The sequence below is a fragment of the Hordeum vulgare genome, chromosome 5H (assembly GCF_904849725.1).
Source record: "Hordeum vulgare subsp. vulgare chromosome 5H, MorexV3_pseudomolecules_assembly, whole genome shotgun sequence".
NCBI lineage: Eukaryota > Viridiplantae > Streptophyta > Magnoliopsida > Poales > Poaceae > Hordeum > Hordeum vulgare.
Window position 1 is genome coordinate 155,685,406 of NC_058522.1, and position 72,089 is coordinate 155,757,494.

A 72,089-nucleotide genomic window follows, 5' to 3' on the forward strand; every position below is an offset into this window, starting at 1 on the left:
GTCCGAGTCGTGTTCTAGGGTTCCTCCAAGCGTCGCCACCTCCTTTCCCATCGTCCTCCTCCCTCTCCCTGGATCGAAAGAAGGTAGGCAAGCTCCTCCTCCGCCATGGCCGATCCTTGATGAGCTCGTCGTCGTCGTTGCCATACTCCTTCGTCCTCTCCAAGCAATCCAAAAGCACGCGGGACCCTAGGGGAGTTCGTTCTCGTAGCTAATCGACGTCGATCAACCCTGCTTCCACTACTTCGATGACGACCCATTTCGCTCCGACGACAACCTCCGCAACGGTTTCTTCCTCGATGACCCCTTCTTCCTCTCCGTCAGGCGCGGCCTCCTCGACCAGTGGGTGAGCAGCAGCACTCCTTCCCGTTCCCCTGTCGGTAGATCTTGCGTAGGGCCATAGCAGCGCTGTTGTGTTCTCCTCTGTCACTGACGCCGCCGTGCACGTTGTTGTGTAGTTGTAGGGCTTCTCTCGTTGAGCTTAGTGGTGAAATGGAACCGTGGGAGATCCCTCTCCCTTCTAGCAACGAGCCCGTGTCCAATTTGTAGAGAATCACCGGCGGTGACCCTCCCTGTCCCGGCCACCGTCGGGTTGTAGCAGATCCAGAGTGGGTTGCTCAAAAGAGCAAATCCCCCCTCTCTGTTAACAACCGAACGCGCAGCACAGTGTCAGTAGTGGGTTTTGTCTTGCGCAGGTCGTGGGTACGAGCCCCCGCGGTGCCCCTTTTGCTTATTTCTTTTTGTGGCACAATAGCAACCGGGGGAGAGCATATCCTGTTTACTTCATCTGTTTTGTCGAGCCAGAGGTGATAGCCTAGTGGCTGTGCTTGTGTGTGGTGTGCAGTAGGTTTGGGGTTCGATCCCCCAAGCCTCCCCTTTTATTTTTTGCTTTTCTTATTTGTTGTGATATGTAGTAGGTTGTTGTAGTATTGCTTGGGCATCACTATTTTGTTGCCTAGGTTCTCAAACCAGTAGGTTTTCCCCTTGTTTTTAGTTAGTGAGCACGTGTAGGGATTTAGTGGTGCTTGTGTTTGTGTGTAGGAGGTCATGTGTGTGCAACTTCCATGTATGTGTGTGTGTGCATGTGTGAGTATGACACACACATGCCCAAGGCATGGTTTTGCCTTAGTGAGCACTTGTGTGCAAGCATGTATGTGTGTGTGTTAGTGGTAGTTGATGTGAGTGTAAGTATATGTGTGTTCAAAACTAGCATGTGTAGGTGTGTGTGCTTGAGCACTTGTGATGTTAGCATGTATGTGTGTGTGTGTGGTCTGGTAAGGCACATGAACATGAGGACTACCCCTCATGTGCACCATTGGAGTTGTGAGTGTGTGCAAGTGCATGTGTAGGTGAAGAACTAGTGAGTATCACATATGATATGGCACTATTTGAGCTATGTGATTCCATGTAGTTTTTCCTTTCAACTTTGTGCCTACATGTTGTATGCAAGTACCTAGGTATTATATATCTTTTTGGGGTAGAATCATCCCAGGAATCCATTGGTGAAATCAGATTTCCCTTTTGGACACTTTCTGGAGATGTCATTTTTCTGTTTTGATATATGTTTAGAGCTTTGTGCCATGTGATGTGACGAGCCTATGAGGATGATTCCTTGATGTGGCAGTAGTGGGTGAACCCCTCTACAACATGGTGGTTTTGTTTTATGCTTAGGAGTTTATATGTGCAAGTTGGGCCTTGTCAAAGTAGGCATGTGGCTGAAAATTGTCAACTTCACTAAGTCTGAGAAACTATTGTTATTTTCTTCTCTTGTAGTTGTGGTTGCAAAAGCTCATGTGTTGGGAATCAGCCCTTGAAATCAACTAGAGAATTGGAGCTTTTGTGTTTGTCTAGCGCTCTGTTAAATTTCATGCACTTTCACTTCCTGTAGATATTGTTTTGGAGGCTGTCAAAATGCTTCAGAGCATAAATAGCTCGTGAGAATCTGAGATTTTCACTAAGTCCGGGAAATCTGTTATTTTTATCCAAGTTAGCACCTGTAGATCTTTCTGTGTGAAACTCCTTTGTATTATCTTCTTGCTCATGCTTGTAGAGATTTTTGAATAGATTTTGCCACATATCTTGTCTGGCACATTTGGGTGGTTGTAGGTGCTTTGCATGTTGCTCTCAAACTGCTTGATGCTGTTTAGGACAGAATGCATAGTTTTGTCGTTTTGCAGCTTGTGACTGCATAGTTGGTGGTGTGGTGAGTTTCTTTGAACCACCCCACCTATACTTGTTTGTTTGGTCATGTGGCAACCTGGGAATACCAGAAGTGTGCCATTGGAATGTGCTTGTGGTGGATTTGATCCGTAGGACTCTGTATCTTGTCTCGTAGTTTCCGGTTGATCCGTAGCTCCGTTCTCAATGTTCTTTACATGTTTTTGCATCGTTTTCTTGTGACGCGCCTGTTCATGTAATATTCATGCATGTCAAGATAGCTTAGAGTGAAGTTATGTCCAGAAGTTTGTCTTTTCTTGTCGTGCATATGCAAGTGACTAGATTAGAGATGCATGCTTCATTCTCATCTCATGCATCATGTGTTTGTTGCATCATGTTGTGTTGTTGTTCATTGGCTGTTATTTTTATATTGGGTAGCACCGGGATCAGAGAGCGAGTACGTGAATTCGGGAGAGTACGTGAAGGACGAAAAAGAGCAGTTCCAAGCTCAAGACATCACAGGCAAGATGAATGTGGCCTTGATACCGTCTCTAGCTTTGTTATGCTTAGATCCACGTTTCCTTCGTCATATGCTCGCTGCCTACTGCTGATATAATTGCCTCCTCATATTGCCATGAAACCCAAACACTTTCCCCTCCTAGCTAATGTTGTATGGCTAAGTAGGCATGCTCAGCTTCTAATTATAGCTTTGCTAGTTGCAGGTGCCAGCGGTCTCATGTGATAACATGAGAATTTGATATCATTATGTTTTAAACTGCTATTTAATTAATGCACATATATACTTGGTAAATTACGGAAGGCCTAGCCTTTTGCCGAGTGATTTGTTCCATTATTTCCGCCTTAGTTTCCGGCTACCCGTGTTTGATTCCATAACGGATCGCTCCTAACACGTTCGGGGTTGTTATGGGGACCCCCTTGATAAATCGTGTAGTGTTAAGACTTGTCCGGCAGGATCCAACATTGGTTTTAATTTCCTAATCACCTAATAATAATTTGCATAGGGAATAGCTACCCCGAGGATTTAATCGACAACCCGGGCCAGTGCTCCTCGTGAGTGTTGGTCCAACCCAGAGCAGCTTATTACGCTACCCGGGGCAACTCGGTGTTTTGGCGTGGTAACCATCGTTGATTCGTCGTGTCCTGAGACTGATATACGCGACTCTTATCGGGGTTGACGATGCGATGGGAGGTCCTGCTAGTCTTGTCTTACCTTAGCGATATATCTTGCGTATAGGAATCCCGGTGAAGCTTTGGTTCTCCCCAGAGTTGAGGTTTTCCTCTAAGGAATCCGAGAGATCACGAGATTCGTGATAGAGGATTACTTTGCGGCTCGTGACCGTTTGCGATGGACTAGTTGGAGCACCCCTGCAGGGTTTAATCTTTCGGAAAGTCGTGCCCGCGGTTATGTGGCAACATGGATTATTTGTTAACATCCGGTTATAGATAACTTGAATTAAATCTAATAAAACTACCAACTGTGTGCGTACCCGTGACTGTCCCCTTCGAAGACCTCTCTTCGACCGGGAATACGATGGGGTTATGTTTGACGTAAGTAGGTGTTCAGGATCACTTAGTGATCATCTAGTCTTCGACCGCTCGCATAGACCACCACATCTATAACTTGTTCTTTGTAAGTTAGCCACCATAAATGCTTAGGATGCTGCAACCTAAACACTGAACCTTCCTCACCTAATAACTTGAGTAGTTTCGGTACCAAGGTCATAGATTGCTGAGTCCCCGTGGCTCACAGATTACTTCAACACCCCAACAGGTACAGGTACGCCCGACACAGGTGATCCAGATGGCACGCGGCTCGCGTGGCAGTACGATGAGGAGAACGACCGCCTGTATGTGAACTATCCAGAAGACTGAGGTTGTGGTCATGATCGTGGGCAAGCATGCGGAATAGCATAGCCTTTTCTTATGTTATGTAGTCCGTAGCAGAACTACCTTGTCTGAATAAATGTGTGGATGTAAACTCTGATATTATCTATGTGAGATGGCAAACGATTCCCTATTTGTTATTCTTTAATTATGAATGTGCTATGTTTATCTTGCTTGCGACACGCATAGATGCGCTTCTTTCCATTTTGGGGCCGCATCTTAGTCGTTACAAGTTGGTAATCACAGCCTTACGACCATAGGAGCCTTTGTGTGATCGTACTTGGCCGAGTCGAGTCTAGTAAAATGTTTTGAGTCTTAGTTATATCTGAGAGTAGGTTTATTTTTTCTCCTCTTCCATGCTATGGTAAGGTTCTCGACTTAGGAATTCTTAATTCTACTCCTCTTGTCGCTCGAAAAAAATTTAGGATCACGCGGGTATTTTGAAATCTATATGATATCAATGTGACGGAGTTCTGTCTTGGTGCCTCTGGTCTGCCTTGATTTCTTCCGGGGAGTTGAGCTCCAGGGGATTCTTGTGCACATCGCCATCATTCAGATTTCTGAGTATCTCAGAACGAAGGATGTTCGTAATTGCTTCAATACTAGTAGTGACGAGATAACCCCGATGTCCCCAGTACTGGTGCAGATTATTCGGGAGTACTGCCATACTTTGTATCATTGTGATCACGAGGGTCTGTGTTAGATGAAGGTCCGAGATTCTGGTTATGTGTTGATGGATGTGATACATTGGACGGGTTAGTATAGGAGTTGTGTGAATATTACTCCTTGTATCCGTGTACCAGATTGCATGACCAGATATTTCGGGAATTCATAGGTGGGATATCAAGTAGTGACTTATAGGACAATCTTCCTACAGATGCATGATGTGAGGTTGTGATTCGACATTCAGTGGGTACGTTTGTTCACGGTCGTCTTACAACGGTTCTCGTTGTGTCTTAAAGAGTCCTTGTAGCTTGCTACGACTCGGGGATGCTTCGTAAGTCGTGTGCACTACCTTGCACAGGATGGCTACTGTAAATTCGAGCCCGTGCGATCTTATCCACGAAGATATCGGATGAAATCTCGATCATACGTTTGTGCCAAGCAGTTCTAGCTCATACTTTGTTTGCAAGTGGTCTTAATCAGAATTTTGTCGGCAGTCACTTTGAGGAAGCATTCTTACTATTTTGTTTGAGTGCAATTGCTATATTCCTGTTCAGATATTCCTCCCTTTTTGATTCAGCCTTACCTTCAATATTATTCTCTAGGCTAACGTGTTGTCCGTCTTCAGGATGGCTCTACCAACTCGTCATAATCTAGGTCGTGAGGGTGCTCAGATGCCGCCACCACCCCCTCCACCACCTCCTCCGCCGCCGCCTCCTCCTGCAGAGGCTTGGCAAGCGGTGATGGCTGCTACTAATGCAAACACTCAGATGCTGATACACTTGTTGCAAGAGAGGACTAATCAGCAGCAAGGCAACTTCAACCATGGTGGCAATCAGTTTGCTAATCTGAGTCAGTTCCTGTCAAATCAGCCGAACACCTTCATTTCGTGTGATCAGTCGTTTGACACTGAGGATTGGATTCGCGACATGAACAAGCACTTTGAGTGCAGCAATGTTCATCCAGAGGATTTCGTCAAGTTTGCAACATTCCAGCTGAAGGGGCAAGCATCGATCTGGTGGCAGCAGTTGAAGGATTCTATGGGTGCCAGAGTGATCACTTGGGATGAGTTATGCAGAGACTTCAGGTCCCACTACATCCCGTCTAGCTTTGTGGAGGAGATGCATGAGAAGTTCAGGCGCTTGAAGCAAGGTGGTAACTCCGTGTACAAGTACAACGTCGAGTTCCACGAGCCAGCCCGATATGCCTTACAGGACATTCCAGATCAGAAGAGCAAGATTTATCAGTTCATAGGTGGTTTGAAAGAGGATTTGCAGCTAGCCCTCGCTTTGCACGATCCTGAGGAGTTCGATAAGTTCTACAACTTGGCTCTCAGGGCTGAGGCAACTTTGCTCAGGGTAGAGAATTCAAAGAAGCACTTCAGAGATTCCAGCTCGTCTTCCTCAACTCAAGTGGTTCAGAAGCAACAGAAATATTGGGTGTCTCCTCCTCCTCCTCGGCACACGCAACAGTTCAAGCAATCAGGTGGACATGGTTCTTCCCACCCACCCAACCCAGCTTTCCAGCAGAGGTTTCAGCAGCAGAAGCAAGGGCCTCCTCAGACACAGTACCGTCAGCCAGCAGATGTTACATGTCACAAGTGTGGGCAGAAGGGTCACTATGCCAACAAGTGCACTTCTCAGCTGCGTCTTCCGCCTCCTCCTCCAGGCAAACCTCCAAGCAATGCTATCGTGAAGTTCAAACCCAGTTCTGCTAGAGTCAACATGGTGAATGTAGCTGAAGCAGAGAACTCGTCAGATGTGATTATGGGTAACCTCCTCGTTAATGATATCCTGCTAAGGTTTTATTTGATTCTAGTGCGTCGCATTGCTTCATCTCCAAGCCTTTCATTGCTAAGCATGCCATTCCCACAATTAACTTGGATAGTCCTTTCCGCGTGGTTTCTCCGGGAATGCGTATGAGTTCTCACATGTTCGTTCTGAATGTTTCTGTCAAGATGGTTAATTATGCTTTTCTGGCGTCTCATATTGTCTTGGGCAATTCTGACAATGATTTGATCCTTGGTATGGACTGGTTGGCCATGAACAAGGCATCAATTGATTGTGAAGCTAAAGAAGTGAAGCTGACTCACTCTTCGGAGGACGTGATTATCTTCGCGGCGCGCGATGACACAAACCGTCTATTTTCCTTGAATGAAAAGGGTGAGATTTCTCCTATTTCGCAAGTCCGAGTGGTCTGCGAATATGAAGATGTGTTCCCAGAAGAGCTGCCAGGAATGCCTCCACACCGAGAAGTTGAATTCATTATTGAGCTTGAACCGGGTACTGAGCCTGTGTGCAAACAGCCGTACAAATTGGGTCCGGAAGAGCTGAAGGAACTTAAGAGGCAACTCGATGAGCAGGAGCGTCTGGGTCTGATCAGACCAAGCTCTTCTCCTTGGGGCTGTGGAGTGTTGTTTGTCAAGAATAAGGATGGCACAGACCGATTGTGTATCATTACCGTCCATTGTTGAGTGGGAGCCTCCGCAAAATGTGAAACAGCTTCGAAGCTTTCTCGGGCTTGCAAGCTATTGTAGAAGATTCATTGAGAACTTCTCCAAGATTGCTAAGCCTCTCTCAAGTCTTCTTCATAAGGGGGTGAAGTATGTTTGGTCTCCAGAGTGTCAGTTGGCCTTCGACACACTCAAAGAGAAGCTCACCTCTACTCCAGTCTTGGTTCCTCCTGATGACTCCAAACCTTACCAAGTGTTCTGCGACGCCTCTATTCAAGGTATTGGTGCTGTGTTGATGCAAGACAAGAAAGTGGTAGCTTATACCTCGAGGCAGTTGAAGCCAAGTGAGAAGAATTATCCTGTGCATGATCTTGAGTTGGCGGCAGTGGTACATGCTCTGATGACTTGGAGACACCTCTTGTTGGAACGAAAGGTTGAAGTGTTCACCGATCACAAGAGTCTCAAGTACATATTCACCTAGCCTAACCTGAATCTTCGGCAAACTCGTTGGGTGGAAATGCTCCAAGATTTTAATCCGAGCGTTGAGTACACTCCAGGCAAAGCTAATGTCATGGCAGATGCTTTGAGCAAAAAGGCTTACTGCAACAGTCTCATTCTGAAGCCTCTCGAACCTGACCTTTGTGAATCTTTCAGAAAGCTCAACCTTCAGTTAGTACCTCAGGGATCTCTTGCAAATCTTCAGATCTCTCCTACCTTGGAAGATCAGGTCCGAGCAGCACAACTTCTTGATGCAATGATGAAGAAAGTTAAGATTGGCTTGGCAAAGGGAGTTCACAAATACAAGTGCTTCAGTGTTGATGCCAGAGACACGCTACTCTTTGAGGATCGTGATCTCAGAAAGGTTATCATGGAAGAAGCTCATAACTCTCTACTCTCAATACATCCAGGAAGCTCCAAGATGTATCAGGACTTGAAACAGACCTTCTGGTGGACTCGCATGAAGCGTGGGATTGCTCAGTTCGTAAATGAATGTGATGTATGTCGAAGGGTGAAAGCACAGCATCAACGTCCAACAGGTCTTTTGCATCCATTTCCCATTCCCGAGTGGAAGTTCGACCATATTGATATGGATTTCGTCACCGGGTTTTTGAAGTCCAAGAAGGGTAACGATGCCATCTTCGTCGTCATCGACAAGTTGAGTAAAGTGGCTCATTTTCTTCCAGTCAAGGAATCCATCTCGGCAGCTCAGCTTGCAGAGTTGTACACTTCGAGGATAGTATCTTTGCACGGCGTGCCTATGTTGATTTCTTCGAACCGCGGAAGTATCTTCACTTCCATGTTCTGGGACTCTGTTCAGTCTGCGATGGGTACGAAGATACGATTCAACACAACTTTTCATCCTCAGACTAGTGGGCAAGTGGAGAGAGTCAATCAGGTCCTTGAGGATATGCTGAGAGCCTGTGTCATTTCTTTCGGCATGAAGTGGGAAGAATGCGTGCCTTTCGCTAAGTTCTCGTATAACAACAGTTATCAAGCTAGTTCACGCAAAGCTCCGTTTGAGATTCTCTATGGCAGGAAGTGTCGTACCCCGCTCAACTGGTCCGAGACCAGCGAGCGTCATATTCTTGGGAATGACTTGATCGAAGAAGCTGAAGAGATGTGTCGGGTTATTCGGGATAATCTCAGAGAAGAGCAGTCCCGTTAGAAGAGCTACTATGATAGCAAGCATCATGACATGTCTTATGAGCTCAATGACTTCGTCTATCTCAAAGTGTCTCCTATGAAGGGCACACAACGTTTTGGCATCAAAGGCAAGCTTGCTCCTCGTTTCGTTGGTCCTTTCAGAGTTGTTGGCAAGAGAGGCGACCTTGCGTATCAACTTCAGCTCCCTTCCAACTTTGCAAATGTGCATGATGTGTTCCATGTCTCTCAGCTCCGGAGATGCTTCAAGACTCCCGAGCGCACAGTTCATCTTCAAGATATCGACCTTCAACCCGACCTATCCTATCATGAGCATCCAGTTGCGGTTCTCGAGACGACTGAGCGCAAGACCCACAACAAGTCTATCAAGTTTCTCAAGGTGAGTGGTCACATTATTCCGATAAAGAGGCCACTTGGGAACGCGAGGATCACCTCCGTTCTGAATTCCCAGAGTTCTTTCAGTCCTAGATCTCGGGACGAGATCTTTTTGTAGTATGGGAGAGTTTGTAATGCCCCAGAGTGTAACTTGCCATATTTGGAACCTTCATGTGTGGGTCCATGTTGTCATTGGCTTGTGAGATATATGCCATGTGTTATTTCATGTGATCATACCTTGTCTCCCCTTGCATTCATGCATCCATATCATTCATGCCTTCTGTGTGTTTGTTGTTGTTATGGATCCTTGGATGTGGTATGTGATGTGATGTGAAGTGGTGTTTGTAGTTGGGTTGCAACTATGCTAGTTTCAACTAGGTTTCAACCCCCCCCCTTCTTTATTTCTCAAGCTCAAGATTTACTTGCTCTAACCCTCGTTAGAAAATGTAGATCATTTAGAGTGTCTTGTGGTGGATGTGGTGCTAGGTCTAATGTGTTTTCAAACTATGTTTGAGAGGGGTGTTTATTCACAAAATAGATTATTTAATTCTGTTTTGTAAATATTTAAGTGCTCCAAAAATCCTCTTTTCATTTTATTTTATTGGGTCATAATTCCCTTATGACCAGGGGCATTTTTGTTTTATATTAGGGTCAACAGTGTTGCATGTGTGCTTTTATTTGTCTCTGTTTTGTTTTTAAATAGAAAAACCGGTGTGTTTTTATTTCTTACTTGGTGCCTCCGAGTGGGCCTCCTCCTCCTCGCTGGCCCTGCTACCCCTCGTGCGGCAGCCCACTCCTGTTGACGCTGTCTTCCTCTTCCCCCTCCTTTCCGTTTGACTTTCAGAGAGAGCGAGACAGAGAGACGACGCTGCTACTTCTCAAGCAACAGCGCCAAAAATTGACACGCTGACGGAGACTGGGCTTGCGTTGGTTTTTCCCTTGAAGAGGAAAGGGTGATGCAGCACAGGAGCAGTAAATATTTCCCTCAGTTTGAGAACCAAGGTATCGATCAAGAAGGAGGGTCTCGTCAAGTCCAGAGTACCTCCGCAAACACAAAAGAGCTTGCACCCAACGCTTCAAAGGGGTTGTCAATCCCTTCAAGATTGTTTGCAAAGTGAGATCTGAAGGCGGAAAGTGCAACGAAGTAAAAAGTGTAAGGCTGAAAATATGGTGTGGAGTAGACCCGGGGGCCATAGTGTTCACTAGAGGCTTCTCTCAAAATAGCAAATATCACGGTGGGTGAACAAATTACTGTCGAGCAATTGATAGAACCGCGCAAAGTCATGACGATATATAAGGCAATGATCATACATATAGGCATCACGTCCGAGACAAGTAGACCGATATTTTCTGCATCTACTACTATTACTCCACACATCGACCGCTATCCAGCATGCATCTAGTGTATTGAGTTCATGACAAACAAAGTAACGCCTTAAGCAAGATGACATGATGTAGAGGGATAATCTGAAACCAATGATGAAAACCCCATCTTTTTACCCTTGATGGCAACAACATGATGTGTGCCTCGCTACCCCTTCTGTCACTAGGTGAGGTCACCGCACGGTCTGAACCCAAAACCAAGCACTTCTCCCATTGCAAGAATCATAGATCTAGTTGGCCAAACAAAACCCACAACTCGAAGAGAATTACAAGGATATGAAATCATGCATAAGAGAGATCAGAAGAAACTCAAATAAGATTCATAGATAATCTGATCATAAATCCACAATTCATCGGATCTCGACAAACACACCGCAAAAGAAGATTACATCGGATAGATCTCCATGAAGATCATGGAGAACTTTGTATTGAAGATCCAAGAGAGAGAAGAAGCCATCTAGTTACTAGCTATGGACCCGTAGGTCTATGGTGAACTACTCACGCATCATTCGAGAGGCCATGGTGTTGATGAAGAAGCCCTCCATGTCCGAATCCCCCCTCCGGCAGGGCACGAGAACGTGCCCCAGATGGGATCTTGCGGAGACAGAAGCTTGTGGCGGCGGAAAAGTGATTTCGATGATCTCCTGATTTTTTTGGGATTTTTAGGGAATATATAGGCGCAACCCCTAGGGCAGAGGGCGCTCAGGGGGGCCACAAGCCTGTGGGCCGCGGCCTACCCCCCTAACCGCGAGGTGGGGGCTTGTGGGCCCCCTGAGGCTCCCCTGCCTTGGCTCCCAAGCTTCCCGATCTTCTTCCGTTACGAAAAAAATCTTTTCGGGGATTTTCTTCCGTTTGGACTCAGTTTGAAAATCTCCTTTGAAAGGGGTCAAAAACATGGAAAAAACAGGAACTGACACTTGGCACTGAGTCAATAAGTTAGTCCCAAAAAATATTTAAAAGGCATGCAAAACATCCGAAGTTTGACAAGATAATAGCATGAAACCATCAAAAATTATAGATACGTTGGAGACGTATCAAGCATCCCCAAGCTTAACTCCTGCTCGTCCTCGAGTAGGGAAGTGATAAAGAATGAATTTTTGATGTGGAATGCTACCTAGCATAGTTGTCCTTTGCAACTTATTTCACGTGACATGAATGTTCAGATCCGTAAGATTCAAAACAATAGTTTGCTATTGACATGAAAACAATAATACTTCAAGCAAACTATCAAGGTAATCATGAACTTTCAAAATAACAAGGCCAAGGAAAGTTATCCCTACAAAATCATATAGTCTGGCTATGCTCCATCATCCTCACACAACTAATGTAAATCATGCACAACCTCGGTATTGCCCAAGTAATTGTTTTTGCACTCTTACTTTCTCAAACTTTTTATAACTATCACGCAATACATGAGCGCGAGCCATGGATATAGCACTATAAGTGGAATAGAGTGTGGTGGTGGTTGTGAGACAAAAAAGGAGGAGATGGTCACATTGACTCGGCGTATCAAAGGGCTATGGGATGCCCATTAATAGATATCAATGTGAATGAGTAGGGATTGCCATACAAGAGATGCACTAGAGCTATAAGTATGTGAAAGCTCAAAAGGAAAACTAGTGGGTGTGCATCCAACTTGCTTGTTCACGAAGACCTAGGGCAATTGAGGAAGCCCATCATTGGAATATACAAGCCAACTTTTATAATGAAGATTCCCACTAGCATATGGTGGTGACGAAGCAAGAAGCTCTCAATCATGAAGAACATGGTGCTATTATGAAGCACAAGTGTGGAAAAAGATAGTAGCATTGTCCCTTATCTATTTTCTCTCTTTTTTTCATTTGGGCTCTTAGGCCTCTTTTTCTCTTTTTTTTTGTTTTTGGGCTCTTTGGCTATTTTTTTATTTCCTCACATGGGACAATGCTCTAATAATGATGATCATCACACTTTTATTTACTCATAGCTCAAAATGATGATGACTCTAAAGGAAATGCCTCCGGCAGTATACCGGGATGTGCAACGATCTAGCATGGCATATGACGTTGAAAACATCTCGCTAGCTATCTTACGATCATGCAATGGCAATATGAGAGTGACGGCACAAGTCATGAGACGGAACGGTGGGAGTTGCATGGCAATATATCTCAGAATGGCTATGAAAATGCCATAGTAGGTAGGTATGGTGGCTGTTTTGAGGAAGGCATATGGTGGGTTTGTGCACCGGTGAAAATTGCGCGACACTAGAGAGGCTAGCAAAGGTGGAAGGTGAAAGTGCATCTATAGCATGGACTCACATTAGTCATGAAGAACTCACATACTTGTTGCGAAAGTTTTTATTAGTAATCTAAACAAAGTGCTAAACGCATACTCCTAGGGGAAGGGTTGGTAGGTGTTAACCATCGCGCGATCCCGACCTCAACACAAAGGATGACAATCAATAGATCAATTATGCTCCGACTTCCTAACATAGCGGTTCACCATACGTGCATGCTACGGGAATCACTAACTTCAACACAAGTATTTCTAGATTCACAACACCCTACTAACATAACTCTTAATATTATTGAATCCACGTCTCAAAACTAACTGAGAGGAATCAAGACTTCTCTTTCTACTCAATGCACATGAAGATGGAGGTTTTTGTATCCTCTTTGGGTACCTATCACATTTGGAACTACTTTTCATAGCATAAGCCAACTACCAAATAATGCACCGCCTTGCTCTAAAAGATCTAAGTGAAGCACAAGAGCAAAAGTATCTAGCTCAAAAGATATAAGTGAAGCACTATGAGCAAAAGTATCTAGCTCAAAAGATATAAGTGAAGCACTATGAGCATTCTAGCAAAATCATGATGAGTGCATGTCTCTCCCTCTCTCAGGTGTGCAGCAAGGATGATTGTGACACAACAAAAAGAAGACTCCTATGACACAAGACGCTCCAAGCAAAACACATATCATGTTGTGAATAAAAATATAGCTCCAAGTAATGTTACCGATGGATTGAAGACGAAAGAGGGGATGCCTTCCCGGGGCATCCCCAAGCTTAGGATTTTTGGTGTCCTTGAATTTGGCTTGGGATGCCTTGGGCATCCCCAAGCTTGAGCTCTTTCCACTCCTTATCTCATCGTCCATGAGAACATCACCCAAAACTTGAAAACTTCACAACACAAAACTTAAACAGAAACTCGTGATAACATTAGTACAAGAAAACAAACTACCACTTCTTTTGGTATTGTAGCAAACTTGAATTCTATCTATATTTGTGTTGGGCTACTGTATTCTCACTTTTCCATGGCTAGTACCCCCAGATACTAACCATAGTTTCATCAAAACAAGCAACCAACTCAACAAAAACAGAATCTGTCAAAAACAGACCAGTCTGTAGAAATCTGTATACTTCGTATACTTCTGGTACCTAAAAAAATCTGAAAAATTACGACGGCATGGGCAAAACATATATCAACCAGAAGAAAAAAGAATCAACTCAAAAGATCTTTCTGAATAAAAATTAAAAATCATCTCGTGAGCGAAAAGTTTCTGTCTTTTCCAGCAAAATCAAACAACCATTACCAAGACTAGTCATAAAGGTTTTGCTTGGCTCAAACACAAAAAACACAATCACAACAGAATTGTGATGGTGTGGCACAACAAAACAGAAGAAAAAAATATAAATTCATTGGGTTGCCTCCCAGCAAGCGCTATTGTTTAACGCCCTTAGCTAGGCATAGAAGCGATAGAATCACGTATCGTCGTCTTTGGTGCTCAAACCATAAGTGGTGTGATCAGTTATCATCTTAAGGTTTTCATCTTTCTTGCTATATGACTCACCACTATTTTTGGGAACAAAAACAGACTTGGTGACCTTATTGTGGGCAAGGTTTGGAGTATTCTGCGCACTGGCAAAAGCGGAACCCAAGTTGGTTATAACATCCTCTAGTTTGCCAATCCTAGCGGAATCATGACCTAGCTTTTCGTTAACTGTGGATTCCTTCTCCTTTAAATTTTTCAAAACCATTCCCACCTTGGATCCATACTGAGTGATTAGATTGTGGATCTTTTTATTCCAATTCTCAATGAGTTCTATCGTAGCCACTTTATTCTCAATGACGTCCAGCCTACGCATCACATGTTCCAGAGTTAAGGTAGTTCCATTAACCATTAGTGGGGGTGAGCCTACCAAATTTATTACAGCGCCATAAGAATCAATGGTATGGATACCCAAGAAAATTCCTCCTACGATGGTGTCAAGAATATACCTATTCCAAGGATAAACACCCACATAAAAACTGCGAAGCAGGACGGTAGTGGATTGCTTATGAGTAGATCTACTCTGAGCATTGCAAATCCTATGCCATGCGTCCTTTAAGTTTTCTTCCTCAATTTGTTTGAAATTGAGAACTTGGCTCTCAGGAGTATCGTTCGAAGTGGTGGATCTAGCCATGAGGATAGGTAGACTATCCCAGACAGACGAACAGAAAACAAGCGAGAAGAAAAGGCGAACGAAAAAGGCAAATGAAAAAGGCAAATTGGTGAAGTGGGGGAGAGGAAAACGAGAGGCAACTGGCAAACAAAGTAAATGCAAGAGATGAGTTTGCCACACCTACTTGGATGAGTTCTTGACTTGATCTTCCTCCCCGGCAACGGTGCCAGAAATCCTTTTGCTACTTCTCAAACAACAGCGCCAAAAATTGACACGTTGACGGAGACTAGGCTTGCGTTGGTTTTTCCCTTGAAGAGGAAAGGGTGATGCAGCACAGCAGAAGTAAGTATTTCCCTCAGTTTGAGAACCAAGGTATCAATCCAGAAGGAGGGTCTCGTCAAGTCTAGAGTACCTGCGCAAACACAAATGAGCTTGCACCCAACGCTTCAAAGGGGTTGTCAATCCCTTCAAGATTGTTTGCAAAGTAAGATCTGAAGGCGGAAAGTGCAACGAAGTAAAAAGTGTAAGGCTGAAAATATGGTGTGGAGTAGACTCAGGGGCCATAGTGTTCGCTAGAGGCTTCTCTCAAAATAGCTAATATCACAGTGGGTGAACAAATTTCTGTCAAGCAATTGATAGAACCGCGCAAAGTCATGACGATATCTAAGGCAATGATCATACATATAGGCATCACGTCCGAGACAAGTAGACCGATACTTTATGCATCTACTACTATTACTCCACACATCGACCGCTATCTAGCATGCATCTAGTGTATTGAGTTCATGACGAACAAAGTAACGCCTTAACCAAGATGACATGATGTAGAGGGATAATCTGAAACCAATGATGAAAACCCCATCTTTTTACCCTTGATGGCAACAACACGATGCGTGCCTCGCTACCCCTTCTGTCACTAGGTGAGGTCACCGCACAGTATGAACCCAAAACCAAGCACCTCTCCCACTGCAAGAATCATAGATCTAGTTGGCCAAACAGAACCCACAACTCGAAGAGAATTACAAGGATATGAAATCATGCATAAGAGAGATCAGAAGAAACTCAAATAAGATTCATAGATAATATGATCATAAATCCACAATTCATCGGATCTCGACAAACACACCTCGAAAGAAGATTACATCGGATAGATCTCCATGAAGATCATGGAGAACTTTGTATTCAAGATCCAAGAGAGAGAAGAAGCCATCTAGTTACTAGCTATGGACCCGTAGGTCTATTGTGAACTACTCACGCATCATCGGAGAGGTCATGGTGTTGATGAAGAAGCCCTCCGTATCCGAATCCCCTCTCCGGCAGGGCACCAGAACGTGCCCCAGATGGGATCTTGCGGAGACAGAAGCTTGCGGTGGCGGAAAAGTGATTTTTATGATCTCCTGATTTTTTTGGGATATTTAGGGAATATATAGGCGCAACCCCTAGGGCAGAGGGCGCTGAGGGGGCCCACAAGCATGTGGGCCGCGGCCTACCCCCCTAGCCGCTGGGTGGGGGCTTGTGGGGCCCCTTAGGCTCCCCCGCCTTGGCTCCCAAGCTTCCCGATCTTCTTCCATTACGAAAAAAATCTTTTCGGGGATTTTCTTCCGTTTGGACTCCGTTTCAAAATATCCTCTGAAAGGGGTCAAAAACATGGAAAAAACAGGAACTGGCACTTGGCACTGAGTCAATAAATTAGTCCCAAAAAATATATAAAAGGCATGCAAAACATCCAAAGTTTGATAAGATAATAGCATGGAACCATCAAAAATTATAGATACGTTGGAGACGTATCAGACGCCGTGGCTCACGGACGTCGAGGCGGCCTCCCTCGCCCCCTATTTATTCCTTGGCGTCCGAGTCGTGTTCTAGGGTTCCTCCAAGCGCCGCCACCTCCTTTCCCATCTTCCTCCTCCCTCTCCCTGGATCGACAGAAGGTTGGCGAGCTCCTCCTCCGCCATGGCCGATCCTTGATGAGCTCGTCACCATCGTTGTCGTACTCCTTCGTCCTCTCCAAGCAATCCAAGAGCACGCGGGACCCCAGGGGAGTTCGTTCCCGTAGCTAATCGACACCGACCAACCCTGCTTCCACTACTTCGATGATGACCCCTTCCGCTCCGATGACCACCTCTGCAACGACTTCTTCCTCGATGACCCCTTCTTCCTCTCCGTAAAGCGCGACCTCCTCGACCAGTGGGTGAGCAGCAGCACTCCTCCCCATTCCCCTGTCAACAGATCTTGCGTAGGGTCGTAGCAGCGCTGTTGTGTTCTGCTCTGTCGCCGCCGCCGTCGTGCACGTTGTTGTGTAGTTGTAGGGCTTCTCTCGTCGAGCTTAGTGGTGAAATGGAACCGTGGGAGATCCCTCTCCCTTCCAGCAACGAGCCCGTGTCCAATTTGTCGAGAATCGCCGGCGGTGACCCTCCCCTGTTCCGGCCACCTTCGGGTTGTAGCAGATCTAGAGGGGGTTGCTCAAAAGAGCAAAACCCCCCTCTCTGTTAACAATCAAACGCGCAGCGCAGTGGCAGTAGTGGGTTTGGTCTTGCGCGGTTGTGGGTTCGAGCCCCCGCAGCGCCCCTTTTGCTTATTTCTTTTTGTGGCACAGTAGCAACAGGGGGAGAGCGTATCATGTTTACTTCATCAGTTCTATCGAGCCAGAGGTGATAGCCTAGTGGTTGTGCTTGTGTGTGGTGTGCGGTAGGTCTGGGGTTCGATCCCCCAAGCCTCCCCTTTTATTTTTTGCTTTTCATCTTTGGTGTGGTATGTGGTAGGTTGCTATAGTATTGCTTGGGAAGCAATATTTTGTTGCCTAGGTTCTCAAACCAATAGGTTTTCCCCTTGTTTTTAGTTAGCGAGCATGTGTAGGGATTTAGTGGTGCTTGTGTTTGTGTGTAGGAGGTCATGTATGTGCAACTTCCATGTATGTGTGTGTGGCATGTGTGAGTATGACACACACATGCCCAAGGCATGGTTTTGCCTTATTGAGCACTTGTGTGCAAGCATGTATGTGTGTGTGTTAGTGGTAGTTGATGTGAGTGTAAGTATGTGTGTGTGTTAGAAACTAGCATGCGTAGGTGTGTGTGCTTGAGAACTTGTGATGTTAGCATGTATGTGTGTGTGTGGTGGTGTGCTAAAACACGTGAACATGAGGACTACCCCTCATGTGCACCATTGGAATTGTGAGTGTGTGCAAGTGCATGTGTAGGTGAAGAACTAGTGAGTATCACATATGATATGTCACTATTTGAGCTATGTGATTCCATGTAGTTTTTCCTTTCAACTTTGTACCTACATGTTGTATGCAAGTACCTAGGTATTATATATGTTTTTGGGGTAGAATCGTCCCAGGAATCCATTGGTGAAATCAGAATTACCTTTTGGACACTTTCTGGAGATGTCATTTTTCTATTTTGATCTATGTTTAGAGCTTGGTGCCATGTGATGTGATGAGCCTATGAGGATGATTCCTTGATGTGGCAGTAGTGGGTGAACCCCACTACAACATGGTGGTTTTCTTTTATAATTAGGAGTTTGTATGTGCAAGTTGTGCCTTGTCAAAGTAGGCATGTGGCTGAGAATTGTCAGCTTAGTGAAAATCTGTGATTTTCACTAAGTTTGAGAAACTGCTGTTATTTTCTTCCCTTGTAGTTGTGGTTGCAAAAGTTCATGTGTTGGGAATCAGCCCTTGCAATCAACTAGAGAGTTGGAGATTTTGTGTTTGTTTAGCTCTCTCTTAAATTTCATGCACTTTCACTTACGGTAGATATTGCTTTGGAGGCTGTCAAAATGCTTCAGAGCATAAACAGCTGGTGAGAATGTAAGATTTTCACTAAGTCCGTGAAATCTGTTATTTTTGTCCAAGTTAGCACCTGTAGATCTTTCTGTGTGTAACTCCTTTGTATTATATTCTTGCTCATGCTTGTAGAGCTTTTGAATAGCTTTTGCCACATATCTTGTTTGGCACATTTGGGTGGTTGTAGGTGCTTTGCATGTTGCTCTCAAACTGCTTGATGTTATTTAGGACAGAATGCATAGTTTTATCGTTTTGCAGCTTGTGACTGCATAGTTGGTGGTGTGGTGAGTTTGTTTAAACCACCCCACCTATACTTGTTTGTTTGGTCATGTGGCAACCTCGGAATACCAGAAGTGTGCCATTGGAGTGTGCTTGTGGTGGATTTGATCCGTAGGACTCTGTATCTTGTTTCGTAGTTTCCGGTTGATCCGTAGCTCCGTTCTCAACGTTCTTTACATGTTTTTGCATCGTTTTCTTGTGACGCACCTGTTCATGTAATATTCATGCATGTCAAGATAGCTTAGAGTGAAGTTCTGTCCAGAAGTTTGTCTTTTCTTGTCGTGCATATGCAAGTGACTAGATTAGAGATGCATGCTTCATTCTAATCTCATGCATCATGTGTTTGTTGCATCATGTTGTGTTGTTGTTCATTGGCTGTTGTTTTTATATTTGGTAGCATCGGGATAGGATAGCGAGTACATGGATTCGGGAGAGTATGTGCAGGACGAACAAGAGCAGTTCCAAGATGAAGACATCACAGGCAAGATGACCGTGACCTTGATACCGTCTCTAGCTTTGTTATGCTTAGATCCACGTTTCCTTCGTCATATGCTCGCTGCCTACCACTGATATAATTGCCTCCTCATATTGCCATGAAACCCAAACACTTTCCCCTCCTAGCTAATGTTGTATGGCTAAGTAGGCATGCTCAGCTTCTAATGATAGCTTTGCTAGTTGCAGGTGTCAGTTGTCTCATGTGATAACTTGAGAATTGATATCATTATGTTTTAATCTGCTATTTAAATAATGCACCTATGTACTTGGTAAATGACGAAAGGCCTAGCCTTTTGCCGGGTGATTTGTTCCGTTATTTCCGCCTTAGTTTCCGGCTAGCGGTGTTCGATTCCATAACTGATTGCTCCTAACACGTTCGGGGTTGTTATGGGGAACCCCTTGATAAATCGTGTAGTGTTAAGACTTGTCCGGGAGGATCCAACATTGGTTTTAATTTGCTAATCACCTAATAATAATTTGCATAGGGAATAGCTACCCCGAGGATTTAATCAACAACCCGGGCCAGTGCTCCTCATGAGTGTTGGTCCAACCCAGAGCAGCTTATTACGCTCCCCGGGGAAACATTTGAGTGTTGGTGCATAGGGAATAGCTACCCCGAGGATTTAACCGTCGCTCATCCGTCGTGTCCTGAGACTGAGATACGCGGCTCTTATCGGGGTCGTTGACACGATGGGAGGTCCTGCTAGTCTTGTCTTACCTTAGGGATATATCTTGCGTATAGGAATCCCGGTGAAGCTTTGGTTCTCCCCAGAGTTGAGGTTTTCCTCTAGGAATCAGATGAGATCACGAGATTCGTGATAGAGGATTACTTTGCGGCTCGTGACCGTTTGTGATGGACTAGTTGGAGCACCCCTGCAGGGTTTAATCTTTCGGAAAACCGTGCCCGCGGTTATGTGGCAACATGGATTATTTGTTGACATCCGGTTATAGATAACTTGAATTAAATCTAATAAAACTGCCAAGTGTGTGCGTACCCATGACTGTCCCCTTCGAAGACCTCTCTTCGACCGGGAACACGGTGGGGTTATGTTTGACGTAAGTAGGTGTTCAGGATCACTTAGTGATCATCTAGTCTTCGACCGCTCGCATAGACCACCACATCTATAACTTTTTTTTGTAAGTTAGCCACCATAAATGCTTAGGATGCTGCAGCCTAAAGACTGAACCTTCCTCACCTAATAACTTGACTAGTTTTGGTACAAAGGTCATAGATTGCTGAGTCCCTGTGGCTCACAGATTACTTCAACACCCCAACAGGTACAAGTACGCCCGACACAGGTGATCCAGATGGCACGCAGTTGGTGTGGAAGTATGATGAGGAGAACGACCGCCTGTACGTGAACTATCCAGAAGACTGAGGTCGTGGTCGTGATCATGGGCAAGCATGCGGGATAGCATAGCCTTTTCTTATGTTATGTAGTCCGTAGCGGAACTACCTTGTCTGAATAAATGTGTGGATGTAAACTCTGATATTATCTATGTGAGATGGCAAACGATTCCCTATTTGTCATTCTTTAATTATGTATGTGCTATGTTTATCTTGCTTGCGACACGCATAGATGCGCTTATTTCCATTTTGGGGCATCGCCCCCTAAATAGGAAAGGACCGCATCTTAGTCGTTACAGCTGGCCCTAGCGGTAGTACCGCTAGAGCTGGCGGTAGTACCGCTGGCCCAGTGGTAGTACCGCCCGTGGTCAGCGGTAGTACCGCTCCAGGACTTTAGTACCGTCATCCTTGCGGTTGTACTACGTCGGACTTTTTGCGAAGACTTTCTTGGCGGTGGTTGGCCATGTAGTATCTTTGTGCTACCATGGGCTCAGCGGTAGTACCGCTGCAGCCAGCGGTACTACCGCTGGAGGGTCAGCTGTAGTACCGCTACAGCCAGCGGTAGTACCGCTGGGCTTGTGCTGTGAGTGGGGAAAACGGTTGGATTCTTTCCCCCACTATATAAAGGGTTCCTATTTCTCAAGAACCCTACCTTTGACCCTCCCAAGCTCCATTGTTTCTCCCTAAGCTCAAAAGTGCCTGATCTCTCTCCCTAGCCAATCAAACTTGTTGATTTCCTAGGGATTGGTTGAGAAGGCCTAGATCTACACTTCCACCAAGAGAAAATTGACCCCCCCACTAATCCCTTGCGGATCTTGTTACTCTTGGGTGTTTGAGAAACCTAGACGGTTGAGGTCACCTCGGAGCCACATTCCATTGTGGTGAAGCTCCATGGTCTTGTTGGGAGCCTCCAAGCTTTGTGTGGAGTTAGCCCCAACCTTGTTTGTAAAGGTTCGGTCGCCGCCTTCAAGATCACCCATAGTGGAATCGCGTCACCTTGCATTGTGTGAGGGCGTGAGGAGAATATGGTGGCCCTAATGGCTTATTGGGGAGCATTGTGCCTCCACACCTCTCCAACGGAGACATACTTCCTGTCAAAGGGAAGGAACTTCGGTAACACATCCTCGTCTTAATTGGTTCCACTTGTGGTTATCTCTAATCTTTACATTGTGTATGTTATTGTTGTAGACTATTTCTTACTTGCCTTAGCGATTATAGTTGATAGCATCATATAGGTTGATCACCTAGTTTTCATTTTAGAGAACCTTTATGTTGTTAACCCTAACTTGTTAAGAATAGTTAAAAAGTGGTAGTTGCCTATTCACCCCCCTCTAGTCAACCATATCAATCCTTTCAGAAGGCCAACTGCCATGCCACATTTTCAACACATATGTCCAGTCTCACCCTCGTGTACGTCCCACGTGCTACCTTTTGCAAACGTCCAATTTGTACCGATGTAGCCCAAATCAGAGTGTCCACATGTGACCATAGCATCCCTAAAAGCGTCCATCTGAGCTTGACTACGTTGGCCTACTCCATCATGCTCATGTGTGTGTATCACTTCCTTGAAATCGCCCATCACAACCCAAAGGAGGTTGCTTAGGCCAACTATGCCTTAAAGTGTGTCCCAAGTTTTGTATCTTTCATTAACTTGCGCCTCGCCGTACACAAAGGTGACCATTGTTTTAAAGCAACGAGTTCATCAATGATCACATCGATGTGGTACTCGGAGTACCCGATAACTGCAACTTTTATTTCATCTTCCCAGAAAATTCTTAGGCCTCCACTCCTGTCAGACTTGCTAACTGCATAACTCTTATCATATCTTATAGAACCTACTAGATTCTCCACTCGGAAGCCCTCTATCTGGTTTCAAGAATGCATACAATAGAGGGGGCATGTAGCTTCGTTAGGTCACGAAGTGTTGGAAAGATGTCCTAGAGGCAATAATAAATTGGTTATTATTATATTTCCTTGTTCATGATAATCGTTTATTATCCATGCTATAATTGTATTGATTGGAAACTCAAATACATGTGTGGATACATAGACAACACATTGTCCCTAGTGAGCCTCTAGTTGACTAGCTCGTTGATCAAAGATGGTCAAGGTTTCCTGGCCATAGACAAGTGTTGTCACTTGACAACGGGATCACATCATTAGGAGAATGATGTGATGGACAAGGCCCAAACTATGAACGTAGCCTATGATCGTGTCAGTTTATTGCTACTATTTTCTGCATGTCAATGTATCTGTTCCTATGACCATGAGATCATGCAACTCCCGGACACCAGAGGAATACCTTGTGTGTATCAACCGTCGCAACATTACCGAGTGACTATAAAGGCGCTCTACAGGTATCTCTGAAGGTGTGTGTTAGGTTTGCATGGATCAAGACTGGGATTTGTCACTCTGTATGACGAAGAGGTATCTCGGGGCCCACTCGGTAATACAATATCACAACAGGCCTTGCAAGCAATGTGACTAAGGAGTTAGTTACGGTATCTTGTATTACGAAACGAGTAAAGAGACTTGCCGATAACAATATTGAACTAGGTATAGAGATACCGACGATCGAATCTAGGGCAAGTAACATACCGAAGGACAAAGGGAACAACGTATGTGATTAACTAAATCCTTGACATTGAGGTTCAATCGATAAAGATCTTCATATAATATATAGGATCCAATATGGGCATCTAGGTCCCGCTATTGGTTATTGACCGGAGAATGTCTCAGGTCATGTCTACATAGTTCTCGAACCCGTAGGGTCTGCACACTTAAGGTTTGGTGACATTTCGGTATAGTTGAGTTATAGGTTTTGGTGACCGAAGGTTCTTCGGAGTCCCGGATGAGATCCTGGATGCCACGAGGAGCTCTAGAATGGTCCGGAGGTAAAGATTGATATATAGGAAGTCCTATTTTGGTATCCGAAAAAGTTTTGGGCTCATCGGTAGTGTATGGGGAGTACCGGGAGGGTACGAGGGACCACCAGGAGGGGTGTGACAACCCAAGGGCTTCATGGGCTGTGAGATGAGGCAAACCAGCCCCGGGTGGGCTGGACGAAGCCTCCCCTAAGTGCCCATGCGGCTTGAGTGGAGGGATAAGGCAAAAAGCCAAAAGGTGGAAAGAGTTTCCAAGTGGGAAGGAAGGAGTCCTAATCCTACTAGGATTGAAGGAGGAATCCTCCTCTCCTCCCCACTTTGTCCGACCCAAAGGGCAAGCCCTAAGGCGCCGGCCTCCCTCCCCTCCTCCTATATATACTAGAGGTTTTAGAGTTGAGGGCTAACCCTAATTGCCACGTGCTCCCTCTACTTCATCTAGATCGTAGTTCTTCCTCTAGTCTAGTTCGGCGGTGCTTAGGTGAAGCCCTGCTTGATTAGTTCACCACCACCACCACCACCACGCCACCGTGCTGGAGAACTCATCTACCTCTCCGCCCCTCTTGCTGGATCAAGAAGGTGGTGATCGTCATCGAGCTGTACGTGTGCTGAACGCGGAGGTGTCGTCTGTTCGGCACTAGATCGGGATGGATCGTGATGAGATCGCGGGACGGATCGTGATGAGATCACGGGACGGGCTGCGATCTGGACCCGAAGATGTTCCACTACATCAACCGCGTTATATACGCTTCCGCTTAGCGATCTACAAGGGTATGTAGATTCACTCTCCCCTCTCGTAGATGACCATCACCATGGATAGGTATTGCGTGTGCGTAGGGATTTTTTTGTTTCCCATGCAACGTCCCCCAGCAGGAAGCTCATGAACCGTTGCAGATTTGCCAGCCCCATGACAATTCCAGGTTACGGAACTCATTGCACTAGGCATGACCCCCCTTGGAGGCCTGCCAAACGCGCATCATTGTTTTTGTTAGCAACTATGTTCTTTGCCAGAGATTTGTCATTAGGTGATGGACTTGGCTTCTTGTTGTCAAACTTGTTGGGCTGTGAATTTGTACGACCACCTCCTCTGCCAGCGCGACCTCTACCTCATCCACCTCTTGTGCCATTTTCTTCTCCCGGTCCTCTTTGAGGGGCCCAAAACCAAGTTGCTCTGAGATCCTTGAATACCAGCGCCTTCGGAGAGTGAACCCCGTCACCACATTCCTTGAACCGATGTCCTAGGTATCCACATACAACACACAAATTAGGTAGCTTTTCATATTTGACTCTGAAGACGACTCGTTCGAGGGTGTCCTTCCTCTTAACAATAAGCGAATGACATGAATTTTCACACGACACGAGCAAAATTTCCCTCAAAATCCTATGACTTTGGTTCGACATATATGAACTCTCACACCGTTGCCGACAAGGCCTTAATTTTAGAGAAGAAACCATCTGGTTGATCGTGGATTTGCATCCATATATCCAGCTTATTGAGCTCGAGTGTCGAAGGCTTGGTGAAGCCATCATAATGTGCTAGGACCGCGACCCCTTTGAACGTCCATGGCCCATCCTCCATCACCCGTTCCCAGTCACCAGGGCAAGAGAACTCTAGCGAGTAGAGGTTGCCCTCAAGGGGCCTGATCTTCACCTCCCGAGCCAAGTCCCAAGCCACCCTCATGTTCCTATAAAATCAATACTAATGGTAGGGTTTGTTGGAGTGAACCCTAGTGAGTGCCATCCAACAAGTTGCCTCGTGCGACAGCTCGCCATCTTCCACCACCACATCCTGCATATCATCTTCCTTCAATCCCAGTTCCCCCATCATCGCCTCGAGGTCGGTAGTGGCAGGTCCCGAACTCGATGCAGACTTATCCATGATTCTCTAGTCCGAGGGTGTTGCGATCCGCGGGCGACATGATTTCAAACTATCGCGAGCCACACACCATCTTTGAGGCCCGCAGGCCCAACAATCACTAATAGGGAGAGGAGGGTAGGGAAGAACACACCTCCATGGGAAGGCAACCACCGTCGCCAATAGAAGAGATAACCTTAATAAGAGGGGAACCACCCGTTTATAAATGGGGCACCACGAACGGAAACTCCTAGTCCACGCTTTAAGCGTCGTGGAAGAAAACTGGCGTTCGCAGCAGCATCCTATTGGGATAGTCCATAGACGCTAGCTCAGCATACCAAGTAGTGTAGCACGAATATCTACAAAAAAGTGCGTGGCTATGAAGATTCGAACTCACGCCACATCAGTCCTTAAATAGGTAGCATACCATTGCGCCATCTAAGTGCATGTAAGTACTCGCAGCACGCACACTTTAAGAAGACTTGCAGTCCCGCTATTTGAATCTTACTTGAATATTCCAAAAAATATGAAATTATTATATTTCACTAAAACGAGAAGAAAAGTTCAAGAATTTAGAAATAGTGGTGAGTTTGAAAAGCTGTCATTAATTTTGAAAAATTATAATAAGTTTGAAAAACTATCATTAATTTTGAAAAATTATAGTGAGTTTGAAAAAAGTTCATCGACTTTGCAAAAAGTTCACAAAATTTGAAAAAAAGTCATCAACTTGAAAGAAAAAATAACGACCTTGAAAAAAGTTCGTTGATTTAAAAAAAAATCATTGAATTTGAAAAAAGTTCATAAATTCTGAAAACAAATCATAAAGTTGAAAAAAGTTCATCCAATTTGAAAATAAGTTCACTAAGTTTTTAAAAAGTTCATCGGTTTTGAAAAAAAGTTCATAAATTTTGAAAAACATTTCTTCTAATTGAAAAAAGTTCATCGAATTTGAAAAAGTCCATTGAATTTGAAAAAGTTTATCAAAATTTTAAAAAGTTTTTCTTCTTGTAATTTTATTCATGAATTTAGGAGATTGAATATCGAGTCTTATAGACTTGCTAGACATGCTCTTTTACTTGAGTATATGGTCGTCATGTTTGGTTAGATCTGTCCAAGATTTAGATTTCTGTAAAGGTTGACTCAGTTTAATGAAGCCTGCTGAGTTTGTCTTTAAAAAAAAAACTACGCTGCAGACAGAAGAACGAAGTCCCCTCTCAAAACCCTCGCTTGCTATTCCATATGCCACAAGAGCCATGAGCGCCGCCAGCTCTGACTCCGCTAAAATCGCCACTGCCTCCAGGCGCCCGTTCGATCCCTCCCTTGCCGACCCGTCGCGGCCTTCCAAACTCCAGCGGTCGTCCCAGTCAGACATCTCGCCGGCGGACGCAGAAGGCGGCGAAGAGGCGGGAGCCGAAAGCGAGGCGATGGCAGGCGCACGGCTCTACCGGGCGCAGCGATACCTGGTCGCCGTGGAGTACGATGGTACACGCTTCTCTGGTTCCCAGCAGCAGCCGAACCAGCGCACTGTCGTAGGCGTCCTCGAGGTAAAATTCTCATAATTCGAGTTGGGAAATCATAACGATAACCTAAATCCATGTCGTTTGGGCGTAACTTGAAGCGTTTGTTAGGTCTTTGTGGGAGTTATCCCTTAGGTCGTGATGCTGTAGGAATAAGTCTCCGGTCACGAGTGAGTATAGGTAGTAAATGTGGAGATTGTATTCGTCTCCGGAAAGCACACAGAGTGAGATGGAACCAGGGATTATACAGCGAACAAATTGTTGGTACGCAAACCTGGTTTCAGACGCTCACTCTGTGCCTGAATGAGTCTACGCTGCTGTTCGCCACCCGATCCACACAAACAACGCCGCCGCGGTGAGAAGGGAGAGGAGGGTGGGATTTTACCAGATCATGAACCACCGCTGCTCCCTACTCGATTTGCCGCAGGTAGGTGAGATGGAGAGTGGAAGAAGATCGCCTACACTAAGCTAGGACATAAGTATTAATTAATAGCTTTCTTCTTACTTCTCATTCAAGCCAGAACCGCATATAAATGGGTTTGAAATTACAAGCGACTGAGCTGTAAACAGTAGCTCGGTGTTAAAGTGAATGAAAGTAAACTGTTTTAATGGTAACTCATGGATGAATGAGAGCCGTTGATCTTGGCTTAAGCCACTGCCTTCATCTGAACTGCCCGTTAACCGAACCTTCAGTGTCGCTAGTCATTGGGTAGGTTCAGAGATATGCTGGGCCTGACAGATATATTGTTTGAACTTCCTGTTTATCTCTTTCAACGGCAATCTCATATAAGGACATCAAAATGTATATGTTTATAGAGCGGCAGGTAAGATATTCCTTATTTTACTTGCATACAAATTTGTCGCATTTTGATGGATTGGTATCTGCGGAAGTATCGGTACATACAGTAGACAGTAGTATACAAAAAATTATTTGCTTTGTTTGGGGGTCGACCCCACGACCTCTGGTCCAGTACAAAAGGGCCCAGCCAACTGACCAAGCTCATGTTTGTGCTAGTCTGCTAGTAAACACAGTTCGTTCCTCAATTAATTAGTCCCACCCCGCGTCTTTGCTTTATATTCCACTATTTATATAGGGCTGAAAGTTATATGAGAATCAACGAACAGCCTCGAGGATAAAAACGAACAGAGAGTGAGATGACGGAAAAAAATTCTGCAAATTGTGCCGGTGCGTGGCTGCACATTACAAGAAAGAGAGGGCTGCAATTTAATTATCTGTACTGGTTGGCAATAAATGAAGGAGATTGTAGGCTCTGCATGGCTCTGCTGGGTGCTGCCATTAATTAAACGTAATTGTGGGATGTGCTTGCATGGTGGATTGATTGGTTGGCTCATGGAGGGAGTATGGCTGATGAGCCTCTCGTGTGTTGTCCGTGCATGAACCAAGCGACAGAAATTAACGGGATCGTGGAGTGTGTTGCTTGAATTGAACGGTTGATTGATTGGTTGTGGCACATGGAGGAAGTATGGCTCTAATGACACGCCTTTCCATATCTCTCATGTGTTGTGCATGCACGAACCAGCGTGGGTGTTCATGGCACTTAGGTAGGTGGTCTTCTCTTCTTTAGGAGAGAGCAAGAGATTGTGAGATCGGAGACACCCCCGCTACAGGACTTCTTTGTGCATCATCTTACACATTTTTTGTCTCTAAAAAACATAGCACACTTACTCCTTTGTTATTTTTGAAAAAGAAATACAAATGCAGACGACCACAAATACATACATACACTCATTCTTATGAAGGCACACATGTTCACCATATCCCTATAAGCACTATTGAGAGACTCACATGATGGGTCTTGAGATCGACGAACCGTGTCAAACCTGAGGTTTGATCCCTGCTGGGCTAGAGTTACCATTGCCCTCCTAACCATCCAACCGCAGGTTGAGTCTCCATAGTCGATTTCAAGCCACACCCTTACCAAGGCTGCGCCACTTTGCTGTTGTGTAGGGTCATGGCTGTTTTCTTGCTTGCTTGTTTTTGTTGACATGGGAAACATTTCAAAGGTGTATTCCGGTTGCAACTCACGAGCAATTTTCCTAGTATACCGTTAAAAAGCATCTGTGCTCCATTTCTATGGGTGTGCTTTTCCTTTGTATGTAGCAGAGCAGTTCAAGTGCAAATAGCATGTTAGATGGTAGCATTGATAAGGAAAATGCCTTGGAGACTGTTCCAGCAAAAATAAATGAATATTTTTTTTTTGGTTTCATGCTTTGTTTTGATGGAGAAGATGGTATAGATAAGAGAAGAAATCACTAGATGAAATAATTTCCTCTAGGTTGCTGAATAAAAGGATAGAATGAAGGAGAAAATGGCATAGTATTGTGAAGATGGTATGATATTCCTTGATAAGATTGCATAGTATCTCTCTCCTCCTGCTCTACTGCTATAGATTGCCTAGCTGTAGTAAACATATAATAGATTCGGTGACAACTCATGTTTTTGAATTATTTCAGGAGGCATTTCATAAATTCATTGGGCAGCCCGTCTCAATCTTCTGTTCTAGTCGAACGGTATTGCACAAAATGCTTTAACGCAATGTTTAACAATTTTTTTCTTCACTTAGGGTTTTCTTGCCGTTGAATCTGCAATTTTTCTGATAGCGATTAAACAAATTGCACATTTGTCTTTTTATAGAAGCAGTCATGCAATAAGCAATAATTCACTTTATATACCTAGAAATCTGTCGTAGTTGTATAGAGTTAATTAGTTGCATATGTTGGTCAGAGATGATCTTTTTATGAATGTTGCATTGCATGCCATAATATATGAGGGGCCATTTGCTATTCTATAAATCTGAATCTACATTATGGTTAGGGGTGGACTAACGAGCTGCTTGGTTTGTTAAGCTCGTGTTCGTTAAGCTCGCGCTCGTTAAGGCCCGGCTCCTGCTCGACTCGGTTTGTTTGAAGCTCGTTAAGCTCGTGAGTGCTCGCGAACGCTTGTTAACAGATTCTGATGGGTTACAGTCCATAGGATGAGTGTTTATATTTGTTTTTTAAGAAGAAAAATGGTGACTACAAAAGGGAAAGCACTAGTTTGTTGCCTCCTATGTAGATTAGATTGAATTAATGGGATGAGGTGCTATGAAACTTTTGTCATGTAAGATGAAAATATGTGTTGTGTTGGTATTAACGAGCTTAACGAGCTACTCGTGAAACTCGTTAGCTCGTTCGTTAAGCTAGTTAAGCTTAACAAGCTGAAATCAATGATTGGCTCTGTTCATTAAGAAGCGAGCCACGAGCTTAACGAGCCGGACTATCGAGCGCTCATTAAGCTCGCGAGATACGAGCTTTTGGTCCAGCCCTAATTATGGTGCAGTTAGAATTATTAGGTATCTAGGCTATTTTTTCATAAGACTATTGTTACTAGAGAGTCTAGGTGTTGTGGTATTTTCACGACAGATGCCATGGGATGGCTTAGAGAGGTGAGAGCAAGGCTACGGTGTAGTCCGGCCACCAGCCAGGCTTGCAGCCGGCCAGGCCCCGCAGCTGGCCAGGCCCTGCAGCTAGCAGTCGGCCAGGCTTGCAGCCAACCAGACCTTGCAGCTGGCAGGCAGCAGGCTGCAGCCAGCCAGGCCCTGCAGCCGGCTAGGGCAGGGTCTGTCGACCCAGGAAGGTCGCCTGGCTTCAGCAACAGCTTACTCACTCCCCGATCGTGGGGACCGGGGACTTGTCTCCTTGAGCCTATCGGGCTTCATCTCCCTGACAGTAGCCTATGAGCCTCCGGGTGACTCGAAGAGTCGGGCAGAGGGTCTTCGCCGTTTCGTCTTTGAGGATATCCGTGGCAGCCGTCTGCGTCGAACCTTTCGAACCTTCTGTGCTGTCGTGGACGGTGATGTCATTTTCTCGGCTTGCCTTGATGCTCATCCTACGACCACGGGCGTTGAGTCCTGCCAGGTGCGGACACGGAACCCGATGGCTCATGGGAGTGAGTCCCCGTTGCACGCGGACGAGGAGTCCATCGGCTGATGGGCGCGGAGCCCTGTCGGGCGCGAATGTGGAGCGTTGCTGGGCGAGGACGCGGAGTCCGTCGGCTGGTGGGCGCGGAGCGCTGCAGTGCGCGGATGCGGAGTCCGTTGACTAGTGGCCGCGGAGCGCTGTCGGGCGAGAACGCGGAGTCCGCTGGCTGGTGGGCGCGGAGCGCTGTCGGTATTACCTGTATCATAGAAAAACAGGTTGAATTTGCAACCGCACTAAGTAAACATTAGGATGCCAGGTGAACTTTTATATGCATGGTTGATGTTGGCTCGCTTTCGTCGGGCCCCGTAGCCACTTTTCTGTCCACCCAACCCTTTGGCTTTTGCTCCTGGCAACCGGACAGCCGTGTTGTGGTCTGTAGCTAAAACCAAAGAGTGGGCCGCAAAGTGGAGCCTACAGTAGTGGGATTTTAGGGGAGTAGGTTCGAGCGAACGAACATTTAGCCGGCTGGGCCGCGAGGCAGCTGGATCGTCCAGGCCGCTTTCTCCCTCGTCTTTTTTGTGTGCAGGTGACCTCTAGCTTTTGCTCTTGCTAGCCGGATAGCCGGGTTGCGGTATGTAGCTGGAGACGAAGAGTGGGCCTTTGGTGCCGTATACAATACTAAGCTGACTCGGAAAGGAAGCTACCTATGCAAGCTAGGTAAACATTTAGCCGGCTGGCGACTGAGCCCGTGGGGCAAGGACCAACCTCTAGGTATCTCTCGAGGAGGTCTGAACTTAGCGTGCTGAGTGCGGGTCACCCACCATGCTCCAGGCGGCGGGGATGCAGTTTGGTTCGTTGAGGTGGCGACGTCTGAGTCTGCTAGACGAGACGGAGCCGGACGGGGGCAGCTGTCCAGGCACAGCCGGTCGGGTAGACGACAAGGCATGTGGTCGTGCAGCCGGCCTTGCATGCGGCCATGCATGCACGTACATACCATGTATGTATGTATGTATGTATTATTATCATTATTATTTTTCTTCTAGCCGATCGGTCAACTATCCATCAACTCTTTTTTTCTCTCGATAAACCAGGTAGTAGTAGTATCGGGGCAGTGCATTCGGCTAGGCTGCCGGCCATGCAGTTGACCAAGGCATGTGCGTATGAGCTGCCTGCTTAGCTGTCGTTGTAGTGAAGGCGTCGGCCGTTGAAGCTCGAGAGAGCCGCGATGCCCCTGCGCGCGCCTGACCCTGCCGACAAGCGTGTTTGAGCGTCTTGGGCCGAGCCGATCGGGCGACGTTGTGAACTGACGCGCTTGAGGAAGGCGGTGGCGGGCCCGGGCTGAAGGTAGACGGCTAGGATGCGCCGTCCCGCAGGATCGCGTCGGGGGCATCCTGATGTTGAGCCCCGTGGAAGAGATGGCGGTGACGCCGCGGTGGTGATGACGAAGAGGGTCCCGCTCGGACTGTGATTCGAACCGCAGCTTCGCCCACGGTGGGCGCCAACTGTCATGGTATTTTCACGGCAGATGCCATGGGATGGCTTAGAAAGGTGAAAGCAAGGCTACGGTGGATATTCAGGACGGGATTGGGCAACAACACACGGTAATATATCCAGGTTCGGGCCCCTTGCTGTGGAGGTAACACCCCTACTCCTGCAAGGACCTCAATGATGAACTCATGATGTACAAGGTTGCTCCTGGAGCTGTATCGAGGAGGAAGAAGAGGGCTCTGAGCTATGCTCTCTCCCTTGAGTGTCTTTGGAGATGGAATGAGCTCCCCCCTGAGTATGCTCCTTGGGTCACCTTATAAGCACGGTGCCCAGGGGACGAGAGTGAGGGAGAGAGTAAAAGGGGGTCCCATGTGACCTAGTTGTCTGCTCTTTGTCCCGTGAGGTCTAGGTGGCACTATTTGTCAGTAGTGTCCGACTATAGTGGTATGGGTGTCTCTTCCTTTTGTCAGCCATGTTTTCTGCTCAGCCAGCAGCCGTCCAGGAACAAGTTCAAATCATGCTTTTACAAAATGCTATGACACTCTTAGGTCCAGTGTCCTGTTGTGAACGGTGCTTTGCTGCGAAATTAGCCATGGAATTAGGAAAAAGCTTGTTTAATAAACAGTAAATAGGGAAAAGCTGGTTAGACAAACGGAATTACCAATTATCGTAATTCACCCCGATGCCAAACTGAGCCTTAGTTTGTTGGAATACTTTTGTCATACTTTGGTAGTTAGTTACGTTCGGAGATCTATTATCTTCTAAATAGAGGCCGTAGTGACACCGTGGCTTCCTTTTACCCTTTCAACTTGCTATAAGCCCAAACGCTCTCTTATCACATCTAACGCAATAGTAATGGTCTGCTATAACTGTCTATGGATAGCCAGATAGAGGCTGCCATGCAATTCATTTTTTTATTCCTTTGGACAATTATTTTGGAATACTGTATACTTGGTATGTACTGAACTAAAATTAGCACCGTAGACAAATAAGTCAAAAAATGATATCTCAAATTTTTAATTTTTAATTCCAAGTTGGGAATGTTTAAAAATATATATTAAAGGCTGCTTAATTAAAGAACATATTTATAATCTGCAAAAATCATAAGTCGATGTGAATAAAGGCATGCCCACTAACGTATATTTGAATTATATTTTATGTTTTGTAAACATTATTTACATTCAGTGTGTTTCTATAAGTTGACTATAGAGTTTCATGGTTCAGCTATATTTTTAAGTTGACTATAGAGTTTCATGGTTCAGCTATATTTTTATGTAACTATAGTTGAGTGTACGTGCTAGAAATGTTTGTGTTTTTAGTTGCATTGTATACATACCTTAGTTTGTTTAAGTTATTTGTATTTATGTGTATTTTGTACAACAAATCAATAGAATTAATTTATTTCAAAATGGCGGCAGATCAGCAATGTACTATTGCCTCACTATATACCCAGGTGCTTTCCTGTGTTGCGGGTCAACCTCTTCTTTTGGGTTGTAAGGTGGTAGCTGTGAGGGGAATATAGCTTGGAAGGCTAGGGGCTATAGTCAGGCAAATCACCATGATACCATTATAAATGTTATTTACTGTTGGGAATATTAGCAATTTTCCAATTAATTTAATTTATAAATAAATCATGATGATAGCAGGATGGGGATGTACTAAGCATAGAGCAGGAAGATAACAACAAGTACGCCTAGCACATGAACAGGTAAATAAGGGATGTACAGATCTATACCCTCCAGTCGGAAGGTCAAAGCCGTGGCGGCGGTGGCAACGTTTTCATTTGCCTTCTTTTGGGCGGTGTCAACCATGGTGATGTCGAGGATGAAGACGAACAACAGCTTGCAGTCATGCGAGACGCTCCTTAAAAACCTAATCACCATTGTCCTAGTGCATGATCATGGAAGGTGGGTTTGTGAGGCCTGCTCTGTCATACAACTGTGCACACGGTTGTCGGTTGACAAGATGGGATCACCGGAAGCAGTAGCAACGAGAGGAATGATGGTGGTTTGTGCATGAGGAGGCTGAGCAGATAAGATCTGATCAGGTGATGGCTAGGGTTGGTTGGTGGGTAGGGAGACGTGAGGGTAAGGCCCACGACCGAGTCGATGACACCTGTTAGGAAAGCAACTTATCTTTATTAAAGGCCCAAGGGGCATATATATATTACACAAGACTTGAGGTGCAAGGTGTTAGGAATAAGCAACTTGTATTCCCATGAGGCCATAGGCCGGTATATATATATGTACAGGTAATGGACTATATGCAGGAAATCCCTTATATATTGGGATAAATACAAAAGGGTACATGGCTATATTATATATACTCTAACACCCCCATCAAACTCATGGTGGATGAACAACACTGAGTTTGGAGAGATAGAAGCCATGCTGCGCTCTAGTTTGGGCCTTCGTCAGAAAATCCGTCAACTTTAACTCAGAAGGCACATACTGAAGAGCAATAACCTGATCCTGCACACCAGCGCGCACATAGAAAGCATCAACACCAATATGCTTGGTGAGCTCATGCTGCACAGGATCGCGCGCAATGCTAATAGCACCTGTACTGTCAGATAAAAGCAGAGTCGGTGTAGTGATAGAAACACCAAAATCCTGAAGCAACCACCGTAACCAAGTCACCTCTGCCGTCAAAAGAGCCATCGCTCGCAACTCAGCCTCTGCACTCGAACGGGAAACTGCAAGCTGTTTCTTCGTCTTCCAGGCAATGAGAGAACCACCAAGAAAAACACAGTAAGCAGAAAGTGAACGGCGATCGGAAGGATCACTAGCCCACGTAGCATCCGAATAGGCCTGAAGCTGTAAAGAACTGGAGTGAGGAAAGAATAGACGGTGAGAGATCGTGCCCCGAAGATATCGGAGAACACGAAGGAGATGAATGTAGTGAACCGAGGTGGGAGCAGAGACGAACTGACTCAGAATATGAACCGGATAAGAGATATCCGGATGAGTGACAGCTAGATAGACAAGACTGCCAACAAGATGAGGATAACGCGTCGGGTCAAGGCAGGGGATCACCATCAGTATCACGAAGGTGAACATTGAGCTCCATGGGAGTCTCAACAGTGCGCTCGTCAGTAAGAGCAGCACGAGCAAGAAGATCCTGGATATACTTTTTCTGGGATATAAATAAGCCATTAGAGGTAGAAGAGACTTCAATCCCAAGAAAGTAGCGAAGAGGTCCAAGATCAGACATAAGAAACTGCTTGCTAAGACGGGCCTTTACAAAGGCAATATACTCGGGGTCATCCCCAGTGATGATCATGTCATCAACAACGAGAAGAAGAAGAGTCCGACCACGAGGAGAAAGGTGAATAAACAATGCTGGATCATGAGCACTTGCTGAAAAACCAGCGGCAGTCACCACAGAGGCAAAACGCTCAAACCAGGCACGGGGGGCTTGCTTAAGGCCATAGAGAGAGCGACGAAGACGACATACCATGCCATCAGGAACAGAATACCCAGGTGGTGGCTGCATCTACACCTCCTCACGCAGCTCACCATCAAGAAAAGCATTCTTAACATCCAGTTGAGATATAGACCGGTGGCGGGCAGAGGCCACGGCAAGAAGTGTACGAACAGTGGTCATATGGGCTACATGAGCAAAAGTCTCGTCGTAATCACGACCATGCTCCTGCTGAAAACCACGAGCCACAAGGCGAGCTTTATAACGCTCAAGAGAACCATCAGAGCGAGTCTTAACCTTGTAGACCCACTTACAAGTGATGGGACGGACTCCGGGAGGAAGGGAAACAAGATCCCACGTACCAGTGCGTTCAAGAGCAGCAATCTCCTCTGCCATCACAAACTGCCATTCAGGATGAACAACAGCCTGACGATAAGAAGTTGGCTCAAGAACAGCAGCACCAGCGGTGGGAATCCAAAGCGACCAACAGGCAGACGAGGACGAGAACGCAAGCCATAAGTAGGCTGAGACGAGGATGACGACACATCCACAGAGGCATCCACAGGACGGGAACGACGAGTGTAACATTGAGGAAAAGATGGAACAATGCAAGAAGGACTCGCTAATGTAGAATCGGGGGGGGGGGGGGGTGGCGACGAAGAAGTCACCGTAGATGAAGGTGCGGAATCTGGTGACATGCTAGGCGAGGAGACCGTGGAAGATGGTGGCGGCAAATCAACAAGAGGTGGAGAAGCAGAAGGAGCGGAACGAATAGGCAAAGGCTCGATGGGGGTGATAGGTGTGTCTGGAAAAGTGAGGAAAGAGATATCCTCCATGAGACTTGAGGTGCAAGGTGTTAGGAATAAGCAACTTGTATTCCCATGAGGCCATAGGCCGGTATATATACATTTACAGGTAATGGACTATATGCAGGAAACCCTTATATATTGGGATAAATACAAAAGGGTACATGGCTATATTATATATACCCTAACACAAGGAAAGTAAACATAGACTAATAGGACTCCTAGACCAATACTAATACTTCCTAACAACCCCCCTCAATGCAAAGCTTATGCAATAGCATTGCATTTGAAGAAGTGTAATACTAAAAAAAGTTGATAATCCAAATCCGTGTCTTGGGAGTGTCGTCGTAGCATGAAGAGTCTTCAAAACCTGCCGAGTCAAGCCAAAGGGGATAACGAAGAGATGGCACATCACAGGAAGACACCTCATCACTTGAAGATACAACATGAGATGGGTTGTCAAAAGAAGATGACACATCAAGAGAATAAAGCATTGCGTAGAAAATCATAGTCCACGACAACCGACGGCAAGAAAAGCTCGGCGGTTAAGGCACGATGGGCGTAGATCGACAATGCAAAAGGAGTCCAGAAAATCTTATAGAAAACAACAAGGGCAAGTAGGCCACAAAAGTTGTATAGAAAGGATCAGGACCAGAGAAAGGCCGACAGACAAAGGTATGGTGGACTCGCATGACGTGAGAAACACAAAATAGCAACGGATTTGGTGGACGTAGCGGAAAACGAAGAAAATTAGAAAACACACACTAGACTAGGGATGATGGCAGCGGAAGAGAAAAAATAATATCATGGCGGCCAAGGCCAAAACCAAGCTCCTGACTGTGAAGAGGGTTGTCTCTCTGAGCTAGACGAGTCAACAACAAGACCAACAAAACTTGTTGAAGAAGAAACTGAAGTTGCAAGCAGATGCTTAAGTCGCACAATATCCTCCTCAGTCAGATACATTGTTGAAAGAGACGGGGTAGAAGTGCGAGTCCCTGAAGTCTTTGAACGTGCTTGGCGTAGATGTCGTTTCTTCAAGTAGCAATCAGGCTCTGGTGACCATCCGTGTTGCAGTAGCCACAATGAGTGCCACAATGAGTATGAGAGCGATCCTTACCACCACCAGAAGAAGTGGGGAGGACTGGTGGGCTAGAGTGAAAAGTTGGTGCAGCAAACGACGCTGCTACGAGCAACGAGAACAGAGGGAACCTCAAGTAAACCAGCACCACGAAGGCGAGTCTCCTCAGCTCGAATCTTAGAAAGCGCCTCCATAAGAATAATACGTCCACGAGCAAACAACTGAGCACGTCGTGGCTCATATTCCGGACGAAGTCGAGACAAGAACTCGTAGACACGCTGAAACTCCAAGTCAGCCAGCACAACCTGGCAACACTTGCAAGTACGACAACCAGCAGTGCGAAGAGAATCAAGCTGACACCAAATGGTAGAACTCTGGGCGTAGAAATCGTCAACGGTGGATTCACCCTGCTGAAGAGCATGCTCGTGACGAACCATAGATAAATATAAAGCATCACCAGAGGGTTGATAGCGCTGGCAAAAACATGTCCACATGGCAAAGTCGGTAGCGAGTCCCATAAACTCAGAGGCAAACTGAGGAAAACACTGGATGTGAGAACAGCCACAGCACGAGCATCATCATCAGACCACTGAGTGTAAGTAGATAGAGCATCACGATAAAAGTGAAGAGACTCCTCATAGATCAAAACTTTCTGCTCATAAGCACGAGCTGCAGACTCATCAGCAAGCTTAGCTGCATCCTTAGCAGTCTGAGGAGCATCCACAGCAAGAGACGAAGACGTAGGTGGAGTAGGAGCCACAGGAGAAACCGGGCACGATGGACAGGAAACCGGGCACGATGGACAGGAAACCTCGCCAGATAGAACACCCCAAAGATATCCTTAGCCAGGTTGCTGGGGATAGCCATTTTTTGTTGTTTGGTTATGAGGGATCAAATGAGTTGGATAACCACATTATTTTGTTTGGTAGGGAGGATAGAGGTGACTAGGGATAGCCATTTGTGTGTTTGGTTGAGAGGATTGAAGAGGGGATGATTTTTGCACTCACCATTTTGTTTGAGGTGGTGAGATTACCCCTCTAATATGTAATCTCAGCAATACAGATATATCAAATATGGCCAGCTTTGATATTGCAATTAACAAGTAAACTTTAACATCACAGACCAACATAACATGTCAACACCAATAATTTTGAAAATAGGAAAGTGCATCTTCATGATCATAGTCCAACATCAGAGACAAGTAGCAACTATACAAAATAAACTAGTAGTGCATGAGATGTAGATATGAAACAGTACATCATCTAATTTATACAACCCATACTTCATAGTCTGATTGACATCAAAAGTCATGCAATCCAAAGTCCATAATGCTGGGTTATATCAAAAGAGGTCATGCAAATACCACACATGCCTTCAATCTTCAACCATCCATTTCAGGGAAGGTGTTCTTCACATACCTAGCAACCCAAATACTCTTTTGGTCTTTCTCCAAGAGTTAAATGCCATTGCAATATTCGGGTTCTCAACCAAGTAGGCAAAATAATGTGCAAGGAAATCAATACCGAAAAGAGGAAGATCTTTCATGCCCTCCCAAAGGCCCACCATCGAGCTGTTCGTGGAGTTGTTTGTTGAGCTGCTCGTGGAGTTGTTGTCGGTGCTAACACTCCTCTCTATGGCAATAGCAAGCCTTTCATCCACTGCCGTAAGGGTTGACTGCAGCCCCTCATCAACACTAGGCTTGGTTTTCACTCTTTTGGGATTGGGAGCCACTGAATTGCCTCCATTGTTTGACTTGCTACTTTCTTCAAGTGGGGAAGCTTCGTTATCTGAAATTTCATTCACCTCTGTGCCAAGGGGGTCATTTGAGCCTTTTGTATGTTGTTGACCTGTGGCCATAGTATTGCCATGATTGATAGCCATCTAATTAATAGTGCTTGAGAGGCTTGTTCAGAAAAGGTTCATCCTCTTTGTGGTCCTAGAAAAAAGAGAACAACATCAACAAGTATACATACAACAAGTATTTAGCATAAACAAATGAATTTCAGCAAGTTTCAACAAATGACAAATGGCATATAGACACTACTTCCAGGAAGCATATGCCATATGAAAACTCATTTCAGCTTATATTTCGCATGTAGAAACAATTTCCAGCAAGTATATGACATATAGAAACAATATCCAACAAGTATTTGACATATAAAACAATATCCAACAAGTATTTGACATATAGAAACAATATCTAGCAAGTATTTGACATATAGAAACAATATCCAGCAAGTATTTGACATATAAAATTAATTCCAGCAAGTATATTGGATATAGAAACAAATTCTGGCTTCTACTTGACATAAAGAGATACTGGTAGAGGCTAGGGTTCTACCAGGTCTCGGACGTAGGTTCTAGGGGTGGAAGTGCGGGCTGCGAGGTTGGGGACGCCGGCGCCGGCGGTTGGGCGCCGTCGCGGCGTGAGAGAGAGAGAGAGAGAGGCGGCTAGGGTTTGGGGCTCCCGTCTCCTGAGGGAGACGACAATAGAATACTGTTTATTGTCTGCTTAATATCAAAGGGGTACATGTGTTTATATAGGAGGACAGCCTCCACTAAACCCTAGATAACTTGGACTCTAATATAACTTGGACTCTAAGATAGGTAAGATAACTTGGGCTAAGCCCGTAATTAACCCTGCCCATTGGGCCTCCTCCGTTGGTACGTTGTACCGGTCATAACATCTCTCCCCGCCTTCTCAAACAGCTCGTCCTCGAGCTAAACATCTGGAAACTGCTGGCGGAAATCGTCGAGCTTCTCCCAAGTCGCTTCCTCCTCTGGCAGGCCGGTCCACTGTACCAAGACATGCCAGACGCCGCGACGCTGCTGCACCTGCAGCACCTTCGCCACCTGTGCGGAAGCTGGAAGGAGGTGGCCATCCGAAGTAGGAGGAAGGGCCGGCGTCGCTGCAGGAGGGTCCCTGCGGTAGGCCTTCAGTAAGCCGACATGGAAGACGTCGTGGAGGCGAGAACCAGCTGGCAGCTCCAAGCGGTATGCGAGTGTGCCGACACGCTCCAGCACACGAAAGGGACCGGCGTAGCGAGGTCCCAATTTGCGCTTGGAGCGTGGGTCCAGAGATTGTGTGGTCTTGTGGAGGAGGCGCAGCCACACCCAATCGCCCACCGCGAACTCCGCCTCGCGATGATGAGCATCGTAGTACTTCCGTGCCAGCTGCTGTGCTTGGAGAAGACGCTGGCGCGCCTCAACCAGAATGTCGTCGCGGGTGCGGAGTAAGTCGCCCGCCGTCTCGGACCGAGCCGTCCCAGGCTCGTAAGGGAGCATCGCTGGAGGTGGGCGCCCGTAGACCACCTCAAAAGGCTTGGTGCGCAGGGCGGAGTGATAGGAGGTGTTGTAGCAGTACTCCGCCCACGCCAACCAGTCCACCCAAGCTCGTGGACGATCACCAGTAACACAGCGCAGGTACATGGCGATCACCTTGTTGACCACCTCGGATTGGCCGTCTGTCTGAGGGTGGAACGCCGTGCTCATGCGGAGCTTCACGCCCGCCAGTCGAAAGAGATCCCGCCAGACATGTCCCGTGAACACGGGATCACGATCGCTGACGATGGACGATGGAAAACCGTGGAGGCGGACGATGTCATCGAAGAAGGCCCGCGCCACGGAGGCGGCTGTATAGGGATGACCCAGGGCGATGAAGTGCGCATACTTGGAGAAGCGGTCAACCACCGTGAGGATGACGGACTTGCCGCCCACCTTGGGAAGGCCCTCGATGAAGTCCATGGAAATATCCGCCCACACCTGGGAGGGTACGTCCAGCGGCTGCAGTAGACCCGCGGGTCGTAGTGTCTCCGTCTTGTCCCGCTGACACGTCACGCACGACCGCACCCAGTCGCGGACCATCGCGCCATCACCGGGGATGTAAAAATCAGCACGGAGACGATGGAGAGTCTTCTGCATGCCCTCGTGCCCTGCAGAGTGCGCCAAGGTTAGGACCTGGTGGTGCAGGTCGCCATGGTCGGGCACGAAGATGCGGCGACCATGTAGGAGCAGCCCCTCATCGTCCAAGCCCCAGGGCGCGTCCAGCTCGCCGGCGTCAAGGTGCTGGCGCAGGCCCTGCGCGTCTGCGGCCGTCGAAGTTGCCCGACAAATGTCGTCGATGAAGGCGAAAGATGGCCCGGAGCGGATGCACATGATAGTGCCAGCCATGGTGACGTCGTCCGCGACATCCTCAGTGTCGCGGCGGGACAAGGCGTCAGCGACCGTGTTGAGACGGCCGGGGCGGTACTCGACGGTGAAGTCAAAGCCGAAGGGCTTGCTGATCCACTGGTGCTGCGGAACTGTGGAGAGGCGCTGGTCCAGCAAGAACTTGAGGCTGTAGTGGTCCGTGCGCACACGGAATGACCGGCCCCAAAGATAAGGCCGCCAGTGGGGCACCGCCTGAACCAGCCCAATAAGCTCGCGCTCGTAGGCCGCGAGCTTGTGATGGCGAGCGGCGAAGGGGCGGCTGAAGAAGGCGAGCGGTCCCTCGCCCTGGTGGAGGACGGCGCCGAAGCCGATGCCAGAGGCGTCGCAGTCCACCATGAACGACATATCAAAGTCCGGCATCTGGAGGGCGGGTCCCGTCGTGAGCGCCCGCTGGAGAGCCTCGAATGCCGTAGTCGCCTCCTCGTCCCAGGAGAAGGCGTCGCGTCGAGGGAGACGCGTCAGTGGCGCGACGATGAGGCCGAAGTCCTGGATGTACTTCCGGTAGTAGCCGGCGAGGCCCAAGAAGCCGCGGAGCGCCCGCGGTGACCGCGGGGCCGGCCACGCGGCGACGGCGGCGACCTTGTCCGCGTCCATCGCTACCCCGTCCGCCGAGATGACGTGCCCCAGGTACGCGACGGAGATCGTGCCGAACGAGCACTTCGAGCGCTTGAGGTGAAGACGATGCGCTCAAAGCTCGTTGAAGATGATGGCCACGTGTTGTAGGTGCTCCGCCCAAGATGCAGTGTAGATAAGAATGTCATCAAAGAAAACAAGCACAAAGCGGCGCAAGTATGGGCTGAGCACGTCGTTCATCAGTGCCTGGAAGGTCGCCGACGCGTTGGAGAGGCCGAACGGCATCACCAGGAACTCGAAGTGGCCATGATGAGTGCGGAACGCCGTCTTCTCGATGTCGTCAGGGTGCATGCGCACCTGATGGTAGCCCGAGCGAAGGTCGAGTTTGGTGAAGAAGCGCGCTCCGTGTAGCTCGTCCAAGAGCTCATCCACGACGGGGATGGGGAACTTGTCCTTGGACGTCAGGGCGTTGAGGGCGCGGTAGTCGATGCAGAAGCGCCATGTGCCGTCGGGCTTGCGCACAAGGAGCACCGGGGCGGAGAACGGCGATGTCGAAATCCGGATGATGCCCTGCGCAAGCATGACCGCCACCTGACGCTCGAGCTCGTCTTTCTGCAGTTGAGGGTACCGGTACGGACGCACGGCGACAGGTGCCGTGTCCGGCAGCAGGTGGATGCGGTGGTCACAGGGCCGCGCGGGAGGGAGGCCCTGTGGCTCGTCGAAGATGTCGCTGTGCTGCTGCAGGAGGTCGGCCAGGAGGGGATGTGCGTCGTCCAGTGCGGCCGCCATCAACTGGAGCTGCGGAGTCGCGGCGCCGGAGCCGCCGATGCCTGTCCACTGAACGCGACGGCCGCCCTCGCGCCAGAAGATGAGGGACAGCACATCGAGGTCCCAAAGGATGGGGCCGAGAGTGGACAGGAAGTCGATGCCGAGGATGAAGTCGTAGCAGCCCAGGTCGATGTTGACGCAGTCGATGGAGAACGGCTCATCGCCGATGAGGATGGGAACCTGTCGCGCCACCCCCTGGCAAGCAAGGCGGTCCCCGTTGGCGACGGTGACGCTGAACTTCTCCGAGCCCGCCGGTGGAGTGCGAGGCGGCGCATGGCGTCCCCGGACAGGAAGTTGTGCGTCGAACCCGTGTCCACGAGCGCGGTGAGACGCTCCCCGTTGATCGTCACCGGAAGCAGCATCGTCTTTGCCGTCTTGATGCCAGCCATGGCATGAAGGAAGACAGCGAAGGCGGTCGCGTCGACCGGCCCGTAGGTCGTGACGCCGGCCTCGGAGAGTGGTGGCGTCGAGCTCCGCGGTGAGGGCCTCCACCTCCGCGTCGTCGACGGTCTCCAAGTAGAACAGGCGGGCGCACGTATGACCCGACGCATACGGCTCGTCGCAGTTGAAGCACAGGCCCTTGCGGCGCCGCTCGAGCTGCTCGGTCGACGTCAAGCGCCGGAAGGTGCGTGTGGGCATGGGGGCAGCCGCAGTAGCGGCCGGCAGGGCGGGCGTGTCGGGGTGGCGGCCGCCGGGGTGGGGCGGGTCGGGGGACGCGTGCCACGGCCCGGGAACGCCTGCTGCAGGGCGTTGGCGCGCTGCTCGTACGCGCGTGCGTAATACATGGCCGTCTGCAGGTCCTGGGGGTCGCGCATCTCGACGTCGATGCGGATGTGGTCGGGAAGGCCGCCAACGAAGAGCTCGGCGCGTTGGCGAGCCGTGACGTCAGGCGCATGGCAGGCCAACGTCTGGAAGCGGTCGGCGAAGTCCTGCACCGAGGTGGTGAAGGGAAGGCGACCGAGCTCGGCCAAGCGGCTCCCACGTATGGGGGGGGGGGGCGAACCGGAGGAGACACAGGTCGCGAAAGCGCTCCCATAGAGGCATCCCGCCCTCGTCCTGCTCGAGGGCGTAGTACCACGTCTGGGCGGCGCCACGGAGGTGGTAGGAGGCGATCCACGTGCGGTCGGACGCCATGGTCCGCTGTCCCCTGAAAAACTAGTCGCACTGATTGAGCCAGTTCAAGGGGTCGACGGTGCCGTCGTAGGTGGCGAACTCCAGCTTGGTGAAGCGGGGCGGCTGCTGCACGTGTGGCGAGGCCGCGAAGGTGCCCTCGTGACGACCCATCGCGGCGGAAGGAGAGTGTTGCGGCACCACGGAGCTCCCGGCGTACGGGTCAGTGTACCCACCGAACCCCCCGAAGGTGGGGGCGGGTGGCTGCAACACCGTCGGTTGTAGCGGTGCCGTCGTGTGGGTCGGCGTGTCGATCCACGTCGGTAGCGGGGATGGCGACGGCGGCCACCGGACCTGGGTGATCGGCAGGCTCTGGGGCGCGACAGTGGCCGGGGGCGGTGGCGCGAAGGGCGCCGCCGGCGGAGGCGGTGGTGGCGGGGTTGCGTACGGAGCCTGGAGGAAAGTCCGGAGGTTCGAGACCGCCAGGTTGAGGTCGCGGATCGCCAAGGACATCTCCGCCGGGGAGAGGACGGGGGCGGGTTCGGCCGCCAGGGCCGCGGTACCGGAGGCGGCCGGACCTGAGGTGGCCGGCGGTGGTGAGTGGTGCGGCGGCGGCGGCTGCTGCGAGGTGGCGGGGAAGGCGGTGGTGGCGGCGGTGGGAAGGTCCGACAAACTCATCGAACCCAAGCTACCTGATACCAAATTGGTAGAGGCTAGAGTTCTACCAGGTCTCGGACGTAGGTTGTAGGGGTGGAAGTGCGGGCTGCGAGGTTGGGGACGCCGGCGCCGGCGGTTGGGCGCCGTCGCGGCGTGAGAGAGAGAGAGAGAGAGAGGCGGCTAGGATTTGGGGCTCCCGTCTCCTGAGGGAGACGACAACAGAATACTGTTTATTGTCTGCTTAATATCGAAGGGGTACATGTGTTTATATAGGAGGACAGCCTCCACTAAACCCTAGATAACTTGGACTCTAACTTGGACTCTAATATAACTTGGACTCTAAGATAGGTAAGATAACTTGGGCTAAGCCCGTAATTAACCCTGCCCACTGGGCCTCCTCCGTTGGTACGTTGTACCGGTCATAACAGATACCTTAACATGGTTAGTGTAGTGCTCATGATCATGAACGATCATAGACTTCTCATCATCCCATAATGCACCACTTAACCCCCTAAGTCTGATTATTGTTCCCCATTTCCTCCTCCATGTCCTATTGTGATTACCAACGTTGGCATGGGTCAAATTGAGCTGAAAATGCTCATTCATAGCAGTCGCACAACGAGCCAATTGGCACTTCTTGAAGCCGGTTGATGTTCTAAGTCCATCATTCACAACCTTGCATAGGTGATCAAGCATGAAGGAAGTCATCGGAACTGTCCATACAACTTGTTTAGCCTCCATTTCCTATATGGTTATGCAAACATGTGTCATGACTACATTTTATTAGCAAGTAAAAGAAGCAAGAACATTTATGCCAGCACACAATCTCTCATCATCAATACATTTCAGGTTGTAAAAGAGGTAAAGACATTCAATACAACACATAATCTGTCTTCACCAATAAATTTCAGCAAGTAAAAGAGGTAAAAACATTGAATACAGCCCATAATGTGGCATTACAAATAAATTCCAGCAAGTACAAGGGTTCATAATAGAAGAACACAACATTACGGTGGTTCAAATCAAGCTACTACATATGATTCTGCTGCCTGTAGTTCTGGCGGTCTGCCCACATATGATCAGCGATTCCTTGCCTAAAATTAACCATTCTTGTATGTTCACTTGCTTGACCACTTGATCATGAAGCATGGTTAATATTGGCAACCCACTCATCTTCGGGTATGATAAATTCATCTATCCCATCATTGATAACCCAATTGTGAATAATGCAGCAAGCTACAACAATGTCTACTTGAGTAGGATATATTTGAAAAATGGGGTAGCATCATCAAGTATTTTGAATCTTCCCTTGAGTGACCCAAATCTACGTTCTACGGTCGTGCGAAGAGAAGAATGCCTAAGATTAAACAACTCCTTCTCATTTGTAGGAGGATTGTTCCCCCACTCGTTCAAATGGTATCTGACTCCACGAAAAGGGAGCAAGAACCCTGGCTTGGTCGGCAGTCCAGCAGCGGTCAAGGTTGGCAAGCCAGTGGAAGAAGCGCACCCGTGGTGGTGCGCAACACTTCCATGTTAGCCTCCAAGCTTGACAATGGGTGGAGCCATGGAAGGTGGCCAGGTAAGCGGATTTGGCCGTGTACACACCGTTCGTGGTCCACTTCCAACGCACGCTGTCCGGCTCGTCGCTGAGGGTGGTTTGGGTAGTCATGTGCCAAAGGCATATGTATTCGCGTAACTCAGGGAGGTCAATGGTGCCGTGGATGTTGGACGCCCATCGGTGCCCATCTAGGCCATCAACAACCGTTCTAGATTTGCGGCGCCGTATGGGAATGCAAGCGTATAGGAGAGGCGCAATCTCCGAAACACGCGGCCGTTGATCCATCGGTCTTCCCAGAACAAGGCGCGATGCCCGTTGCCGATTGTCGTGGTAGTGGACGCGAAGAAGAATGCGCGCTCCTCGGGCTAGAACTGTAGGTCCAGGCCGCTCCAGGGCCTCTCGTCATCGACGCGGCTGAGCCATAGCCAGCGTGTGCGTAGGGCAAGTCCAGTGCGCTCGAGGTCATGCACGCCAAGACCACCAAGAGGGATCGGGCGACATACGTGCCGCCAGTTGACGTGGCAGTTGCCCCCCATTGGCCTCAGCACGTCCAGTCCATAAGAAGCCTCGCTCAATCTTCTCCAGGAGCTTTAGGGTCTTTTTGGGCGACGCAAGTACAAGGAGCTGGTGGATGGGGATTGCAGTCAGGACGGCCTTGACAAAAGCCAAGCGGCCAGGCGACACCCACAGCGATGTCCGCTTTGTGACCAAGCGTCGGAGACTATACAACACCTGCTCCTCGTGTGCCCCTTCGCCCGACAGGTGCGGTATGCAATCCTATCTTGGTTGCGCCTCCCATGTTTGCCGCCTGACAGCGACGCCGCTCTCCATGATTGGTGGCGCTATGCAAGGCAGAGCACCCCCAAGTCCATGCATAAGGGCCTCGCGTCCACTACCCTGCTCGTCTCATGGATGATTTGGAAGCATCGAAACAACTGCGTCTTCGAGGGTGCGCGCCCTTCCATCACTACCGTGATCGCCAAGATTAAGGATGAGGTTGTTCTTTGGGCCAAAGCTGGAGCTTTGGGCCTCCGCGTTCTATTGCCGTAGACCTGGGATGTGCACTAATACCCCTGTAATTGCACTGTAATTTGCCTCCTAGGAGGAGTGTATCAAACCCTATCTTTTTAATACAATGAAACGCAAAAGCTTTTTGCGTTTTCTCAAAAAAAAAAAAAGAACCCTGGCTTGGCTCCATATCCAGCATCAACTAGATACAATTTTCCTAGCATATGAGCAACAAGCGGATTACTTAGCTATATTCGATAGTGCCATTGACAAAATGTTGCTAACTCTCGTTACCTTGTGGTACACGAAGACCATTTGGACAGGTTAACGCATCACGTAAGACTAGCGCATCATGTGCTGACCCCTCCCAACCAGCCAACACATATGTAAACCGAAGATCAAAATCAACGGCTGCCATCACATTTTGAGTTGTATGGATCTTTCTACCACGAAAGGAAGGCTCCATGTCCTTTGTTACAGAGGCTCGTACATGTGTACCATCAATAGCTCCGATATAATCCTATTTCATGGAAAAGAGATAAGGAACTAAGATCTAAGTCAATCATAGCCCACAAAATCAATTTTTTGTTGTCACTCATCCTCATACCTTAAAGTATGGATCCCACCGATAGTTCCCTTCTAGCTTGGACTGGATCTCCAACGAGGGCTTCCTAATAAGGTCACCACGTAGCTCTCCAACAGCATGAAGGACTTTCTTGAAATAACGACTTACAACTTCACCGGATCTACCAAAGTTGCCACCTATTATTCTATTCCTAACATTGTGTCCAATGGTGTGGAAAAACATAGCAACTTGTTCAATGGACAAATGAATCGTATCTTCAAGTAACTTACTGTCCCGGAAAAGTCTCGGAAAAGTTTACAAAATCGAAATAAAGGTCCTCTTCCAAGCCTAAGCATGTTCACACATGTTGTTTCATCTCTCCATATTTTATTATTTAGGTACTCACTTCTCATCCTATCCCTCTCATCTATTGGCCCATAACATATGACAGCACGTCTTTTTCCTTTTCTAGACTGAACTACTAATGTCATCATCGAGACGAACATACATGACACAACTGCAAATATTAGCCTCTTTTGCTTGCTGTCCATCTACAATTCAACATTGAGGCAATAATAAATACATGTTCATGGCAGTAGTACATAGCAAATGCTTTCAAATCTTGGTTATCTTCTTATGGGAGAAGTACAACAAGTATATGTTAATGGCAGAATGTACACTAGTTTATACCTTCAGAAGAGCAGACAAGTTCCAAACAAACAGATAAGATGCAAAAGAGTGTCTCCCGTCAGGCCACTATCTCCCGTCCAAGCTGCAGAATAAACAAGAGGAATAGATCATCAGGCACATATATGTAAAGAACATACATGTTGCAAAAGAATGAACAGAGAGGTCCCTCCCGCCGGCTGCTCCATGTTTCAGTGAAACCAGCGACCAAACCCCTCCCATTCCACACTGCCCTCTTCTTCCCCACTGCCAAACCCTCCTTTTCCAGTGGAACCAGCGACCCCCCCAACCCCCCTCCAGCCCCCGGCGAATCTGCCCATTCCCGGCGGCCGGATCTCTCTATTCCTTCCCGTCGGCGCTGCACCCTTCCCGTCCACCCTTGACGTCCCACGCTACCAGCAGAGGCAGAGAACAGAGAGGATAGAGAGGGGAACGAGGAGAAGGAGGATTTATACCTCCGCTGCGCCGGAATCGAAGCTAATCTCGCCGTCGCCTCAATCCAGATCGCCGCCGCCGCCGCCGCTTCTTCTATCCGGAGGGGAGTTGTGAGCGGTGAGGGGTGAGATAAGAAGGAAACGAAGCTGGTTCACGCACTAGGAGGTGACCGAAGCGGGAAAAAGAGGCGCTCGCGAGCGGGTGGATGCCCTCGTCCGCGAGAATTTCGCGACATTCCTCAGCCAGGTTTTGGGGGAATATTCGATGGCGTCTAGCTATCCATATCCTTGATGGCTGGTCAACCAAACGGGTGGGATCCCTAGCAAAATGGGCTATCCCTGTCCCTGGGGTGGATGGCCACAGAACCAAATGCCACCTAATTGAATCGTCAGAGCACAACACAGGAGATTGATGCCACAACATACCGGCGGATCATTTGAAGTCAACGGTACGTCGTCCACACGAGGCCTGATCTTGCCTTCTCGGTGGGTTATGTGAGCAGATTCATGGAGCGGCCCATGGTGGAGCACATGGGCGCCGTTAAGCAGCTGCTGTGCTACATCGGCGGCACAATCGACTACATCCTTTCCTACCCACGTGGTTCAGGGGAGGCAAAACTGGTTGGCTATTCAGACAGCAACCACGTCGGCGGCATCAACATGAGGAAGAGCACATCCGGAGCTCTGCTCTTCCTCGGCGGCAGCCTGATAAGCTGGCAATCAGCCGAACAGCGCTTTGTGGCTGCATCTTCCTGTAAAGCAGATTATGTCTCTGTGAGTCGTTTCTATGAGCTCATCACCAGGATTGGGATGGTCAAGATCAGCGCCAGGTAGACACACAAGGTTCAGGGGGAGAATGTTAAAAGTAACCCTTGTGTTATTTACTTAGCTAGGGAGTAGTAGCCAGGTCGGCTCATAGCTTCCTTAGTAAGTTAGTGTATGCAGCTAGTAGTCAATTTACCTTTTTGCATGTACTGATAGCTGCTAGACTGCAGGGTCGGTTTAGCACTAGGAACCGACTTGCCTATGTACTACTCCCTCCATTCCTAAATATAAGGTGTATTATTTTTTCAAAAAGTCAAACTTCTCTAACTTTGACCAAGTTTGTAGACAAAAATATCATGTTCTAGAATACCAAACGATTATCACTAGATTCATCATGAAATATATCTTTATATTTTATAAATTTAATATTGCAAATCATCATATATTTTGCTATAAATTTGGTCAAACATAAAAAAGGATTGACTTTTTAAAAAACTAATACACCTTATATTTAGGAACGGAGGGAGTATAAATAGACCTCAGGGCATTAATACAAGACACAACTTCAAGAAATAAAACTATTCTGTGTTCAGCCCCAGCTCCTCTCTGCTTCTCTACTTCAGCCTATTTCTAACACGGCTCTTCACGAAACACGACAAGGGTGAGACGTGGCAGGCGGCCGAGGAGCCGCGGGTGTACCACTCCCCTTCTCAAGCTCCAATAGCATGTGGAAGAGAATCGCTTGTATGTTGGTCTCAACTCTCCAAATCCGGGGTGGCACTAAACTTCCCATCATGTCATGCAACCCCACATGGGCCTTTGAGATTTTCCAGGAATTATTGTTTATATTGGCCTAAAGCCCATCTATAATTCACCATTTACAACATTATGTTATATGCAGCTAATGATTTATATGCTAATCCAGGATGCAGGTGTTCATGCTTTGTCAAATGTTTGTCATGTTGATGTGGAGCGCATAAGTAAAAGGAAGCCTGGTGAAGTGGTTTGTATGCATACACTTTTCTCTCTAACTGGCTTCCATTGAGGATATGCATAAACTATTAATTGTGTGCTTTGTCTGGTTCAAAACACATTTGGCCCGCTGCATGTTAAATTATGTCCTTCATGGGTTTGATGTCAGATTTAGAATTTCCATGAATACTACCTAAAACAAGCGTTATTTTAAAGCTCTTATACCATTTCTAGTTCTGTTTGTTGATGTGCTTTCCCCCTTCTGCAGTTGCCACCTCATGACCCTGAAGTTGTAAAATGCGCGGTGAACCATTTTTTACATGTATGTTTTGACCTAATCGTGCTTTTCATTTGGTTGAGGTGGTCCTTAGTTGAACAAACATACACTTGCCTACTGATGATTTATGTAATTCTCCAGATTTTATAATATGACCAGTCTCATGCAGTAGATATTTATTTCTGATCCACATTTTTCCTGCAGAAGAATGAAGGTGACATAATGGTGACTGATGTTCGTTGTGTTGCACCAGACTTCCATGCTAGATACAAAGCTCTAGAACGCACGTAGGTAGCAAAATCTACAATATAATATGGGGCACTCTTCTAATTGATCTTGTTACTGTTCCATTCGTATGTCTAAACTATTTATTAAAAGGGTAGTAACTTTGAGTCCTCCTATTATGCTATATTTTCAAAGTGTGAGCAATGGTAGCTCGATTATAAACAACTCCATTTGCCCTTTTGAACTAATGAGGATGCTTATGTTATTGCTTTACTAATTTTGTTGAAGATATCACTATCGTTTACTTTCTGGGCCTGAGCGACCATCAATCTTTGAGAAAAACTCGGCTTGGCACATACCTGAGGATCTAAATATACAAGCTATGAAGGTGAGGTCTCCAGCCATACTTAATTGTTTTCTGATGTGAAATTATGTTTCTGGGTTTACTAATGATGGTTTTTGTTCAGAAAGCATGCAATATACTTGTTGGGCATCATGATTTCAGTTCATTTCGAGCATTTGGATGTCAGGTGGTATTTTGCTTCTTAACTGTCTCTCAGTTGCAGAGTTCATCAAGAAATGCTAGTGCAGAAAGGCACAGTGTTTCTTGGATTTGATCATCCACTGTGTTTATATGGAGGGATTATTGTTACAGGCAAAATCTCCAGTGAGAACTTTGGATGAGCTGACTGTTACAGAAGTATTTCCTGTCATGTTTTTTCCTTCAAGCTTAGAGCGATCAGAGATGGAATCACCAGACGGGTCTCTTGTTTATTCAAGGGCATCATCACTCATGGGATCTTCTGGAGAAGGGTCTGATGTTTCTAGTACTAGTGGAAAATCAGCATGCGAGAATGGGCAAGAATTTGGAAAGAGATTAAGGCACCGCTGCTTTGTTGTTACTGCAAGGGCACAGTCTTTCCTTTACCACCAGGTTAAGCCATCTTCTTTGAAGGGTACTTTCAGAGCCTAGAAAATCTTAAAAAAGTAGAACATTTTTGTTTGACAAGATGACACATCCTTCTGTCACTGACCTATGGCTAAACTATATATATTTGAGATCTATTCTTATACTTAGGGATATTTGAGAGTTACTCTCAGTGTAACAATGTTCTTAATTTCCAGAGTGCTATCAAGATTTGTTTTTTTGGGATCTGTGCCAATGCCTAACAGAATACAGGTGCTCATGTTCAGATTTCTTATAAGTATTGCTTTGATGAATGTTTTTGGATGTAAGGCATGAAAGCTACTACCTATCTTCAGGAGCAATTACAATGCAATCCAGCTTTAGGTGCATAGGTGCAATCAACTAAAGAAGTGCCCGAAAATGGGCATATCTCAGTTATGATCCTGGGAGTCGCCAAACACTGTCTCTAACTGGTCACATGCCATTTCTTGATAATACACATTTGGTGTTTTAGGCCAGTTGTACTATTAAGCATTTGCAGGTCCCACTTTATTCCATAGTTGCAAAAGTATGGCGTAGGCTGAAGGACACCTAGCAATTTATAATTCGTGTGCAGATAAATGGTTTTGAGCAACACCATGATTGTTGTGTAAGAACATGTTTTTCTTAGGGAGGAAAATGTTATCACTAGAGAACTTTGTATCTGTCATAGTTGCCATTAGTACTTGATTATTAGATGTTGCGGCAACCTGATGACTGGAAGATATGTGTGTGTTATGTCCATTTCTTTTGTGATTTGATATTTTTACTGATTATTTTCAAATGCAGGTAAGACTGATGGTTGGTCTTCTGAAAGCTGTTGGAATCGGAGATCTAACAACTGCTGATGGTTTGTTTTATCTCTAACATTCACTTAGTATTGTCTTTTGATTAATGGACTAAGAATTGAAGTAAAATTTTAAAATGTTTATTTATTGTGATATGCCTACCTACATTTGATGCAGTGGAGAGAATTCTGGATGCAAAGACAATGACTGCTGCACCTCCTATGGCACCTGCTTACGGGCTTTACCTTGACAATGTGAAATATGACCCGATTGTTTAAAGAGTGATTTTGAGCTCGAGTTTTGTTAGCTATTTGATATGTAGGTATGTCTAATCCAGCTTATGTAAATTGGTACCGTTGTACACCTGCATTATTCCAACTTCCAAACTATCCCAGTGATTGCGAAACAATAATGATACAAGTTACCAAGCTGTGAATGTTCTGGTTAGAGTTTCATTGCAACTGTGTGGTCACACTAAGCTGTGACATGTATTGTACGTACATTTTACCGTCCAATCTGGCCAAGAATTAAAAAATGGCCACACATCAGGTCAAGCATTCAGTATATTGCATGATTTGAATTTTCTCTGCAAACAAATTGGTTCACACTAATTTAGTTAGGCTAGATCTTCAGTCTGAAAGCAACTTTATGGCAATGGATGGCGGGGATAGCTTATATACCCATGTGTGCATGTCCACATTCATTTCCCTATTTTCTTTTGGTAATTTATTGCTATAGTACAAGAAAGTTTTGATTTCTTTTGGAAAGCATCATTTATTGGAATTTAATTAATTTCTCTTTCTACTAGATAGAGATCTAAAAAGTGTGCAGTTTAGTATGGTTGCTAGTGACTTGTCAATTTTTAGTAATAGAAGGGTTATGTTTCTTAACTAATAACATTGAGATCTTTTTGTTTACAAATGATATACTTTTTTCAGTTTCCTTATGTTAAGCACTTAAGCCGCATATGGAAATTCATACATGTGCTTCCTTTGTATCTGCAGGGTAAGTTGTTTGAATTAATGGATAAATCAAGTGTCGACAGAAGATCTCACAAAGGAACCTTGCTTGTCATCTTTTGTTCAGAATTATGTGTTTCCCAGAATATACTTTTGTGAGATGCATTTCTTATTGTAGCGAGCTTCTACCATGTATCCAGAGGGTCAGATAGTTAGCCGAGTAACATTCTGGATACCTGAATAGGGGGTTGAATGACTACATATCGGGAATAAATTTTTGCACGTTAACAACTACTCCCCCCGTTCCTAAATATAAGTCTTTTTAGAGGTTTCACTAGCGGACTACATATAGATGTATATAGACATATTTTAGAACTTATATTCACTCATTTTGCTCCGTATGTAGTCTCAAATCTTCAAAAAGACTTATATTTAGGAACAGAGGGAGTATTTGGCATTTATGAGACTGATGATGGAATCCGTTTTTGGATATGTATAGTTGTTTAACTGATTTTCTTTGGACTTTGATAGTTGGATCTGAAATGCTTTTCTCAATGCAAATCTCTTATTTATTCATTAGCTTTCATGGCCACTTTGCTTTATCCAATATGCCTAATGAAAACATGACACGAGCTCGTAATTTCTTTGCATCTCTGGTAAAGAATCCCATAAGACAGTCAAGTTGGCCATGAGGGGCCACGCTTTGGGGAGGCAATGGTACGGTATAGATGAGGCGGATTTTGTCTTAGCGAATCTGGTGAGATATGGCCATCTCTGCCATGATTCCCATCTAGTAGTAGGCTACAACATGATCACTAGCTCAAATCAGCGCAACAGTGCGACTCCTTTGGATTCACAACGAAACTTGTTTAAGCTGACGTTTCTCTTTGGTTGTCTAGACTTAGAAGTGGATGAAAATGCGATGCACCAATGCGCAACAAGCTGAGCTATTGTGTTGCCCCAATTTCAACCAAGGAGCCAGCCAGGCAGTGCCTTGACGTCTGTGCGCACCACGCACTCACCAAGTGGCCGGCACTTCAAACAATTACGTACGACAGAACACTGCGCTCTCTGTACTGTATATATATCACAAACGTCAAACCAAAGGAGATTTATTGCAATCAAAAAGGAAAAAAGGAGATTCGGATTAAAGCAGCACCAATCTTCACACGAGATCGGAGTGGACCGGACGGTCTCCCATTGGCGCGTCCCAAGGACCCGCACCCGGCAAACTACGCTTTCTTTTTTAGGCCAGTGCTCTGCGCCGGCGCCGATCAAAACTTTCGGCCGGCCGCGCGTGGGCCGCATGATCCGTCAACCCCCGCGTGTCTGCACCGTTAGATCTCATGCAACATTTTTTTCGTGATTCAGCAAAATTTTGATGCGATGTAGCGATTTTTTCAACGGTTGCAAAAAAAAAAAATTGTAGCAAAAAAAATATCTACATGATCGTAGCAAAAAAACGAAGCTGATGGTGCGTGGTAGCAAAAGTCAAACGCCGGTTGTAGCAAATATTTAGGTGACCGTGTATGTAACATTTTTAGTGAACGGTTGCAGCAAAAAATGATAACGGTTGTAGCAATAATTAACATGGTTGTAGCAAAAGTAAAAAACGCCGATTGTAATGAAAAATTCGATGAACTAGAGTTGCAACCAAACGTATATGCAGCTTTTTTATTGGACAAATATAGCAAAAAAAACGCTTGCAACAAATATGACGCCGGTTGCAACAAGTTTAGACGAAAAAAGTTACATGCCAAGTCAGCGGAGCGCGCGCGGTTGCGTGCGGCCGGCCGAATGGTTCGGCCGGCGCACCAGCTAGAAACGTTTTTCTTCTTTTTAAGTCACGCATAGTAAGAAATGAAATAAATTTCCCATGAGAATACTTTTATATTACTTCCTTCATTTTAAATATAAGTTTTTTTAAAAATTTCACTAATGAACCATATAGGAAACAAAATGAGCGAGTCTATGCCCTAAAGAATGTCTATATACTCCCTCCGTTCATAAATATAAGTCTTTTTATAGGTTTCACTAGGGAACTTCATATAGATGTATATAGACATACTTTAGAGCATAGATTCATCCAATTTTGCTCCATATGTAGTCATTTAGTGAAATTTCTTAAAAGACTTATATTTAGGAACGGAGGGAGTACATCCGTATGTAGTTTTCTAATGAAATCTTTAAAGGGACTTATATTTAGAAGCAAATGAAGTATATGAGAAAGGCATGCAATGCAAAAAGAGCTTAATAAACACAGACTTGGCTCCTGTCCCCTGAATGATGAAGTTTAATATTCCATCCCATCCCTTTAACTTTAAAGATAGAAGACCTTTTTCCTTGGGGGTTGTCAAGTCCACGATGAGTCATTTCATTTTTTCTAGTAAAGGCCCAAGTTCTCTTTGTGTTTTCGCAAAGTGTCGACCATGACCTGTGTGCAGCCGGTGGATCGATGATCGTTATTAGGGACTGGTTCAACAAAATGTGGCCAAAAAAGCCAAAAAGGATGTTTGCCTAGTATAGGTTTCCAGCGCGGACTGCACCACTAGAGCATCTCGATTTACAAAATGGCTGGTGTCCTTGTAGCCAATGTTGAGACTTGGACGAACCAACATGTGGTTTAGTGTTTAGGAGGTTAGTCGTATCCCCTGTTCATCAAAGTTCAAGTCTCAGATTTTATATTGGTGTTTACATTTTTTTCAAATTTATTACAATTTTTTCGGTGATGTACGTTCAGTGAGAGGAAGCATTCCCGTCGACTATGAAGTTGTATTTGACGACTTTATCAATCTTAAAATGATGTGCCGAATTAGTCTCTGAAAGTTGGTCATAAGGATAGAGTGTGTATGCGCATTTATAAAGATGAATGTATGTGCGTATGTATGACATCTAAAAACCCTCCTTAAGGCTTGCCTTCCCACTCAACCGAGGGTCCCATCTTAATTTCTTGGGCCCTGTGCTAAATATGAAAATTAAGTGTTACATATTTTCAGTGAGTGACATTTCATAATTAGTATGCATATAAAAAGTGTACTAATGCATACTGTAGATTTTGACAAATACTCCCTCCGTCCCAAAATAAGTGTCTCAAGCTTAGTACAACTTTGTATTAGAGCTAGTATAAAGTTAAGACAATTATTTTGGGACGGAGGGAGTATTCATTAGCAAGTAGCAAATCCTTTGGTTGGCTTTAGATTTAGATTTACACAAATACTTGCAAAATTATTTGTGATAATTTAGAGGGTTATTTACTTGGTCCAAAGTTTAGTTAGCAGGCCTATTTTTCTCACTACAAACTTCTACTCCCTCGGTTTTTAAATATAAGTTTTTTTAGATATTTCACTACGGATTATATATAGATGCATATAGATATATTTTAGTATAGATTCATTTATTTTGCTCCATATGTAGTTCGTATTGAAATCTCTAAAAACACCTATATAAGTCTATATACATCGGTATGTAATCTGTAGTGAAATTTCTAAAAATATTTATATTTAAAAATGAAGGGAGTAGTTTAAGATTAAGGCCATGTAACTAGTGTTATAACTACTACTAGTGGACAACATAATGATAGGGCTACAAAGGAGCCTACGCTGATTAACTTCTTGAATGGTTCCCATGTCAGCCATGCGCTCCTCCCTGAATATAAAAAAAACGGTTCTTTCTTGGGGTAGTTACCTAAATGACATGCCAAGAGCTGTGGACAATTTTGGGAGATTTGTTCTTTCTTGGGAAATTAGCATTCAACCTACATGATACTGTGTTGCAACTCTAGCCAGAATTGTGGACATTTTTCGAACAACGCTGTAAATACCGGCGAAGACGCCCACGCACCACGACGGCACACCACCACCGCCTCGGCTCCTCGCCTCCTCCCCTCCCCACCTCCAAAACCAACCAGGAAACCCCATCATTGAGGCCCCCGGATCCGCGCCCCCTCTCCCCCTCCTCCCCTCCCGCGACCCGCGCCGCCCCCGCGGCGGTCGGGCCGCGCCCCCACCCCCCTGTCCGCTCGCCCCTCCCTTCCCTCCCTCCTCCCGTCGTCGCCGGTGCGCCGCGCCGGCCCCTTGGTCGGGCGGCCCCGGTGGCGGCGGGACTCCGGCCTTTCCCCTCCAGGCTCGGGTGGCGCGGGGCAGCCCGGGGCCTGGTGGTGCGTCTCGGCGGCAGCGGCGGGGCTCCCCCTGGTGCGGCGTGGATGGTCTCGGTGGCGGTGATGCTGCCGTTGGTGGCTGGGTAGCGGTGGCAGCGATTCGGACCTTCAGGTCCAGATCTGGACCCCCTGGGCCCGATCTGGGTCTGGTCGGGCCTGCCTCGTCGCCTCTGGTTAGTTTGGGGCGCGGCTCGCGACGGGGATGACAACGTTGACATTGCATCGCTGCAGCGTGATGATGGGAGCTTCACGAGCTTGTCCATGCCCGGCTGAGCTTTTGGGCCGCATGAGGGTAGCGGCGGTGGCGGCCTACGTGCATCAGCACGACAGCGGGGACTTTACGAGCCCCGGGATTTGGCCGACGCTCGGCCGGGCCTTCTTGGCCTGGTGTGTCCTGGCTGCTGTGTCCGGTCGGCACCCGCCGATGGTGGTGGAGGACGCCCTCCGGGTGGCTGCGCTGCTGCTGCCCTTCCGTTCCAATGGCTCGGTGTGCTCTCGTCGTCGTGTCCGGACGGCGATCGTATTGGACGGTGGAGGTAGTCCCCTCCTGTGTGGTTGTCCCCCTGTCAGATCGTGTCTTCGGGTGGTTCGCCTCAGACTGACCGGCCTTGCTACGTTGACCGTGGTGAGACGACGATGATGATTGCTAGACCGAGGTGGGGTTTGTCGGTGGATGACATGCTTAGTGGTGCGTCTCTGATTGTCCGGGGGGTGGTGGCTTGGGGGTCGGGAGAAATCCTTGTCTTTTGACACTGACACGGTGACGCTTGAGAGTGTCACCCTTCCTTCCTAAAGGGTGTCGGGTGTGCCTCCTCCCCATGCCTCGGAGCGTACCGGGGGAAACTCTAGGACCTGTCTGGGCAGCAGTGTTGTCGTCGTCATTATCCTTCGTGAAGGTGCTGCTTAGTACGCGATGGATTAAGATGCTTGGATCGTGGTGGGAATATTCTGGAGGAGACGCAGCGGTCGCGGGTCATTATTGTTTTCGTTAAGCCATCGGTGTTGGCATTATTTTCTCTTTCTTTTCTTTTTTGACCGTGGATGTGCTGTTTTGGCCCAGCAGTGGTTTCATGTTGTATCATGTGGTTGCTATATATATATAGCGGGGGGAAAGCCTATTTTCGAGGAAAAAATTGTGGACATTTTGCCACCCATACATATGGCGTGCACAATTTTCGCAAAGAGAATACATAGTTGCGGTGCTGCATAAGAGCATCTCTAGTAGAACCCTCAAACCCTTAAAACAAAAATCAGTTTTAAGGGTTGAGAATTGCACATTTTTGACACTTTTAAGGGCTGAAAAACAGGGGCAAAGACTAGAACCCTCAAATCCAACCCTCAAAATCGAAATACAGTCAGGACCGCATGCGCCGGCTGCTGGAGCTCGCGCGCTGCTGCTGCTGCGGCGCCGCCGCGACGAGCTCCTTCTGCGGCAGGGAGAGGGAAGGGGAGGGGCGGCTGGCGCGGCGGCCGGGGCGGGCGCGGCGGGCGCTGGGGGCGGGCGGGTGCGGCGGGCGGGGGGGCGGGGCGCGACGGCGTCCGGGGCGGGCGGGGCGCGACGGTGGGCGCAACGGCGGCCTGGGCGGGCGCGGGGGGCGCGACGGCGGCCGGGGCGGGCGCGGGGGTGCGACGGCGGGCGGGGCGCGACGGCCGGGGCGCGGAGGGAGCGCGGGGGGAGGCGGGGCGGCGGCGGCCGAGGCAACTTCCTCGCGCGGGCGGGAACCAACTACCTCCTGCGCGAGGTGGGAAGTGGAGTGCGGGTTGGGAGGAGTTTCTCCTCCCAACCCTCACTTCTACAGGCTCAAAACTAGTTTGAGGGTTGGACCTCTAAAAATATTTACGGGTTTAAGGGTTTAAGGGTTCTAGTCTACGCCGTTTTTCAGACGAAAACTGTAAAAAAACGGTTATTTTTAAGGTTTGGGGGTTTGAGGGTTCTACTAGAGATGCTCTAAGACATTCCTCCATGTATGGTGTAATAGCAATTTTCCCCTCAAAAGAAAAAATCATGTTGGCCTAGCCTTATTTTAGATAAAGCTATGCTTAATGAATCGCACTTAAGTTATGTCAAGCTTCATTTCCTTTATAGGATAAATATTACGTGCACGAATCCTCCCAATCATATAAATTTATACTCTTCTTTAGAAAAAAGTAAACTCACAACATTATCGCAGTGCCCTATCATATACGTATAAAATATTATCAGATTCCCTAGCCTCGGTCTCCAAGAGTTAGTGATGCCAGAATCTCCCTTTTCTGTGAATGAACTAGATTCCCTAATCCATGATGCACGGATTGTATTAGGACCCTCATAAGTGTCACATGTGTGGCGTGAGCACATGACAACTCCAAATGTATTTTATGACAAGTTTAGTGGCATGAGGATGACAACTTTAGTTGTGAAGCATGGCAATGGCAAGTTTTAGTTTTTTCTACATCTGTGCCCCTCGTTTCTTAGCTCTACTCATTCATCCCCATGCTCTTAACATTTGCTCACTTTTCCCCACTCCCTTGTCCGAAACCCTCACAAATGATCACATCGGGGATGCCGTCGGGTCAATGGTTTGACCGTCAACTATTGACGAGCGGGGCCACGCTGGACTGTGCCACCCCTTGGACCTGACGAGCGAGTCCGGCCCGCCCCATTTCTGGACACAAGGACGACGAATGGACGCGCACGCGCTTTCTCCTTGTTCGCTTCGGGGACGCGTGCCAACCTTCCAACTATGCCCACGTCCCAAAGTAAATACGCACGCGCGGCAGGCCCCGGTCGTCAGCCACCCATGTTCGGGTCGTCGTCCTTCTTTAAGTGGAAACCCGTGGACCGACCAGTTCACAACAGTCTCCACCCTTCCAAAGTGAAGCTTGCCCCCTCCACCCCCGACAGGATCTGCAAACCCTAGCCCGCCAGCGACAAACCCTAGCCAGTAGCCACCATGGCATATTCTCATGGGCTGACTCGAGCTCCGGCAAGAACAACGGCAAGGCCCACGCCACCCCTTGGCGCGCGCTACCCCCGCCGTCGTCTTCCCGTCCGCCTCGGCAGCGGATTAGCGTCCCAATGCACCACGCGAGGTGGCACTGGGAGCATCACATCCGTCTCCCCTACCACGATGTGGTCCTGCCACATGGCTGACACTTGAATTCAGAGAGGATCCGAGTGCCGGCAGTGCCACGGTCGGCGCGAGCGCATGTGGAGGAGGTGAGGCGCCGGTGGCAGCAGCTCACACCTGAGCAGCTGCTCAACCCGGCTTATGCTGAAGACTCTCCCGATTGGGAGGTCTGGTTTGCGTTTGACAACGAGGAGCAGCGTCGGCATGGCGTCCGCGACGTGCGGGCTGGCACCCCGCCGCCCCTTGTCGTGCGCGATGAGGACCAAGAGGCGGAGGCCCTTACCAGGAGGCATTGGCAACCTCCCTACGTGAAAGCGAGGAGGAAGAGCGCTGCAATAAGGAGGCTTACCAGGCGCGGATGGCGAAGGCTAGTGCGCTCTCCGCTTGCGGCGGCCGCATCGTGCCGCCGCTGGCCCCGATGTCCCCCGCTTGGCTCGAGCCGGTACCGACCACCCTCAAGCCCCACGAGTACATATGGGAGGGGCTGGTGCGCGAGTGGGTGAGTGCACCACCCGTCTGGATGGGGGCGACGCCGAAGCAGGAGCAGATCTACCCCGAGCTCTGGCGACAACAACACCTGCAGACGAAGCGTGAAGAGGGTAAGCAGCTCGAGGAGTGGGAGAAGGACGCCAATGCAGAGGAGGAGGTGCGTCGTGGCGAAGCCCTGGCAGCGGGGTGCAGCCACCGGCGAACGACGTCACCACCGCCTGGGACACAACGTTCCCCTGGGCTGGCCCGGCGAAGACCCTCGTCAAGCTCACCACCCCGACGACAACGACGAGGATGCCTAGGGCAGCGCGCCTCCTTGTTTTCATTTTTGTTTTAATGTTTTTAGGTAGGTACTCGTTTAGTTAATGCATGGCAGACTTGTGAACTAACGCCGACCTCTCTGGACGACATTAGTGTTTAATTAAAGTTAATGCAGGGTGATGTGAAGTGATGTGATGTTTGCATGTGATGTGATGTGATAGAAATATGAACACTTATTGTTGATGTAATCAAATCGCAGAGCAATTTTAATAGAAATAATTATAAGAACAGTTTAAAATTTCAAAAATGAATAAATGAGTTCAGATCATTCTCAAATATTAGGCATATGCACGTAAAGTGATCAATCGAGCACTTATTGTTGATGTAAAACACTAGTCATGAAAAATATGCTCCCAATGAGCTCCTTAGATAGGCTAAATACCCCATTCCCAAGCAAAAATTTCTGACCTTTTCTAAATGATCTAAAAATCAAAACTTGACATCTAGTGTACAAATATAGGGTCCATGCCCAGTATGAGATCATATTGAAAAACTATGACATGCTTAGGCATGAAATTTGAAATTAAACTAACCTTTGAATTATAAGCTGAAAGGATCGATATGGTTGACTAGAGGGGGGGGGGGGTGAATAGGCAACTACCAATTTTTAGCTTGTCTTAACAAATTAGGGTTAGCAACAAAAGGTTCTCTATATGAACAACTAGGTGATCAACCTATATGATGCTAACAACAAGGACAACAAGTGCAAGCAAGGAATACACCACAACAATACTAAGTACAAAGTAAAGGTAAGGGATAACCGCAAGTGGAACCGATGGAGACGAGGATGTGTTACTGAAGTTCCTTCCCTTTGACAGGAAGTATGTCTCCGTTGAGGCGGTGTGGAGGCACAATGCTCCCCAAGAAGCCACTAGGGCCACCGTATTCTCCCCACGCCCTCACACAATGCGAGATGTCATGATTCCACCATTGGTGCCCTTGAAGGCGGCGACCGGACCTTTACAAACAAGGTTGGGGCTATCTCCACAGAAAGCTTGGAGGCTCCCAACAAGACCACGAAGCTTCACCACAATGGAATGTAGCTCCGAGGTGACCTCAACCGTCTAGGGTGCTCAAACACCCAGGAGTAACAACATCCGCAAGGGATTAGTGGGGGGAATCAAATATCTCTTGGTGGAAGTGTAGATCAAGGCCCTTCTCAAGCAATCCCTAGGAAATCAACAAGTTTGATTGGCTAGGGAGAGAGATCGGGCAAGAATGAGCTTTGGAGCAACAATGGAGCTTTGGGAGGTAAGAGGTAGTCTTCTCAAGGAAGAAGACACCTTTATATAGTGGGGGGGGACAATCCAACTGTTACCCCCCACTTAGTGCACTAGCCAAGTGGTACTACCGCTGCTAGGAGCGATACTACCGCACGGTAGCTCACCAACCACGATAGTAAGAAAATACTACCGTGCCTACTACTGCAGAGGCAAAAGGATGCGCAAAAAGTCCGACGAAGCGGTAGTAAAAAACTACTACTGCCAAGAGAGCGGTACTCACTACTGGAATCAGAGAATTTGCCATCTGCCGGGTCTTTGCCGCCTGCTGGCTGATGGCAAAGAAGCTCTTTGCCGTCAGCTACCAAAAAATAGATGGCAAAGATCTGACAGATGGCAAAGAAGTGCTTTGCCATGAGTCGCTTCTTTGCCGTCAGCTAGCGGACGACAAAGATGGACCAAGCTGATGGCAAAGAAACGGCTGACGGCAAAGATGACCCATGCAGACGGCAAAGAAAAATCGCAGTTGTAGCCATTACGTTTGCCATCCGCCGTGTCTTTGCCGTCCGCCAAAAGCTCCTTTGCCGTCTGCCTTGGAGCACAGCGGACGGCAAAGACATCGACCCCACTAACGGCTGCCCACTAACGCTCCAACCCCATCTCGTTGTTTCAAAAAAAGAAAAGAAAAAACCCACCTCGTCGCCCTCCTCCCGCACGCTCCCTCCCCCATCCAGCTTGCGCCCACCGGCCGTCGCCTCCCCGCCCTCCCCACCGGCCGGAGCCCCTCCCCCCCCACCGGCCGGCGCCTCCCCGCCCTCCCCACCGGTCGGCGCCTCCCCACCCTCCCCACCGGCCGGCACCTCCCCGCCCTCCCCGCCCTCCCCACCGTCGCCACCTCCTCCCCCACCGTCCGGCGCCTCCCCGTCCTCCCCCACCGGCCGGCGCCTCCCCGCCCTCCCCACCGTCGCCACCCCCTCCCCATCGGCTCCCCTCCCCATCGGCTCCCCCCTGCAGGCCACACCTCTCCTCCGATCCGGCCACGCCGTCAGGAGCACGAGCAGCCCCCCTGACGCCCTGGAGCCTCGTCGCCACCCCCCTCCGTCGCCCGCACCCTCCTCCGCCGCCTAGCCGGAGCAGCCACCTCCCTGGAGGAACTCCTCACCCCTGCCAGCAAAAACGGTGAGATTCATCTGTATAGGAGAAAATGAAAAAAATGAGTTCGTACTGCTATTTACCATCAATTTGGTAGTAATTCTTGGACACATGACACATCATACCTACACAAAGAAAATATTCTCATGCTAATATCTATTCTCTTTGAATAAATGATACAAAATAAAGGAGGTGACACCTTCGAATATGTAGAATGGCACAATGTTGTTATAGAAATTATGCAAATACAAATATCTTTTTGTATGCTATGGAAATATGATTAACATATAAATGTCAGTTTTACTTAATGCGTTGTGTTAAACAAAGGCCATACCAAGTTCCCAAAATTTACAGTGACATGTGACAACTTTGGTTTAATTGATTTTCCTAATGATTTAGTGTTCAACAAAATAAATTCTGAGACTGCTGCGAATAATGGTGCGTGTCTGCATGTGGAGCATGTCATTAGCCCTCCATACCCTAGGGCGCTTAGTTTGTGTCATGGCTCTATGTTTGGCCGTTTTGATATGCGCGTGTTAACTTCCTGTTGGTTGTATGCATATCAATTATATAGACCCTGGCATCGACTCTCTATATTTACACCAACTCAATGTGATGTTAAGATGGGTAAAAGTGCCCCTAATATGTGATGTTAAAGAGTTATACACTCATCGCGCATGTAGAGGACATCAAGTACTATCCATGCATCAATCCAAGCAGACACACGTGCCCTGAATTCAGGAATCTAGTGAACAAAACCAATGTATAAGTAGAGGTCATGGAAAAAAGTGCATCGTATATACAATAGAAGACTGAGTAAGTAATCTGGTTTATGAATAAAATAATTTAAAATTACTACCACGTCACATCTGAAAAGATTAGGAGAACATGGTAAGAAAGCACGACACAATGGCCCTGTTTGGATGCCACCGCTAGAGCTAGTTTTAGCTAGTTGGAGCTGGAAAGTTTTATAGGTGACCTGGAAAGTTTTATAGGTAACCTCGACCCCCGACCCCCGACCCCCGACAACACTCACCCTCGACCCCCGACCCCCTACCCCGACCCCCGACGCCACTGACCCCCGATCCCCGACGCCCGACGCCACTGACCCTCGACCCCCGACCCCCGACCCCCGACAACACTCACCCTCGACCCCCGACCCCCTACCCCGACCCCCGACGGCACTGACCCCCGACCCCCGACGCCCGATGCCACTGACTCTCGACCCCCGACCCCCGACCCCCGACAACACTCACCCTCGACCCCCGACCCCCTACCCCGACCCCCGACGCCACTGACCCCCAACCCCCGAGCCCCGACACCTCTTCGGCCTCTTGTTGACCGAAAAGACCCCAATCCCCGACACCAGTGACCTTCGACCCCCGATGACACTGACCCACATAGTTATGAGTTAGGTCATATAGTTATGTTAATTATAAAAACATCATATTTGTGTTGATCGGGTGAATTTCAATGTGCAGTTGTTCGACGACCTCCACGTGCGTTGGACGAGCTCCGCCCTTGCGTTTGTTGGTGAGCACAAATGACTTCTCCTCCTACCCCCTTAATTTGCTCTGTCCCGGTCTTCGTGCCGATGAAACTTGCTAGCTATAGGTTTCTTCAATCATGAGTATGCGTGACCAGTATGCGTCTCCCATTCGAAAGGGCGACATCTATAAATATGCATTTCTTTGCATATTTATAACCGCCATCCTTTCGAATTGTCCAACACTATCCATGGATAGCCCGAGTATGTGTAGATTGGGTTTGTTTTCCCGTATGCTGTGCTCCGGATCTGATGCGGAATTTCGTCAGTGCCTCCCCTGTTGTTCTCCGGGTACACATCCTCTCTGCTTATTGCCGAGACGTGTATCAGGAGAACAGCGGGGAGGTGCTGTCGAAATTCTGCGTCGCATCTGGAGCAGAGCATGGGAAAACGAACCCAGTCTACACATACTCGGGTGGGATTAGGATCTATCTTTACCTATTAGCGTGTAGGTTGCATGGATGTAATAAAACTGACAAACTTGATTAGCGTATGAATATAGATGATGAATTATATATTGATTTCTTGTGCCCCCATAGGTAGCTAGGCAACATGAGTGATCGTGCTTGGATGTACACTGGTCACCCTAGTCAGAAAGACATGACCCATGAATGGTTAACAAAAACCAGGGGGTTTGTGAGAGCCGCATTTGCAAATGGCCAGCATAAAACATGGTGCCCCTGTCCCAACTGCGACAACTGGAAAAAGCAGACAGAGTTTGAAATGGGTAAACACCTGCAGAAGTGGGGTTTTACGCCTAATTATACGGTGTGGATTTTTCATGGTGAGTCTGACCAACGTGCCAGAGCTGAGGTGATTCGTCGTCGCACCGACGAGCATGGTACCGGGATTGAAGACATGGTGCAAGACTTTGATGATGCTCGTGATTCGGATGATGAGATGGAGGAATCTGCAAAGGCCTTGTTCTCGTATATTTGATATAGTCGATACGTCGCCGAATTCTCGGATGGAGCGGTCATCGAAAAGGATTCCGTCGAAGAGTATGAGCTTCTCGCAAAGCATGGAGGCGACTATCCTGGTTTCATCTCTTGGTTCAAACAAAGGGTAATTAATTACCATTAAGGGCCCATTTGATTTATTGGTCTAATTTGCGGCTAATGCATCCATTCTTTCGTATTAAACTTGTAGGCTGATGCAGAGTCTATGGACGCCGAGTTGAGACAAGTCGCTAATGGTTTTGACTATAAGGTCCGTTCATTTGACAAATACAACATCAACGGGTATCACTTTCGTACCTTTGGCAAAGAGCTATCTATGCCCGACCTAAAGACTACAAATTGTTCTGTCTCTGCTATCGGCGAAGGAGACACCGAGTTTTATGGAAGAGTTGAAGCAATTTATGAACTTCTATTCTATGGTGAAAACCCACCGACCGTCGTAGTCTTCAAATGTTATTGGTTTGAGCCGAGGGAGACTAGAAGGACTCATGAACATATAGGACTAGTCGAAATCAAGCAAAACACCCACTTAGATGTTCCCGATGTCTATATTACGGCTCAACAGGCGACACAAGTTTTCTATCTACCGTGGGCCTGCCAAACTGATCCAAATCTCAAAGGTTGGGATGTCGTTTATGAAGTGCCACCACATTTTAGACCACCTACCCTCAATGAAGAGGATTACGAACCTCACATTAACCCAGACACATATGAAGGAGAATTCTTCCAAGAAACAAGTATGTCCAAGAAACGTTTCAAGAACCGCTCTACTTCACCCCAGAACATTGAAGTAGACAGCGACAGTGAATCCGTCTTAACCCCTGAGCCCGAACAGGAAGAGTTGGAAGAAGAAGAGGTTACTGCTGCGGATGACCTGTCACTTCTTGACCGATTACATAATGGTGGCCTTCCACATGTTCTTCTAGATAGTGATGATGATGATGCATTTATTGATGATAGTGATGATCATGATGCATTTATTGACCCCGAAGCATATATAGACGAGGACGATTGTTATTAGTTCATGTCAGGTATTCAACTATTATACTATATATAAATTTTGAGTTCATGTTAGGTATTCAATTTTTATTAGTCATGTTGGTATTTATGTTGTACTAATTTCATTTACTCTTTGTCATGACAGTTGTTGAAAGATGGTGGGAAAGGGTCGAAAGTACGCCGCGGCTGCTTCTTCGTCGGCGGGTGATGGGATGGGTACTTCCATTCCTGCCTCGCCTCTTCGGAGAATTTTGCTCTCTACTATGCAAGGAGCGCCCCCCGTGAGAGGAGGTCGACCACCCGCGAAGCCGAGAGGCATTAAAGGTACACGTTGTATTCATGTTGGTATTTATGTTGTACTCATGTTGTACTCATGTTGTATGCATATTGGTATTTATATACATTTTATTACTCATGTTGGTATTTATGTTGTACTAAAGGTACACGTGGCCGCGGGAGAGGTAGGGCTACACGGTCTCCGCCACCACCCCAAGCTGATTCACCTAAGCACAGGAGGACTTCTAGGATGGATTCGTCTGAGGTGGAGGCTACACGGTCTCCGGTTCACGAGCCTCGGGTCGACGAGCCTCAGGTCGACGAGCCTTCGACCCGCGAGGCTCGTGTCCCAGAGGCTTCCTTCCAGACGACCGCGGAGCACAGCAGGGATGAGGGTACGTCCCAAGAGACCCAGTGGGATACCTGGCCTGAGCCAACTGGCCATGCTGGTAGCGATGAGGAGCTGGGTGAGGGGGATACCGTCTACCAGCGTGGTAGTTCGGGGCTCCCGCTCGTGCCAGCGACCCCCGAGCAGAGGTGGTCGATTAGGCCAAATGGGGACAAGTAAGTTAATTTACTCTTATTTAACCTTTTGCCTTCGCGTTTTCTCAAATATCTAATGTTTTGGCTTTAATTTGTCATACTGTAGGGGTTGGATTGTTGCCAAGGGTGTCCGCAAGCCCAACAGCGTCCTTGGTGTTCTTTGCCGTCAAAACTTCCGAGGGTTTGTTACGTTGCTCGGTCGGGAGCGAGAGGTAGGAATGACTTGGGAGCACTACTTGGGTGCCCCGGCCCCGCCGGAGGTGGAGAACGACGGTGTTTTGTGTGACACGAGGGCGGACATGGTGATCCGAAAGTTCTGGGTAATTTCTCTTTCACACAATTATAAATTAACCATAGCTATTTATTGTACTAATCGGTGTTGTCTCATTTGTAGACCTTCTACAGGTGTGAGGAGGGATACGAGGACGACGCGGCAAAGGTTATCGAAACCGAATGTCGCCGCCTACTTCAAAACTTTCGGCACGAGGCTCGGGTGCAGGCTGTTCGAGACTACTATGCCACGCGGCGTATTAGGATTGATAAGGCGAAGTGCCGTGATGCTAAGATGGAGAAGGAGCATTACATGAAGGTAATTACATATTATTAAGGCTTTGTAGTTAGTTTCCTTGATTTGGTTCTTACGCACTCAAATTTCTCTTTATTAACTTAGGTGCCCCCGAGATGGTGTGTGGATAAGATGGATTGTTGGGAGGCCTTGGTGGATCAGTGGTGCTCCGAAACGTGGGAGACCAGCCACAACAACGCCAAGGAGAGGCGTGGCAAAATGGTTGGCGTGCCACACCATCAAGGGAGCGTCAACTTAATCCAATTTGGCGAGAACTGGGTATGTGGTTTGCTTCATGCCTCATGCAATTCATTCTTAATGCTATCTTGAGACCTTTACCAATACAATTTTCCGCTCTCTCTCTTTTAGGCGCGTCACAATAAGACGGAGGCGCCACAGATGTACGACCTGTATGCGATGGCCCATACTGCCTCGTACAAGAAGGTCAAGGCATTCTCTGAGTCTGACCTCGAGCATCCAGGAAACTTCACCAACATCTCCTCCCACGACAAGCTCATGAAGTACAGAGATCACGGGAAGGCGAGGAAAGGGGAGGACTTAAACCCGAGCGAGGGGCCTATTGATCTAGAGCTGGTGATGATAGCTGGCAACGGGAGGCCCCATGGCTCGATCGCCATTGGAGACGGCCTTATACGTTGTCCTAGCACTCTCCGGCAGATAAAGGCACGCCAAACGAGCTCTTGTCCGGAGATAACACGTCGTCCACGGCCAGTCGAGCTCGCCATCGAGGTTAGTTTAATGGACTCAACTATCTTTCCGCATTATGTTGTGCGTTGGAACCAATATGATTACATTGCTAACAATGAGTTGTGTTGCAGGCTGCTATTCAGAAAGAGAGAGAGGCAATGCAGGCGGCTATGGCGGAGAAGGATAAGGAAATTAGGGAGCTCGAGGAGAGGACGACTGCATTGGTGGAGGCAGAGAGGGCACGGAATGAAGCTTCTACCACGGCCATATACGAGCTCTTCGTGGTAAGTTTCTTCTTCATGTTATTTCAAATCTTGCATTTGAATGTCCGTTTCATTAATAAATTAAAAGTTTGACTTGTCGAAACCAAATGTATAGTCTATGTGCGAGAAGAACGGCCAAGTCCCTCCGCCGATGCCAGTCATTAACGTGGCGGGGACGGTGAGTTTCATTTCAGTGGAGTGATCTTAAGAGTGTCCTCATGCTAACTACACATTGCGAACGATGTTTGGTGCAGAATATGTCCCGAAACGCATCGCAAGACCCTTCTACAGTCGAGCCTTCTCCAGGGCAGCCTTCTCCAGGTGAAACAAGCCAGAGCCACCGTGCTTCACCCTAACTTAGGTATGTTATTTCTAGTGTTTTAATAAAAAATAGCTAGACTTCCATCTAATGACATAATTAGCTTAGTTAGCTCCAAAATAGCTAGACTTCCATCTAATGACATAATTAGCTTAGTTAGCTCAAAAATAGCCAGACTTCCATCTAATGACATAATTAACTTACTTAGCTCCAAAATAGCTAGACTTCCATCTAATGACATAATTAGCTTAGTTAGCTCAAAAATAGCTAGACTTCCATCTAATGACATAATTAGCTTAGTTAGCTCCAAAATAGCTAGACTTCCATCTAATGACATAATTCCTTCTTTTCCTCCTTCTCCTTCTCCTTCTTATTTTCTTCTTCTTCCCCTCTTCCTTCTCCTCCTCCTCCTCCTCCTCCTCCTCCTCCTTCTTTTACTTCTTCCTTCTCCTTCTTCTTCCTCCTTCTTCCTCCTTCTCCTTCTCCTTCTTCTTTTCTTCTTCTTCTCCTCTTCCTTCTCCTTCTCCTTCTTCTTTTCTTCTTCTTCTCCTCTTCCTTCTTCTTATCCTCCTCATCCTCCTCCTTCTTTTACTTCTTCTTCTCTATCTCTTCTTCTACGTAGCTTAGACTCATCCAAGAAAGGCTAAATTGGCTAATTATCCTACGAAATGACATAATTAGCTTAGTTAGCTCCAAAATGGCCTATTTAATAAAAAAATGACCTATACTTAGCTAATTATCCTCGAAATGACATAATTAGCTCCAAAAAGGCATTCTTAGCCAATTTAGCCCGAAGAAGGGGACAAGAAGAGAAAAAGAGGAAAAATGAAAGGAAGGAAGAGGAAAAATGAGAAGAAGAAGAAGGAGGAGAGGGAGGAGGAGAAGAAGAAGGAGAAGAAGGAGGAGAAGGAGAAGGAGCTCCTCCTTCTCCTTCTTCTTCCTCCTTCTTCCTCCTTCTCCTTCTCCTTCTTCTTCTCCTTCTCCTTCTTCTTTTCTTCTTCTTCTCCTCTTCC

At 47.3% G+C, this 72,089-nt stretch overlaps 1 protein-coding gene across 6 annotated transcripts; it reads left to right on the forward strand.

Annotated features, from left to right (window-relative positions):
- Window positions 1-26,849: 26,849 nt before the first annotated feature.
- Window positions 26,850-54,738, forward strand: LOC123394910 (tRNA pseudouridine synthase A). Of its 6 annotated transcripts, none has more exons than XM_045089790.1 (11): window positions 26,859-27,200; window positions 29,649-29,705; window positions 51,209-51,286; window positions 51,524-51,577; window positions 51,737-51,819; window positions 52,046-52,145; window positions 52,225-52,287; window positions 52,413-52,691; window positions 53,493-53,553; window positions 53,669-53,809; window positions 54,496-54,738. In XM_045089790.1, exons 1-10 carry the CDS (start codon window positions 26,910-26,912, stop codon window positions 53,767-53,769), a joined length of 1,167 nt encoding a protein of 388 aa, XP_044945725.1. In that variant the 5' UTR covers window positions 26,859-26,909; the 3' UTR covers window positions 53,770-53,809; window positions 54,496-54,738. The 6 variants fall into 6 exon arrangements, with proteins under 6 accessions (XP_044945730.1, XP_044945725.1, XP_044945724.1 ...); XM_045089789.1 differs by having other exon boundaries at window positions 26,860-27,200; window positions 53,669-53,813; XM_045089795.1 differs by lacking the exons at window positions 53,669-53,809; window positions 54,496-54,738 and adding an exon at window positions 52,883-52,937 and having other exon boundaries at window positions 26,850-27,200; window positions 53,493-53,537.
- The last annotated feature ends 17,351 nt before the right edge of the window (window positions 54,739-72,089 follow it).

What these genes read in the sequence shown, in the direction of transcription:
- LOC123394910 (XM_045089790.1), top strand. Translation starts at nt 26,910, where the DNA reads ATGAGCGCCGCCAGCTCTGACTCCGCTAAAATCGCCACTGCCTCCAGG. An exon ending in AAAGGAAGCCTGGTGAAGTG is followed by an intron (nt 51,287 to 51,523) that starts GTTTGTATGCAT and finishes CCCCTTCTGCAG; the next exon opens with TTGCCACCTCATGACCCTGA. An exon ending in AGATCTAACAACTGCTGATG is followed by an intron (nt 53,554 to 53,668) that starts GTTTGTTTTATC and finishes CATTTGATGCAG; the next exon opens with TGGAGAGAATTCTGGATGCA.